Genomic DNA, 72089 nt, shown 5'->3' with positions numbered 1-72089 from the left:
CATTTTCATTTAGTTTAATTTTTAACTTGACGTACTAAATAACTCAATCTAAAACTGAAATAAAAATGTATGCAAACTATGTAGACATGTTTATTGAATGAATAAATAAATACACGAAGAAAGAAAACTAAATTAAAACTAGCTAACAAATACATTTTTTTTTTATTATTAACAAAATTCAACTTTACCCGAAATTAACATGAAAACAGAAAATATAAAAATAAAAACTGATTCAAAATATTAATAAAAACTATAATTGTATCCCAATGATGCTAAAATAACAGTGTTGTCCTCCAACCAAAGCTAATTACCATCAGTTAAGACAGGTGAAATGAGTGTCTAAAGTGTAATAAGTGATTTGGCACATAACTATGTCTAGGAGTGTGTGTGCAGTATGCAGTAAACAATGCACTTGTATCATCTAAAAAAAAGTGCTTCTGTAGCCGATTTTTATCATTCAACCTACTGATGTACCATTTTTATATGATTTGGGGCAACTGCAAACCGGACATACCTGCATCAGGTAGAGCTGCACAGGTTTGCCCTGACTTGCCCCTGCTGCATAACTTCATCCATGATGTCCCAACATGAGCTCCGCACCATGTGCTCGCCCTACAGGCCTGACAGATGAGTGGAGTGAGTGAAGGGTGAGGAATAGGTGATAAGGTCATAGTGCTGTTGGTATGGGACAGGTATGAGCACTGCAGCAGTCAGATTGATCCAGAGCAGTTTAAGAACACCCAGCGCCATCAGATCTGTGGCCTAGCAGTAAGCGCACATGCCATAACAAGCCATGGTGCTTGAGTATGTAACTGAATCTGAATCTGACCATTTTTTTTAGTAACATGGTGATATGTTTAAATGATTTGTTTACATTTATTTTTTTTTCTTAATGATTCTATTTCCCAATAATTTAATTTAATTTTTTTTATTTATGGTTTTAAATCTGCACTCTAACAGAACATGACATCTTTCAAGTAAAATTATGATCATTGACCCTACATTATTTATTTATTTAAATTTTTATTGTAATTTATTTTATTCATTTTTCTACTATCTATTTTAAATCAACACAGTGCACCTGGCATTTAAATGATGATCATTGACCCTACATGATTTATTTTATTTTTTATTTTATTTTATTTTATTTTGAATCAATGCTCTCAGTGAACCTGACATTTAAATGATGATCATTGACTTTTCATGATTAATTTAATTTTAAATTAATTTAATTTAATTTAAACACACTCAGTAACCCTAATATCTGAGTATAATCTTATACTAAGTATAATAAAAAATATATAATAATAAGTAAATAAAATCTTAAAATAAAAAATTATGTAAAGTAATGACCATAGTTGTCAGTTTACAAACTTGTTGTTATTGTCATTTATTATTTCATTATTTTATATTTAGTTTTAATTATTTTATGTTAATTATTCTTAATTTAATTTTTTTAATTTTTTTACATTTGGTGTGCAGATTTTATCTTCACATTCTTTACTGATTTTGCAGTAGTAATCAAAGATAGTACATAATCTCAGCACCTCTGATACACACGAGGCTTACAGAACCAACCTCTCATCTGGTTTTCTGGCTTTACTGCATTCCTAAGAGCCGATGTATGCTATTAAAACTAAACTGACCTGCAATCAGCACCATCCTTCCTAGGTCCCTCATGACATACAGCCCACCACCGTGTGCGAGCTTCCCATCACAAGTCCATGACCACAGTCAGACAGAAGCCGTCTGGATTTTATGAGGCTTAACATTAAAAGATGGCACACCGTTTGATGATATACAATCTACCAGCTGTTAAGAATTGGATACACTCTTCGTTCAGATAGTCAACAAAGTTATGTAAGTCTGGTTTGGCCCACTACCGTCTTATTTGGTCAATTTTTCCAAGTCTTATTTACAGCCCAGTAGTCTAATAGCAGGCAGCCGCCATCTGAAGTAGCCAACTTTTTTACAGACCGTTTTCCAAATAGTTTCATTAACCTTTGTTTTGTTAAGAATATTTATTTTTATGAGGAATGCTTAGCATTGGTTATGACGGAACCAGCGATGGAGGTGTTTGTAGGCTTGTTTGTGTCTCACACACAATAGTTGAATTGTTTTGTGGGATTGTTTGGAAAGGATGGGATGGAAAAGTGTGTGCATGTGTGTGTGGCGACTATACAGTTATATATATTTTGCAAACCCTCCCCAGTGAGTCTTTATTCCTTTCTGTGTCCCATGAAGAACTACATGTCCCAAACTGCTTTGCTACACCTGAACCTTGTTAGAATCATATGTTTCTCAGGGAACAACTGCTGACATTTGTTCAGCACACTAGAACCGCCTGACTGCTGTTTTCTATCAATCTTGGGCGACTGAGGTCTGGCTTGAGTGTCTCTCTCTCTCTTTCTCTCCCTCTCTCTCTCACTCTTTGCTTTCTCCCTCCCTTACTCTGTCTCTTCAGAGTCCTCGGGCCGCACACAACTCTACCTGAAGTCGTGCACAGAGAGAGAAGCAGGAAGGTAAGGATATCTAGCATGTGCGGTTATAATGCTCGCGTTTGTTCTGTCTGGATGAGATTATTAGAAATCTGCTTGGCAGATTTTTGGGGCGGACTGAAGAAGAAATTTATTATCATATTGCAGATATTCGGCTTGGTGATGTTTGAGACGCTTCCATGCATGCATTAGATTCAAAACATTGTGTTAAGTTGTTATAAATATATTTTTACATAAATGATTCATTATTAAAAATGCATGCGCTGATAGAAATATTATGCATGCATGAATTTTTATTTTGTGCATGAACAGAGGGAGATTATGCAGTATTTTCCTTGAATTGTTATTCACAAATACTGTTGCAAAATTGCATGCATGACCCTGATCTAATTTATTCTTCTTTTCTTTTAACTTGAAATATTAATTGATTAGTCAATATTATAAAAAAAGTACTCTTGCATTATTCGTCATTTGCAATGCAATAATTCTTTGGCATAGCATGCAAAGACAAAGCGATCTATAGGTATGAGGTAAGGATAAAGTAACTTGAGATAAACTTGGATCTGCACATAAGCAATGTGGGTCTAATTTGCAAAGGGAGGAACGGCTGTCTGGGCCTATTTGCATTCTTGAGGATGAAGTCATCAATTTCCATTAGAAGAATGTCTCTGGGTTTTGTTTATGTCTTAGGTTGACCGTAGAAAGTTCTGTTATTCTTAAACATTTTTTCACATTTTAATATGACCACTTATGTAACCATATTAACCCCTTCTCTTCTCTTCTCTTCTCTTCTCTTCTCTTCTCTTCTCTTCTCTTCTCTTCTCTTCTCTTCTCTTCTCTTCTCCACAATCTACCAGCTGTTAAGAATTGGATACACTCTTCGTTCAGATAGTCAACAAAGTTATGTAAGTCTGGTTTGGCCCACTACCGTCTTATTTGGTCAATTTTTCCAAGTCTTATTTACAGCCCAGTAGTCTAATAGCAGGCAGCCGCCATCTGAAGTAGCCAACTTTTTTACAGACCGTTTTCCAAATAGTTTCATTAACCTTTGTTTTGTTAAGAATATTTATTTTTATGAGGAATGCTTAGCATTGGTTATGACGGAACCAGCGATGGAGGTGTTTGTAGGCTTGTTTGTGTCTCACACACAATAGTTGAATTGTTTTGTGGGATTGTTTGGAAAGGATGGGATGGAAAAGTGTGTGCATGTGTGTGTGGCGACTATACAGTTATATATATTTTGCAAACCCTCCCCAGTGAGTCTTTATTCCTTTCTGTGTCCCATGAAGAACTACATGTCCCAAACTGCTTTGCTACACCTGAACCTTGTTAGAATCATATGTTTCTCAGGGAACAACTGCTGACATTTGTTCAGCACACTAGAACCGCCTGACTGCTGTTTTCTATCAATCTTGGGCGACTGAGGTCTGGCTTGAGTGTCTCTCTCTCTCTTTCTCTCCCTCTCTCTCTCACTCTCTGCTTTCTCCCTCCCTTACTCTGTCTCTTCAGAGTCCTCGGGCCGCACACAACTCTACCTGAAGTCGTGCACAGAGAGAGAAGCAGGAAGGTAAGGATATCTAGCATGTGCGGTTATAATGCTCGCGTTTGTTCTGTCTGGATGAGATTATTAGAAATCTGCTTGGCAGATTTTTGGGGCGGACTGAAGAAGAAATTTATTATCATATTGCAGATATTCGGCTTGGTGATGTTTGAGACGCTTCCATGCATGCATTAGATTCAAAACATTGTGTTAAGTTGTTATAAATATATTTTTACATAAATGATTCATTATTAAAAATGCATGCGCTGATAGAAATATTATGCATGCATGAATTTTTATTTTGTGCATGAACAGAGGGAGATTATGCAGTATTTTCCTTGAATTGTTATTCACAAATACTGTTGCAAAATTGCATGCATGACCCTGATCTAATTTATTCTTCTTTTCTTTTAACTTGAAATATTAATTGATTAGTCAATATTATAAAAAAAGTACTCTTGCATTATTCGTCATTTGCAATGCAATAATTCTTTGGCATAGCATGCAAAGACAAAGCGATCTATAGGTATGAGGTAAGGATAAAGTAACTTGAGATAAACTTGGATCTGCACATAAGCAATGTGGGTCTAATTTGCAAAGGGAGGAACGGCTGTCTGGGCCTATTTGCATTCTTGAGGATGAAGTCATCAATTTCCATTAGAAGAATGTCTCTGGGTTTTGTTTATGTCTTAGGTTGACCGTAGAAAGTTCTGTTATTCTTAAACATTTTTTCACATTTTAATATGACCACTTATGTAACCATATTAACCCCTTCTCTTCTCTTCTCTTCTCTTCTCTTCTCTTCTCTTCTCTTCTCTTCTCTTCTCTTCTCTTCTCTTCTCTTCTCTTCTCTTCTCCAGGTTGGATTCGACTGAGTTGTGCAGCCATGTTTGCTCTTGGCTTCTTCCTGTTGGCTGGACTGCTATGTCAGAGTTTGGGTCAATATGATTACTATGACGAATACTACGTCCCCTCCGCACCACTGGAGGGAGTATCGTCTCCTATTTGTGCCCAGGAGTGCGAATGTCCCCTCAACTTCCCCACAGCCATGTACTGCAACGAGCGCAAATTGAAGTTCATCCCTATCGTGCCAAGCGGCATTAAATACCTCTACCTACAGAACAACTTAATTGAGGAGATCAAGGCTGGCGTGTTCGATAATGTCACCGACCTTCGCTGGCTCGTCCTGGACAACAACAACATCACCAGCGACAAGATCCAGGCCGGTACCATTGATAAACTGAGCAAACTAGAGAAGCTCCTCTTCAGTTATAATAAGCTGACCAAACCCCCTGGCCCTCTTTCAAAGTCTCTGGATGAGTTGAAGTTGATCAGCAACCAGCTGAGCTCATTCCCTGCTAACACCTTGTCTGGGATGGAAAACCTGACCACCATCCACCTGTCCGAGAACAAGCTGACCACCGAGAGCATCACAGGTGCCTTCAAAGGCCTGAAATCCCTCGTTCTGCTGGATGTGAGCGAGAACAAGCTCAAGAAACTTCCCTCGGGAGTTCCACCTTCGCTTTTGATGCTCTACGCCGATAATAACGACATCGACAGCATCCCTAACGGCTACCTGGCCAAGCTCCCGGTACTGCAGTACCTGCGTGTCTCTCACAACAAGCTGGTGGACTCTGGAATCCCTGCAGGTGTGTTCAACGTGTCTTCTCTCCTTGAGCTTGACCTGTCTTTTAACAAGCTGAAGTCCATCCCGGAGATCAACGAATTGCTCGAGCACCTGTACCTGCAAGTCAACGAGATAAACAGTAAGTCTTACTCCATTTCCATCTGTTCAAGCTACAGATTTTGCATGGTTTTTACTCCATTTCCACTTCTGTTTCTTCAGAGTTTGACCTGACGAATATCTGCAAGTTCAGCTCTCCGGTCAACTACTCTCGACTGAGGACCCTGCGCTTGGATGGAAACAACATCACACACAGCAGTATGCCAGATGACACGGCTAACTGCCTACGCCAGGCCTCAGAGATCATCTTTGATTAGTCACATCTCTCCAGTAGTTTATCAAACAAATTAAGGCTATTGCTCTTAGTAGACACTCTGATTGACATATGTGCATCTTCATTCATGATCCCGGCAACCACATCTGGTTACATGCAATATTTTCTCTCTAAAATGTTGATGAACGCATCTGTATGAAAAAATGGGCAGCAGTAGTCTGAGATCTTGAAAATCTGGCACATAAAATGTCAGTTTTGTACGGTACTGTGTAAAGAGTAGTAGTCGAATTAGACAAGATATTCCCATCTAAAGAGAGACATATTTGTGAAAATAGTTAATAGCCCAGTGTGCACTCTATAAGAAGCTGCACTATATGTCATCTAACTGCATATTAATATTTCCGCATGTTAAATACCTTATAATTCAAAATTGTAATCATGTTATTATTAAGCCTGCCGGTAAGGAAATTAGATTGTTTAGAGTTATGAAAAATAAAAATAACAATCTAATTGTATATAAAATGATTAAATGTGCAGCAATGTTGAAGGATATCTAGAATTCAACTGAAATGGAAATGCACGCAAAACTGAAAAAAAAAAAAAAAGCTGGACACTGAGTGAATTTGCTGAGGTTTAGCTAACTGCTAAATAAATCTAAAGTTTTTTTTGTTTTGTTTAATATTTAACTGAGGAATTTCAGTGCCAAAATGTTGTATTAATAGCAAATTAGTATCAGCTTGAATTTCTGAACTCTGCCAACATTTATACCATATTTTATCTAAAATGGGCAGCAGTAGTCTGAGATCTTGAAAATCTGGCACATAAAATGTCAGTTTTGTACGGTACTGTGTAAAGAGTAGTAGTCGAATTAGACAAGATATTCCCATCTAAAGAGAGACATATTTGTGAAAATAGTTAATAGCCCAGTGTGCACTCTATAAGAAGCTGCACTATATGTCATCTAACTGCATATTAATATTTCCGCATGTTAAATACCTTATAATTCAAAATTGTAATCATGTTATTATTAAGCCTGCCGGTAAGGAAATTAGATTGTTTAGAGTTATGAAAAATAAAAATAACTATCTAATTGTATATAAAATGATTAAATGTGCAGCAATGTTGACGGATATCTAGAATTCAACTGAAATGGAAATGCACGCAAAACTGAAAAAAAAAAAAAGCTGGACACTGAGTGAATTTGCTGAGGTTTAGCTAACTGCTAAATAAATCTAAAGTTTTTTTTGTTTTGTTTAATATTTAACTGAGGAATTTCAGTGCCAAAATGTTGTATTAATAGCAAATTAGTATCAGCTTGAATTTCTGAACTCTGCCAACATTTATACCATATTTATCTGCATGCAGTTCATCTTATTTTGTAACAGCGATTGTTTTTAATTTTATGGTAAACAACAGTGACATTTTTTTAGTATCAGCTTGAATTTCTGAACTCTGCCAACATTTATACCATATTTTATCTGCATGCAGTTCATCTTATTTTGTAACAGCGATTGTTTTTAATTTTATGGTAAACAACAGTGACATTTTTTATGTATTCAGTACACCATTTCACATCATCACAATGTTAGTCAAATTATTGAACCGTATGATTACAGTAACTTTGGCAGACTGTTGTAAAAGTTGTAAGTTCCCTGATTTGTTGTTTTATTTAGTTAAAAAACTAATACCAAAGCAGTTTGTTCATCTTTATTTGAATAAACCAGATGTCTTACATGTGTGGAGGGATACTGATGATATCAATCCTTATAATAAGGTCACATGTAGAAATTAATAGATTAATATTATATGCATTATTCAAATAATATAATACATTTAGCCAAAACTGTTATCTGTTCAATGTGAATAATTTCCTCTCAATTTTATCATTCAAATTCTCTGAAGCATCATCACAGGAAGTCTTCAGAAGATATTAGAAGTCATGAAGTCTTATGATTCATAAACATAAGGGCATCAATCTTTACTAAACTGAAAGTAAACCCCAAATAGTTCCCTTTACACACAGGCAAGCTACTCCACTACTCCTCTACTACTGTTTTATTGTTTTCGTCTTGGTTGTTGATCTTCCAGCTTGACTCATGTGGATTTCCATTTCTCAGTCCTGCTGTCTGGGATGGAAACAAACTTGTGGTATGAATCTGTTCTCCATCTTCCTACTTTCTGGCCTCTCAGCCAAACTTATGGATGGACAAAGGTCTGTGAGTTTTGCTCTGTTTGAAGCAGAGCCATGATGACAGAACTGCTTCCTGTAGGAAACGTGTTCTCTTGATGTCTCTAGCTGAAGTACAGGCTATGGATATAAATATAGTAATTGTAAGATGAAAAGGCTTTTGTATGGAAGAGCTTGTATAAGGTGTTATTTTTGTGGCGCATCCAATGGCGGTGCAATGTAAAAAAAACTTTATACTGCTGCCAAAGGTAAGAACATATCAAAACATCTTATAATAATTGTGATTTAGTACGGATTATTAAAGTAGTTTTAAGAATAAATCCCAGTCTGCGATTCAATTTTCAATCCAAACTTTCAAACTATGTACTGAATTTGACAACAAACTAGAAGAAGTATACAGTTGTGTGGAATAAATAGTCCACGGCCAACTACATCTGCAATTTTGACATTGTCCTTTGACTATATGATCTTGTCATGTGAGGTTGCCCTACTAGCAAAGGGGCAGAGTTGGAGATGTCCGACAGAGAGAAGTCTCTTTTTTTTGTTGTTGGAAGACTAAGTTATGACATTTTTTATTTAATATCACAAGCTAAACATATGGTGAATTTCCATTGCTTTGTTTTGTGTTTCATGCAAAAAGTCAGTCATCTGAAACAACATGATGAAATTTTTATTTTCAAATGAATTATTCCATAACCTAACCTAAGTACATTGATAGGACACTGTAATGTTGCTGTAACAAAAGTGAATGTTGCCATGTCATATGTTTTGTGTGAGTGTGCTTGTCAGCTGTGCAACTGAGGTCTTACTAGAAAACCACATTCTGCTGTTATTCGGCATCTACTAGAAACTGGATAGACTTAGTAGGGAAAGAGACCATTGTGATGTTTCTTGGCTTGTCCTCCTACAGCTGATCTCTTGAGAGAGAGGCCACAAGAGTTTCCTGTTGTTGTTTAGAATAGGACCATTGTGCTGCACTGTCATGCTATGTGAGAACACAAAAAAAGCTTGCAAAGGTTCCCTGAGGGGATAAAATCTGTTTATTTGATACATGTGATATTGTCAGAACATTATAAACTTGATTTGTGTGGCTCTGGACAGAAAAATGTTGGGAATTTTTCTTTGAAGTCGACATGAAATGGAAATGTACCCTATCTATCTAAATGCATCTTAATGTTCTTAATGGTTTTAATTAAAAATGTCATAATTTGTCATGTTTCAGTGAAATGACAGACTCTTCTCAGACTTCTCCAGTCTTTTAGTCTGCCAATGCAAGCTTTCATTCAGATCTGGCACCTGGTACTTACAAGACTTAAACTTGAAAAGAGCCACTCTAGTTCTAGTTCGACACTCTTTTTAATTCAACTATTGGCCTCATGGGATAGCAAAGCATTCACTGGCTGCACATTTCAGAAGCTCAGTGGCTTGGCGGATGCAGAAGGTCATCCGGGTTCGCCTACTGTATCTTGAATACCAAGCAGTCTGACATCCTTCCCATTTGGCATACTGTTTATGCATACCGTGTAGCTGGGTTGTTCGCATATTCAGATGCAGAGCCAGTATTTGCGTTAGCTGTAAACATTCATTCCCTTCCTCAGCTCAGAACATACCTTGGATGAATCGTAAAATAGCCCAACAGTTGGTCCGTTCTTTCCCTTTACCTCTTCCAACCATCTGTTCCTATCTCTATCCCAAACCACACCTTTATGTCAGGCACGTCAAAAGTTAACTACAGATCTTTCTGCACAAGTCTGAGCTAGCACTAAAAATTAGTGTTTTATTTAAAACAGTAGAGTTGCTGGCAGACAACCCAGCCTTCCAGAGGAATGGAGGGTCTGGGGTGACCATGTGATAGTTAGACAGAAAGACACTGTGGGAGTTCTTTTGTCCATGTGTTAGAAACAGATGATGGATAGACAGTTCTGTCTTTTCGTTTGAAATATCTTTACCACTTTATAGCAGCCTGGGCATTTAAGTTCACCACAAGCTGATTTTGCAGGACCAAACACAAACACAAAAAAAATCTTTTGATGTTGATGACCAGATGTTGATGAAATGCAGTTTTCTGTCTCCTCACCCACAGTCTTTCAAAACCCTTTTGACTTTATTCTGTGGAGCACAAAAGGAGTTCATTTGTAGTATAGCATAGAATGAGAAATCAAAGCTTATACGTTTCTGGAGCTTGGCAGACCCTGCTCCTTTCACATCATTGCATGGATGATAGCAGGGTCTTGGTTAAACACATTGTTTGTTGATTGGATAGAGGCAGATCTGAATGTGAGCTTGCAGGCGATTGTAAGGAAGGGGCAGAGTTGGAGATGTCCGACAGAGAGAAGTCTCTTTTTTTTGTTGTTGGAAGACTAAGTTATGACATTTTTTATTTAATATCACAAGCTAAACATATGGTGAATTTCCATTGCTTTGTTTTGTGTTTCATGCAAAAAGTCATCTGAAACAACATGATGAAATTTTTATTTTCAAATGAATTATTCCATAACCTAACCTAAGTACATTGATAGGACACTGTAATGTTGCTGTAACAAAAGTGAATGTTGCCATGTCATATGTTTTGTGTGAGTATGCTTGTCAGCTGTGCAACTGAGGTCTTACTAGAAAACCATTCTGCTGTTATTCGGCATCTACTAGAAACTGGATAGACTTAGTAGGGAAAGAGACCATTGTGATGTTTCTTGGCTCCTAGCCACAGAGCTAGAGCCAAATATGGAACTGTGTGTAATTAACATAACTGGCTGAGACACAATGCCCCAAACAGGAAATTAAACCTCTTTGAGAGCATGTGTTTTCTTTTAGGTGAAGCATAAAATTTGTGTTTACTACGTTGTCATTTCTCAGTAATAGTTTTTTCCCCCACCTATGATGGATTTGATCCTTGTTGCATTTCATTTTGATGATCAACTTCTGTACTTTTCCATTCAAAGATGCTGGTGTATTAAATATTTTGCTATTAAAGACATTAATTAACCACAAAGACCTAGCATTCAAATATTGTTTACCAGTCTCAGAGTTCATAATGTTTAGATGCCTTGTGAGCTTTCATGAATACCTGCAAAAACATAACAATTAGCATTAGCACTTAGCACTGAGCAGTTTATGAGACACAATGCCCCAAACAGGAAATTAAACCTCTTTGAGAGCATGTGTTTTCTTTTAGGTGAAGCATAAAATTTGAGTTTACTACGTTGTCATTTCTCAGTAATAGTTTTTTCCCCCACCTATGATGGATTTGATCCTTGTTGCATTTCATTTTGATGATCAACTTCTGTACTTTTCCATTCAAAGATGCTGGTATATTAAATATTTTGCTATTAAAGACATTAATTAACCACAAAGACCTAGCATTCAAATATTGTTTACCAGTCTCAGAGTTCATAATGTTTAGATGCCTTGTGAGATTTCATGAATACCTGCAAAAACACAACAATTAGCATTAGCACTTAGCACTGAGCAGTTTGGACTTTTCTGATCATAACCAATAGATGTAACTATTTAATCCCTGACTTGCTGCTCTCACGCAAATTAGGACAGTCCACCTACCTGGGGGACTAGAAAATCCAGTCTGAAATCTGTAAGCCATGTCTAGTCTCACAGGTACGGATATTAGAAAAGTTGGCACCAGCTATGATCTGGGGCTTTTGTCGCAGACTAGTCGTAAACACAATAGGGTGACAAGGTTTAGTCTTGTGTGATCTTGGTCTCAGAGACTTATAGAGGAGCAAGTCTTTCATATTTTTCCCTGTTGACACTATTAGATGTATATAAATATTTTTTGTCAATAAATTAATTTATTGTTTGTCTGCATGTATTGAAGCCATCATTGGAATAAACAGATATCCAAGATACAGAGTATTTTAATAGGCCTAAACCTCCTACAGCTAGATGCTAATTGCTGCCCTGAAAATGACCTCTTGTCATGTCCTGTATTTCGGAGCCTAATGCTCTTAGTTGCCGATTTAGTGTTGCAGACCTCGACACAGACGTATTCCGCATTTAGAGCACTTTTCGGTTCCTGTGAATAATAGGTTTTGAATTCTGTAACTGTATTAGGTTGCTGTTTGTACGCCCTTTAGACCACTGGTTCTAACGTAGAGCAGCCCCATCCTTGACACGAGATGCTGGATAATAGACTGGATTACTAATGGTCGTAGATTTCGACTGGAGGAGCCCATTACAGGGGATTACAATGACAGAGTAGAACAAGTAGTTGTTGTCGTCAGCGGAATTGAGAGCAAGTAATGACACAACACAATCAATGCTTGGCAGTCAAACAAAGACACCATACATTATGTGGCTACCTGTGCCGACTTCAAATCAGCCTCTAAATCCAGACTAGTGCTCCCGTGGGGACAGAAATTTCAGCACATGATTTTTGGCAATTGTACACATTAAATAACAAACATGTGCAGACTTTTCTCATTACTCATTTTGCAACTGTAAGCATCGCCAAAAATAAAGCAGATCAATTGTCATTTACCAGTCAAGCTGAGAGGAAATGCATAGATAGATAGATAGATAGATAGATAGATAGATAGATAGATAGATAGATAGATAAACTCTGATTCATCAACTTAGTGGTCTGATTGAGACATTTGTTTACTCAAAGACGGGTGTTGTTTTGAGGGGCGATGTAGAAAAGGATGAAGCATGGTATATAGGCCTGTATTAGCCTAATTATAACTGGGCCAAGGTCCATGTCTTCTTTTGACCAACACGCTGGTTTAAGCATTGTCCATCCCCACAGGATTATGACTCTTGATCTCAAGAGGCTATGATTGGCTTAGGCTGTGTCCAGTGTGTCTGTCTGTGAAGGGATCATGAGATGCCATTGACACTACAAATAGGGGCAGGAAAGGGCAAAGTAGCTCAGAGTTGAGGCATCTGTACCCACAGCAAGAGATACAGTAGCAGAGCCCCAAGAAGTCAAAGGTAAGACTCTAGCATTTGTGCAATGGTAATGTGCAGTTAATTTAAAAAAATTTTTTGGCAAAGACAGTGCCAACTTCATCCATACCAATAGAAAGCCTCCAGAACTACATACTGTGAGCTAGGAGCCATTTTTCTGCTTTGATTTCCATGGCTTTGTATTTAATTTGTCTTGCAGAAGTGCACAGTGATGAGAGTTCATTTATGGCACTAAAGTTTTCAGCTGTATTTTGATGCATTTATCCACTGAACCATTTCTGCAAAGCCAGTATGGAGGTCATGATTTAAAAGGCTTTTCTTACTTTGAGAGATCTTAACAGGTGAAGCTGGCTCCACCTGATCTGATCACTCGGTATCCATGGCATCCCTTTGATCCCTTCTGGTTTAGTGTGAGACTGCTGCCCATAGAAAATTATCTCCAGACAGTCACTTGGAGCTCAGGACCAAAAATGTAAACCATATGAGACATATTATTTCTTGCATACACACTTGACAAAGCTCAAACTTGCATTTGACAGATAGAAATTTTTTGCCTGCCAAATTAGAGCAGTTACGGCTCTCCCGAAACAGAATCTCAAATATCCCACCCGGTGTTTTCTCTGGAATGGACCATCTCACCTTGCTGGATCTGCAAGGCAACAAGCTACAGGATGATGCAGTAACTGAGGTCAGTCTGAAAGGCCTCAACAACTTGATCCAGATCAATTTAGCAAAGAATCAGCTAAATACCATGCCCCTTGGCCTACCACCCACAACCACACAGATCTTTTTGGACAGCAACAACATTGAAAAGATTCCGGCTGAATACTTCAAGGGTCTTCCCAAAGTGGTGTCTCTCAGGCTCAACCGCAATAAGCTGGCTAATGGAGGTATCCCAAAGAATGTGTTTAATCTTTCCAGCATTCTGGATCTACAGCTTTCTCACAACCAGCTCACAGAGATACCCGTTATCTCTTCTGGACTGGAGCACCTGCATCTGGATCACAATAAGATCAAGAGTAAGTTCAAGATCAAAGTTCTGAACATGCACTATTGTACATATTGACTTCCTTTGTATTTTTGGTGAAATCCTTTGGTAATTAGTTAAAGACAGGCCCCAAAGTATCTCTGTTCATACTGTTGCCCGTATGGTCACATTATTGTTCTATCCAAAACATATGACTTCATTTCTACCATTAAATAAGCAATATAGTCAATTTTAGTTAATATGTTTCCTTAAGAAGCACCACGTTATTGACTGTTATTGTAATAAGTTATTGACTGACTGGGCTGCAAGGAAGTCTTAAGGCTTTGGTAAACTTAATTTTCCACATTCTGCTCCATCTTGCATGCAGCCGTGTCCGGATCCTCCTGATAAGAAAAATTATTGTAAATGGAAAGTGTGAAGTATACTTTGGACTTTAAACTTTGGATGCACGTCCATGACTTTATCAGTAAGATGTGTATTTTTTTCTCTTTAATTTCCATAGGTGTGAATAGCTCTGACATCTGTCCACCTGATGCACTTGATGACTACCTGGATGAGAAGAGTCCACGTCTCCGTTACCTTCGCCTTGATGGTAATGAGATCAAACCCCCTATTCCACGAGAGCTGATGATGTGTTTCCGTCTCCTCAGGGCTATTGTCATATAAAGATGCCACACCATCTAGATACTCCTGTCCATTTAATTTACCAGACCTGAAAATATATGGAAACTAAAACACATGAAAAGGGTCCAAAAAATGACTATCTATTTGCAAAGTCAGAAAATAAATATAAAAAAAATGTACACTGCTGAAAAGACTAGTTAAGACTAGAATGAATTTCAAGGTGGGTCCAGTTTCAGTTATGCTGGTCTAGTTCTGGACCAGCTAGTGAAGCTAATCTGATAAAGCTTTTGACTAAGAAAGCCCTGCTAAATAAGCTCGTTGAGATTGCTGGTGGGGATTCCAGTATCCAAAATATGACATTCAGACAGTCTCCTATTTTGGTCTTTTCAGCATGGTAGAAATTCACAAGACTGGTTCACATATGCATTTGTAGATGGTTTCTCATGACTGTATTGTAAAACCACTGTGCCTTAATTTCATACATATGAAAAACTAGCAGGCCTGAATTGTGGAAAACACCATTATCTGTTAAATGTTCTGTATAATGAAGAGAGCTCCAAAACAATTTCCAAATGTGCAATTAATGTAATTTCCCCATCCTGTGCAGAAGGGGGGGAAAAGCATCTCAGTAGGTGTAGCATTACCCAAAAACTTACCACACCACACCGTTCTGGAGTGCTTTTGGACAGAAGAGTTGTGGTCTGATTATGGATCCAAATTTTTGGTAGTGAACTGAGTATTTAAGGTGGTTTGTTTGACTCTATTGAATGCATGGTTACTCTTAGTATCAACAGCACTAAGAGAAGATTAACTTCCAATTGTTTCTTGCCTCTGTTATAGCGATTGACATGTACTGACATGTAATATATATATTTTTTAAGTACTTTTTAATATCTCTTTACATCTTTGTACAATCAATATTTCAATATTCAATCAATATTTAGTGTGAAATTAATATTGAGAGAAGCAGCCATTTTAGGACAGAAAGATGTACTGTTTTAATAATTAATGTGTAAATATAGTTTCAATTTAGCAGTTGACAACGGTACTACCAGTGAACCTTCTAGACTGATTTTAAAATGTATTTTTCTCTAGATAAAAATAATGTGAATATTCTTTTTCAACGCGCAAATGTGATTATTGTTTTTCATGTTTTCATTTACCACTGCGAACTGTGAGAACCATTAGGATTGTCAGATGGAAAACATAAAATGAGATGAACTTTTGTTTGGTGTTCTTGATTAAACTGGTTTCAACTGTCTCTGCATTGTCACTGATTCAATTGTCAAAGTAGATTAGCCAAGCAGGTAACCTCTTTATAAAATGTTTATATATCCACAAGCAATGTATTCTTCTACAATAATGTAACTTGTGGTTAGACTTGTGATTTATTTTAATTACCACTCAGTTGTAGCTTTTGCTAAACATTCGGTTCCAGCAAAAGCAATTCCCGTCTATTAAGTCGGTTTGTTTAAGATTTTCAGATGTATTGCAAAACTTCTCATGAGAATGTGGTGTATGAGAAATACTGCCAGCATGACTTTATGGTCCAAGAGCTTTGTGGTTACAAAAATCTTTTAAAACTAAACAGTGTGCAACTGAAGACTCTAGAACACTTTAAATAGTTATACACATCTGACAAAGAGAAAGAGCAACAGTGAGTGTACAGTACCTGGGTATCAATTGAAACAATAGCTTCATTTATTCTGCAATGCCTGATGCATATATTTTTGGTTGCATCAGTTATGCTGACTTTAGACATGACTGACTGTGTTACATTAAGTCCTCCACCACACAGTGCAGGGCTGTGCAGCTTAAATTGATTGTGCAAGTAAATGGATTTCCTTGGCACTATCCAGTGGGTTTGTACGGATATTGATGCAATGTATGGTCCAGCTAAGGAACTTTCTGGAGCATTTGGTGTCCCTTAAATGGGTCATATGATGCGATTTAAATTTTTCCTTTCTCTTTGAAGTGTTACAAGCTCTTAAACTCTTTATGCTAGTGCATAAAGAAGATCTGTAAAGTTGCAAAGACTAAAGTCTTAAATCCAAAGAGATATTAAGCGGAGTCCAGCCCGGGGTCGTCACATGTGGTTGCCGTAAGCCCTCCGGCCGCGCCGTTCTCAAGCCTGCACGACACTGCTCACTCTAGCCGCCGTGTGTTTCATTGTGAAAGCGAAACTACTTTGTTTGGCCTTCCAAAAGAGAACAGGACATATCAGTGGTTAAGTTGTATTTACAACACTGTTTCAGAACAGTTCAACCCAAATATTAATTTGTGTGCAGCACATTTTATGGAGGACTGTTTCCTGATCCTGGGAGAGTAGACTACAATTCCGGCTGTTCTGACTCAAAGACTGTAAGTACGTTTTCATTTAAAGGATTTGCCACTGATGATTCAAACGCGAGTTTTGAGCAATGTAGAGTAGTGCTTGTTTGTCATTTCTCCAATCACAAATGCAGACATGGTTTTATGTTTACGATGCAACGCAACGCGTAAAAAGACAGTATAAGTCATTATAATCTGTAACTATGTCCCCACTGAATGCAACAAATGCCTCGTTTACAATGGGTTTTAATGTTTTTGAATCGTCGCTCCGGCCGGACAGGGCATCACAGTATGGTAGGGGCGTAACATTTCCGTCACATGCTTGAGGTATTCGGCCAATCACAACGCACTGGATAACTGGCCAATCACAGCACACCTCGCTTTTCAGACCGATGAGCTTTGTAAAAATCTACGCGTTTCAGAAAGGCGGGGCATAGAGGAGAAACAATCATGTACAGTATGTGGAAAATAATGTGTTTTTTTTACTTTAAACCGCATAAACAAATTTCATTACACCAAATACACAAAATAATGTTCTTTTTAGCAGCATCATATGACCCCTTTAAAGCTCAACTATATAAAACACGGTGTAAATAATTTATTAGTAATTAAATATATAGCTGCATATTACATTTAATGAAAGATGGCTGATAGTAGCACATAAAAGAGATATGTTTGCACACCCATAAATGTCACATATAATCAAACAAAGTGAGATTAGTGGTCAGTAAAACTGCCAGGGACATGTCAGTGAGACTGAAACAAAATGCAATATGTGTCAGATGTTATTTTAAAATCTGAATTGCTTGACAGTCCCAGTCCTTAACAGACTAATGCTGGACTTTTATTTTATGTGACTCAGCAGAAATATGATTACTGAGTCGCAGAGAAAGAGAATTAGTATGGAAAAATAGAATGAGGCCTGTAAAAACATCCCACCGAACATGAAGTAGGCACTTGTACTGCACTTCCTGATAGGTTAGCAGGTTTTCTGCACAGAGGTACTGAGCAGAGTTGTAGAGTTTTAGCACCAAATCCTGGCGTCGAGCAGAATGGAGGCCTTTTCTACCTCTCAACGTTGCATTAACAGAGCAGCCTCACAGAGGGCCCATTGTGCAACGGGGCCCGGCAGATCCCTACATGAAAGCAGAGTATCCCTCATGCTCACCTCAGGAAAAGGAAGACAAATATCTCATACTTAGAACTGAATAACTTATGTGTCTCTTCAGGAAACAAAAAAGAAAGATGGTTGTAAGGGATTAAAGGATTTTTGCAGTTGGGGGTCTGTCAGCGTGCAAACTGTGTGTCCGTTCAGTGTGTGTGTGTGTGTGTGTGTGTGTGTGATGCAGTGTGGTATGGGGTGGGCGCTGCTTTAGATGCGACCAAAACTTGATTTCTCCCTTTTCTCAGTCTCACTTCTTACCTTCACACATACAGACAGGTAGGGCACACTGGTCTGGGAGTGTGTGCACACGTACATGTCACACACTCAGAAGCATCCACACACAGATACACACTTACCGTGAGTGACCCATTGCCATTGGCCAGGCCCACCAACCCTCTGCCTGTCCGAGCTGAAGAACAGGACCATTTGGGAAAGGAGGAGAAAGAGGTAAGGGTTCTTCTGTATGTTCTTCTAAATGCTGCTGCTGTGCTTTAGAGCAGGGACTGGACCTAAGGGCTTCTTGGGGTCCCTTCTGCTTCTTAGCATCAGTAGTACTTGGCCACAGAGGCTAAGCTAAAAAAGCTAAAATGAAATTCACTGGCTGTACTGAGGCTTTCATTTTTTACAGTTTTGTCTTGTATATGACTGATTGCACACCATGGTCTTTATGAATCTTGTAGTTCATAAAATACACATGACTGACTTTACTGAGGCTGTCTTTTTTCTTCTTCTTCCGTTTTTGTTTGTGGATTTCTGGTTTGATGATATAATACTTCCATTCTCCATCATCTTCATGAATTTTCTTACAATAATGACAGTATTGTTGAAACTCAGGTTATTTACAACAGTTTTAAGTGGGTTAACAGGTGATCAGTGTAGTAATGATGACAATTTATATGTGTTCTTTACTGGCCAGTTTACTATTCCTTGGTTTGTGGGGTTTGTTTTGTGTGACTGATATGTTAAAGCTTTTAAGTTGATTTTTTTAAGCTTTATCAATAAAAAATATGACTATTCACTGAAAATGTGATAGGAGAGCTGTAAGTACTGTTACAGACAAGAGATGGTTGGTCATTGGAAATGTTTTCAGGTCAAGGGCCATATTATAGAAACATCCAAGTTTTCAGATTAGTTATAACGGTAATCGCCAAACAGATGGAATGTAATATATGTCTAATTAAGCTACAGTGCATGTATATATTTATGCATCATTGGAAGTAAATAAGTCATAAATTTGGCAATATTGGCAGAACCACTAGAGAAGAAGAAATTGTAAAATCAATGAGTATGTGGAATGCTGTCGGGTAGAGCCAAAAACAACATTGGGATAGTTAGTTCTCACACACACATACTCACACGGGGTCTATGCACTGCAAACACTGTTGAGAGTGCGTAAAAGCCAAGCTCTGTGAGCAGTATAGTCCCTCTTTCAGCATTTCCCAGCTGAAGCTGTCAGGCACTGGTACACTGAAGCTTTACTGTGAGACAATTTTTCTTTCATAGATACAGACTGAACTAGTTTGCGACTCTAATCAATATGACCACTATATAATCTCTATTCATGATGTGATGTGATGGCATGGCATGTGTTGATTGGCTGTCAGAAACCCACAGGGAACTGCTAAAAACGCAGCAGTTTCTAGAGTGCAGCTGTGCCCCAAAATAGCCTTTCATGGAGAGTTACGTGGATATGTGTGTGTATGAAAGAGAGCGAGATAGAGGGAGATCGTAACTCTTTGCTATGCTGTCCACAAACCTCGGTGGAATTTCGAACTTGAGTGTAGAGTCAGACACTCATAAAGGGGCTCTGTCAGAGTTCTCCCTCTCTTTTTCTCTCCATCTCACCCCGAGGACCATGGTCTGCCCATCAAGTACGCCCTGCTCTTCCTCCACTCCAGCTGGTCATTGCTTTCCTGTGAGCCTCTTATCATTCATATAACTCAAATTAGCTCAAATTCTAATGAAGAATAACTGTTGAAAAAATAAAATAAAAACAACATTATGGGTTTGACAACAAAATATGAGAAAGAAATATGGACATTGTTAGTTATTAAGAACTTGTGATTAGGGCCATGTGGAATCTAATCCCAGACTTTTATCCAGTCAGCAGAATTTCCCACCAAAATCAGCATAGAAAATGGAAAAATATCTGCAGATTTCCTCTGGGTCAGCTAATGACAATGTGAATATGATGTATTACTTTCCTTCAATATGTATGGATTTGTGATAGTTAATTTACCCACTACTCTTAAAAAATAAGGGGGGGGGGGGGGGGAACCTTTTAGAGAAAAGTTTCTTTACAAACCATTTTTTTTCTTATTGTAAAGAATATTTAATGATCTAAATGAACCTTTTGTGCAATGAAAATGTTCCATGGATGTTAAAGGTTCTTCATGGAACCATATAGAACTTTTTTTTTAAATACATAAAGAACATTTCCATAACGTGCTATATTTACACAAAAAACTACTTTATATGTCATCATTATGTTTAAAAGGGGGGGGGGGGGGGGGGGGGGTGGAACCTTTTAGTGAACAGTTTCTATACAAACCATTTTTTTTCTTATTGTAAAGAATATTTAATGATCTAAATGAACCTTTTGTGCAATGAAAATGTTCCATGGATGTTAAAGGTTCTTCATGGAACCATATAGAACTTTTTTTTTAAATACATAAAGAACATTTCCATAACGTGCTATATTTACACAAAAAACTACTTTATATGTCATCATTATGTTTAAAAAGAAACCTTTTATGATGTCCGGCATCTCACATGTGACCTTTCAACTTTAAAGCACAAAGCAGTCATTGAGTGCATTCAAGATGGCTGCTAGGTTAGGTGGTGACTTCTTGGCTCTTGCAAGTGAGTTAAAGACTTTCGAGGTTTATATTTCAGTATCACTGGCTGTCTAAACCCTGGTAATGAACACTGAGTTACCCAACCTTAAAAATTTGTGTCCCGCAAAAACATCTTTATGCTTATGCCCACAGAACCATGCAGACACTGTAAATGCAAGGAAGGTAACAATAGACTATTGATTGGAATTTAGCTTTTTAATTTATCTTTGCTGTGATTTTTATGTACCCCAAAATAAATGTGTATGTATATACTCAAAAAAGATGCAACTTTTTTTAATGGATGTGTATAAATAGTACTTGGTGAGCCAAATCCTTGATTTTTAAGACACATATGCCTCTTGTCACAACATGTAAATTAATCTCCTGAGGGTGTGATATATATTTCTTTAAATTATCACAAATATAATACTTTTTATAAGGTTATGTCATTTGATATATTGTGGTCTGATTATGCTGCTATATCCAACCAGCCATTCATGTCCTCTGTTTACTAACTCTGTTGCAGCTCTTCTACATGAACATTTTAAGATCTCACCAGACATTAATCCATCTGATTCTATGTCTAGCAGGAAGATGGTAACGCTGAGGTTGATGTGGGGACTCCTGGTCCTGTGTGTGGTGGCAGCCTCTCCCCGCAGATACGTCCGACAAGCAGAACTAGATAACTACGACAACAACAATGTGGATTTAGACCTGAATGTGGATAGCGATGATGTCTATGACTATTACGATGGAATTGATGAACCACAGGTGAGAGAGTCATTCAAGAATTTCGGGATGACCCCATTTTTTGCAGCTTTACTTTCCATAAATGAGTATTGCATTAGTACATGAACTCTTTGCTTTCAAACAAGCAAGTAAAAGTACTGTTTTCCAATTTATGTCTCATCTAGGTGTTTCGAATCAAGCCTTATTAATATCTGGACCACGATTGCTGATTCCTCTCTCTGCATATTCATTAGTTTCCTCCAGTCTGTTGAGATGGCTAATGTTCAAGCATTAGACTCAGTTCTAATTGTCATGCAGGAATGTATTTCTGCAGTTTTGCTTCAGGGTGTTTGACAACTTTTCATTTGCTCTGCTGATCCAAATGTTCCTGGGGATAATAGTATCCAGCTATGTCAGTCTTTGGTTTATGATTTCCATTTAAAAACTGGTTTTAACCCAGCTGCTATGCTTCAGGGTCGGTCACTGAGGGAATGTGGGCCTGTATTTACTCATCCTCTTTGATTTCAGATCAGTGTTAGGCTGTGCATACTAATATTCGTCCCTTCTCAGTTAAGTGAAAGAACTGCCATTTTCAGTAAATTGCCTATTTATGATACAAAGCCAAGTTTTTGTTCTTGTACTTTGTTTAAAAAACTGCTTGTGGACAGAAGCATACTGGTGCAGCAAAGATCAGTGTGTCAGACTGATGTATCATACTTTTTTTAATGTAACAAATACTTTTCTTGGACATATCATCTGTATGATGGACAGACCAGATGTTGTTGAATATGAAATGTTCTCAGCTGAATTTTCCACTGGCACAACCCTATGGAATGAGAGGCAGACACTGGCATTTTTTACTGTACTGAAATACACTCATAATCTATAGTTGTTCAACACTAGTCATTCTCGTGCTTGTCAGATTTTTTCACTTAAGTGGCATTTTTTGCCTGGATGCACAATAACATCATTGGTGGTAGCTCAAAGCATCTAATTTTGCCAAAGTTTTCAGTCTAGTTGGTTGTCATTTCCTAAATTACATTTGTAGCAGCATCCACATTTAAAATATTTTCATTTTAAAGGAGTGTTTTAGTTAAGAGCATTAATTTGGGAATGTCTGGTATTATTATACTTAATGTTGCACATCTTTACACACTTTATTGTATTAAATTTTGTTGTAAACTGAGTTATGCACTGAGGTTTTATAGCCAGAAGTTAAGCTGCGGGTATGAAGAAATGTATTCAGTAAAACGATGAGACAACAACAACCAGTTCATCATCTTCAGCATGGAAAAAAGTTGGGCCAAAACTATGTTTGACTGGCAAGAGGCTAATTTCTTTCTTGCCACCCCACCTTGTCTCTCACAAGAGGAGGAGCTCCACTTGACACTTGAAACCATTCCACACGAGGCCTCTGGGGATTTTGGGGAGTCTGGAATCTCTTGGGTGTCTGGAGCTTCTGGGTTACCTGAGGTGTCAGGAGAGCCTGTGGCTTCTGGGGTACTTGAGGTATCAGGAGAGCCTGGGGTCTCTGGAGTACCTGAGCTGTCAGGAGAGTCTGGGGCCTCTGGGGTACCTGAGGCATCAGAAGAACCTGGGGTCTCTGGAGTACCTGAGGTGTCAGGAGTATCTGAGGTTCCAGAGCTTTCAGGAGAGTCTGGGCTCTCTGAGGTGCCAGAGTATTTCAGAGAGTCCGGGACCTCTGGGGTGCCTGAGACGTCTGGAGAGCCTGTGATCTCTGGGCTGCCTGAGGCGTCTGGAGAGCCTGTGATCTCTGGGCTACCTGAGGTGTCTGGAGAGCCTGAGATCTCTGTGCTGCCTGAGGTCCCTGAAAAGCCTGGACCCTTTGATGTGTTTGGAGGGTCTGGGGTCCCCGAAGAGTCTAAACAGCCTGAGGTCACTTTGGAGTCAGGAGAGTCTGGGATCCCAGAGGAGTCTGGGGTGACTGAGGCCCCAGTCGTCACCACTGAAATATTAACTCCTGATTTAGATGAAGGTCAGTAACATGATATCAATACTATGCACTTCTATGAAATCTTGTAGTGTTGGTTATAACTTACTAGAATCATTTTTAGAAGAATAGTTTAGACAAGCTTAGCAAGAGTTAGGGTTAGGGTTAGTTCACTATTGAACTTATTGTTGCACCCATCAATTCTAGGCTCTAAGCATTTTCTACCAATCCCCTGATATTATTCCCTCTGTGACACCCATATACTTCATTTAACTGTCTAACCTTGGTTAAATGTGTGTTCATTTGCTTTGGTGTGCATTATAACAATAATAATCATTATAACTTCTCAGTGTCAGTATTACTCACTGTCTGTCCTGTTCCATTGTCCATGTGCTAATCTGTCTCCTAACACCTTCATGTTGTTGTGTTTAACAAGAGGAGGAGATACTCCTAACTACCCCGACCACTCCCTTGGAGGGGACTGGGGGTGATATAGGGTCAGGGGTACCTGATATTGACAAAGATATTGACACAGATACAACAGGTCAGTATTTCACTTGTATTTAATCATTCTGAAGGCAATTTAAATTATTTCATAATATGTATCCTCAGTAGTTCTAAGACCTGTTCAGTTTATCTAAGTAAGTTCTGTTGCTACCAGAGATACCTACATATCACTATGAAGTTCTGTTCTGCAATATTGTGCAGAGGTGTCCAATCCTGCTCCTGGAAGGCCACTATCCTGAAAAGCTCCAACACACCTGCCTGAAGTTTTTTAGTCCTCTTGAGGACCTTGATTAGTTCAGGTGTGTTTATTTGGGTAATGGCGCTAAAAGGGGCTTTCACACCAGAGGAACTTTTTCATAGTTCTACCAATAGGAACGTATTTAGTTGTAAGAACTCCGTTTGGGGGAACTAAATTAGCTGCTACTTTAGAGTAGGGTCTAAAACAGTTCTATAGGAACTACGGGTGACATACATGTACGATGATTGGCCAAATGCACACGAAACACCAGCTACCCAGCATTTTTAAAAAGCAGTGTAAAAATATTTACTCCATGAACAAGGAAAACAGCAATAACAGCATTTACCTGTTGTCTGCAGCATTGTGTTCTTTTCTCAGCCTCGATGATATGTAACTCTGCAAGTTGTCATAGGAGATGTAGGGTGTATTCACACCAGGAAAGTCCGCTAGTTCACTTGCTTTGGTCTGGACCAAATGCAATGTTGATTTTTTTTTTGGTGCGGTTTCGCTTTCACACTGCCCTTTTTGCAAGTTAGCCAGAAACTGTAAACAAAACCACACGTGTCCTTAAGGTCATCCATTCATTGGTTCATCCATTCAACCATACCAGAATTTGTTTGGAACCTCTTTAGCTGGGTCACGGTATGGTTGTTTGGTGCACACCTGAGTGTAATTGTTGTATTCACACCTGCCCAAAACATTTGCACCAAAGGGGGAAATGAACTTGATTAAATCGAACCAAACAGTCAGATTTTCATGCTCTTTCAATCGCGTAAATTCTGCGTTTACATTTTATTTCTGTAATCACGAAACCCACGACACACAACAAAAACAACTCTGATCACGACATTGTCCATTCTCCGGTTGTTGACATTTGTAAATGCCATGAATAAAGACGTCGCTGTCGGCCGCTTCAGAGTTCCCGGTGCCGGTGCAAATGCAACCAGGAAAACGGCCCGAGGGAGAAATTGATTCTCTAGGAAACACCCTGCTAGCTAGTTCCTAGAACTACGAGGTGCGAAAGCGCCTATTGTCTGCACTAAAGTGGCCCTCCAGGAGCAGGATTGGATACAGCACATGTTCGTGTGACTTTTTTAGTCTCTTAACGATATGATACAAAAGTGCAAAAACTATTTGCCTCATGTCTCCAAACAGGTGGCCCCTGGCATATGCATCAGTACAGTTTCTGTGTTTTAATATGTATTTGTGTTTGTCTTCTGAATGCCACCTGTTAATTTGGTGGTAAGGTATGGGTACCTGTATGCTCTGCACCTGCCTGGTCGGATCTGTGTACTGTGATGACCTGAAGCTGGACCATGTTCCTCCCCTCTCCAAAGAAACCACTCATTTCTATGCCCGCTACAACAAAATTGCTAGGATCGGCAAGTCTGACTTCGCCAACCTGAGTATGTGTTTCATCAAAGGGACAGTCAATGTTTTAATCATGTCACATGTCAATACGAAATTGACAAAAATGTATCAGATCAAGCTCTGCCCTACATTTTTTCTAGCTGAATATCTGGTTTCATAAAAATACATCAGATTACAGAAGTAAAATGGGTTGCAAATGGCAATTACTGTTTACTTGAAGCCAAGAGTTCAGCAGTTTGTCTAATAACATTTCATAACCAGATCTGTTAGCTTAAGCAACATTTGATAGCATTAGCTCGATGGTAAAATATGAATTTGATGTTTTCATGAACTTTACTGAATGGTCTTTTTTGTCTTCTTTGTCATAAAGATAAATTAAAGAGGATCGATCTGACTAGCAATGGCATATCCAGGATTGATGATGATGCTTTCTTTGGCCTTCCTGCTCTGGAGGAGTTGGTATTACGAGAGAATGGTATTAGACAACTTCCTGCTCTGCCACCCTTTATGACCCTTATTGATGCCTCTCTCAACCAGCTGGGCAGCACTGGCATTCAGAGAGAAGCTTTCAAGGTAAAAAAAATAAATGTAATAAATAATAACGTGGAGTTTAATGACAAAGCATTATCCCACTTTTAGCCCATTCTTTTCTAAGCTTTCCTTGCATAGTGTTCCTTGATCCTGTGATAGCCTACTGTTGTGCAAACAGACCTGAGGGAACAACTTACAGTTCATTTAAGTTAGAGAAAAACCAGACAGCAGAAAAACGTCCACTTTCTATGGGAATTGCTGCTATTACTAGATGTGTTGAATGTACCTTAGACAATTTTGTTTGACGGGATTGTCATCAGCTCATGTTTTCTGTTTCCAGGACATGCCAAGGCTACTTTACCTTTACTTGACAGACAACAACATAGACCACATCCCGGTTCCTTTGCCTGACAGTCTGCGCTCTCTGCACCTACAGGTACCTGTACTCCCACCTCACTAGTGCCACCTTGTGGACATGTATGGCACTTGCCAACTAACTGAAACTGACATTTGTTTAGATTTTAATTTAAAGAGCTAGTTTACTTTTAAGAAGTCTTCCTGGTGATCTGCAGAGTGCTCTTTAATGAACATTGACATCTTTGCTGGATGCTACATTGAAAACATTCTCCGTTTTATCATTCAGAATAACAATATCCAAATGATGCATGAGGACACCTTCTGCAATCCACATGACTTGAATTACATCCGCAATGCTCTTGAGGACATTCGCCTGGACGGTAATCCCATCAACCTCAGCAGAACCCCACAGGCCTACATATGTTTGCCACGTATCCCCGTTGGTGCCCTTATTTAAGCTGAGAAAACGCACACTCAAATGCACGCGTACAAAACTCACACGTATGCACAAACTCCTCTGTGAGTACCTCTCTCTCTCTTTTTTTTTTTAAACTTTGGGCTCAAGCAAACACTTGGATATGAATGGCTGTCTTTAAAGGAGCTTGGCATAAATACATAAACTCACACTCTCACAGGAGTTCTGGTGGACACTTCCAACTCTACGCTGCTTGTGTTTCTACCTTTTTACACAGTGCATACTTTTCATAATGTAGGTGGTTTGTAATCATATCTGGATTTATGACGTCTCAAAAACACATGTGTCTAGCCTCATAAACAATCTCTTTTAGAGAAGCATAGAGAACCATGCATAACTCCGAAAAGTTTTTTTATTTATCAAATACTAATGAATCTTTGAGGAAAACAAGATGTCATTAATTTACAAGTGCAAATATGAACAAAAACGCACAAAAACACTCTTTTGTGTGCTGTACTGGTTGCCTGTCTGGGGTTAGCTGCAATTGCCAGTCCAAATTGTTTAAATAGGTTTGTTTTGTAAATGAAATATTGTTAATATTCATATAGAATTTAACAAATGTTTATCATAATTAGCATAAACTAATTGAAGCTGGCGCTCAATGAATTTTTTGAAAGGTAAATTTGACTAATGCAATAAAAGAAGCATTCTAACAATGAATTTGTTGTAAAGTCTGTACTGTAATATAAATATATATAAGCTGTTTTTTTTTTTTTTTTTAACAAGAACTGCAATATTTTGGTATATCACAATTCAAGCTGTTGTTATGACCAATGGCCTTCCAAATGAACATTTCAGAACTGTTGTATTGGCTGAGGGGTTTGAGAATGACTAGGGGGAATGGGGGGTAAATATTAGCTCAGCATTGTGTGTTTTGTATGGAAATAATCACACCTGAATAAAGTTTTCTGATGACCTCTCCAAAACAGAGGTGGCTTAACGTTTTCATTGTTAGCTTCAAAGGCATGAAAGCAACACTTATCGCTCTCTTAAACAAGCATAGCTATTAACTTTACAAAACCAATCACTGTAACACAGCACAATCCACTTCTGGCAACAGAAAACAGTTTTACTTCAAACAGAAGGTGTACAAAAATAATGACATATACATAATGGGTCCCATTCAGAACATTTAGTTCCATTTTAGAAGTTCTCAATGAGCTTTTCAAACAGGTTGAGGAATTTCTGCCTCCTCTCTAAGGAAGCCGGTTCCATCACTAAGGGAATTGAGGTATTAGTTCCTTCTGTATTATCGTTCAGATTAGCCGTCTGCTCCCCTTTTTCCGTCCCATGCTGCTGCTCTAGAATGGCGTGCTCTCGTTCAAGCTTTGCCCTTTCTCTGTCGAGAATCGCTCTTTCCTTTTCCAGCTGAGCTCGGATATACTCCACAGAGGCCCTGTCTCTCTCCACAGCGGCCTTTTCTCTCTCCAGAGAGGCCCTGTCTCGGTCCAATGCTGCGAGTTCTCGTTCCACTCCCGCTCTTTCTCGATCTAAAACCATCTTTTCCCGCTCCAGGACCATCCTCTCGTATTCAATAGCGGCTTTGTCACTCTCTAGGATGGCCCTCTCGTGCTCCATCTCGTCCCTGTCTCTGTCCAGCTCTACCCTGTCTCGCCCCATCTCTTCAGACATCATATCATCCTCTTCGACGAACAGCTCGAGCTCGCTTCTGTCCGGCTCGCGCGATCTCTTGCTCCTCCTGCGCGTGGTGTTGTTCGGGCGATACTCGCTGTCGTCGCCCACAGTAGAAGTGTCTAGAGTGACTTCACTTCCCGCGAGTCTACCCTCCATGGCGTCGTCCATGAGGGAGAACCACGGCCAGTTAGTGGGGTTCACCGAGACGCCAGGTGGGGGATTCTTCATTTCCTGATACACACAAGGTACACAGATACAAACAGTTTAAGTAGTGAGCAAGCAGAGTGCACAATCATGCAGATTAGGGTTGTAGAGTGTAATAACACAGTATGATGTTCATAATTATGTGTAAATAATTATAATATCGATATGTAATGGCATTTAATGAAGTTCAGATGTTTATGTTTATTAAAATAAATGACATTTGTGACCCTGGACTACAAAACCTGTCATAAGTAGCACGGGTATATTTGTAGCCATAGCCAACAATGCATTGTATGGGTCAAAATGATTGATTTTTCTTTATGCCAAAAATCATTAGGAAGCTATTTTGTAAATTTCCTACCGTAAATATATCAAAAGTTATTTTTTTATTAGTAATATGCATTGCTAAGGACTTCCTTTGGACAACTTTAAAGGCAATTTTCTCGATATTTAGATTTTTTTGCACCCTCAGATTCCAGATTTTCGAATAGTATCTCGGCCAAATATTGTCCTGTCCTAACAAACCATACATCAATGGAAAGCTTATTTATTCAGTTTTCAAGTGATGTATAAACCATCATATGACCCTTATGACTGGTTTTGTGGTCCAATCTCACACTTAGTTAATTTGTGTAACTTTAATTAATGTAATGTGTAATTATATAATACATTCATGCACCATACTTTTTAAATAAGTTATATACATTTTACTATATATTTTTATTAATTATATATAAAGTTTATTACTTTCTGATGTACAATATAAAAATGCCATTTAGTTAATTTTGTTTAATTTAAAAAATGTTATGCATATAATACATTCATGAAAATATGAAATGCATTTTAATGCTAAAATTATATATATATTTTCACAGAAACATTACATACATATTTAATGACATTCTGGTGTTTAATATTCAAATTTTAATTACTGTTATTTGTAAGTATATAACACACATTACATGGAATTATACTTATAAAATAATTATTTATATATTTACTATACTGTATGTGTGTGCTATTGTTTATGTATATAATGAAATCATTCAAATGCATAAATGTATCTGTAATATACTATGAAATATATTAAAATATGTAATATCTAATAATTAATCAAATTTAATTATTTATATATTAAAACCTTTACAGGACACTATCGGAAGACTGAAAGGTTCATGGAGTCCTGAACTTATGAGTTGAATGAGGTGTGCTAAATATGGGCAATATCCAAAATGTGCAGTGCTCGAGGACACTTCCAACTCTACGCTGCTTGTGTTTCTACCTTTTTACACAGTGCATACTTTTCATAATGTAGGTGGTTTGTAATCATATCTGGATTTTTGACGTCAGAAACAGAGAACCATGCATAACTCCAAAAAGTTTTTTTTATTTATCAAATACCTTATACTTCATCTTAAGGTTTTCCCATTTCCTCCTGGCCTGGCTGGCAGAAATTTCCCTTTGCAGACCCAGCTCTTTCAAGATGGCCCTATGGCACAAAGATATGCAGACTTTACACACTAACTGCTGCAGCTTGATGGCATAAACATCTAATGTATGCTTCTTTATAGGTGCAAAGACTTGAATGTTTGTGTATGCATGTGTAATTGTCTGCTGGTGGTGACTGGTTTACCTATAAGCCAGAGTTGAAGAATTTCTCTTTCCAGTGAAAAGTGAGTCGTTGGTCACGCGCAACTTCACGAATCTAACGAATTCTTCATTTGACACTTGAGGCGCGCACACACACACACACACACACACACACACACACACACACAAATAAACACAAATGCAGATATTAATAACGGTAGGACACGTGATTTGTATAATGCATGCATCCAATTTACGTGGCCAGCTCAATGCTGAACTGCTATAATAAGACAGTTAATTAAATACACTGGTACTTTAAATGCATAAAATGAATTGCTACTCACTTTTATAAATGAATTCTGCATGATCTGGGCCATCCTTGATGTCCTCAGAGGGACTCTGTACAGTGTAAAGCTCGTGGTCCATACTTGCGTCTGTTGTCTTTGAGTCATCAAGTGCGCTACTCATGGCGCTAGTGCACAAGCGAAGGGCACTAGAAGAGAAAATGGAGGGTTTGCTTTCATTTCTTCTGCTGTTGATTCACGGCGGTCCGAGTGAGCAGGCCGCCACCTACTGGACTGCTGTGAAATCACAATGTAAAAAGTCCGGGATTAAACATGAATTTGTTATTAGAAGTGTATATAATAACGTAAACCTTAAAAAATGTGGAATTGATATAGAAACCTGCACATTTTTGCAGATATACACAACACGTTGTTGGTTTGTTCACATCGTATGGCAGTAGTATGAAGTATTTGAAACAAATATGCTTTATTATTACAGCCTTAAATCTTAACGAAAGCATTCGTTTTCTACCTTTCAGGATGTGCTTGTTTGCAAACAATTAAATGACTTTCAAAATCGTTTCTTCGTAAAACTGTAGTTTCGCAGTAGTGATGGTCGACAGTCAAATCCACATCTGTGAATGGAGAAACCTACAGCATGAAAAATTGTATAATATGAAATTAATGCTGTATATATATTCAAGAAAAACACACTGTAGATGTACGCACCCTCGTGGAAAACTGCCCTGTTAAAACGTCGTGTCATATGCAGCTTTAATTAGTCATTTCTGGTAGATTTAAATACAGTCTCAGAGCAAATAAAGGGGCTCTTCAGTGTGCAAATAATAAACGACTGCAGCACGTCGTGCATTGATGTAAGGGGGCAGTGAGTGGCCTTTCTGAATCGTTATATGTGTCTGAAAGAAAAACATGACTACAAATTAATCCGCCAGGAACTTTCTAGTCGATATTTTACTTTATAACAGTACAGTAATAGAGGAAAACTGGGTACGTTATTATAATAATGCCCCGTGTTAACTAAAGCACCACAAATGTGTTTATCTATAAATTCAGCCATAAGCATATTTCCATCACTAGGAACGCGAAAAGCATCCCGCTTTGTGTCAGCTGTCGTTGTCTCAAACCCGTCAGTGTCTACTCAATGAGCAGCTTGTGTCGAGATCATGTTGCACGTCTGTCTCGTAACGTAAAATTAGAATCGACAAAAAAGCACAATATACTCACTAAGATAGGACCAGATGTGCTCTCTTTCATTTTTACATTGTCACTTGTCATGTTTACTAACTCGAGTCCCGAAACTGTTGGCCTACATCGGTTGGACTAAAACTGCTGTAGTGTAAATGGCGGTGCAGTAATGCAAATACGCCCTTCGATACAGACAAGTCACTTTGCTTAATGAGCGAGTTTTGTATGTAGGGTCAAAAGAACAAACATCTCACACATTTGGGTGGTTTTCAGGAGAAAAGGCTGACGCAAGTAAAGTTTTGTTTCGCAAATAAATGTATTTTATTTTTCGTAAGTCTCTCATCCGATACAAAGATGGCAGCAGAGAGCTTCAAGAGACAGGTTCAAGCAGATGTTTAAACTGTAAACATGGCCTGGGAGCGCCGGCATTTTGGAGCCGTCAACGTGGAGCTTCAGTGTGCAATATACACCGCTTTTGTTTGGGAAATAGCACAAATCGAAGGATAAAGACATATTTGGGTTGATATTGCTCGAGATGTTGGAGTTCGATCACTACAAAAAGTGGATTTTTTAATCCCCCCAAACAGTGACTGTCGCCGAACTAATCAGACCTAATCAGACTAACCTAATGTAAATGAACACAGAACAAATGATCTCAGTGCAAGGATGTCTCACGCGTTTAAATTAAATGGGCGTTTTCACAGAGAATACGAAAAAAAATATCTAGAGACACTTTTCTTTAAGTGGAACAACTTTTAATTTCAGAACTTAATAATAATTATAATATATTTAATTTATATTGTGACATTTCTTTAGAATGCTAGCCTACTTTATGAGATATCGGTCAACCATCTCAGACTGAAAAACGAAGAAAAAGCAGTGCTGTGAAATACAAAACCGTGTTCTGTGTGAACGGCCCTTAGTCTATCAGGCTGTGACCATCAGTGTCATTTCATGCTCTTTTGGAGTTTTATATCATCTGAAATATGCAAAATTGTTTGATGTTTATGTCAAACCAAGCATTTTGATCTGTAAATAAACTATTCGTGATTGACTAACAGATATTGTCCTTTTCAGTGTGGCGACTCACAAAATATTCAGTAGTCTAGGCCTATTAACATGTGAAAAGGCTTGCTTGTATACCTTTTTTATTTTTTATAAAGTTCCCGATTGTTTTTCTTTATACTTGAATATGGTTTGCTGAAAAGGACCAACAGGTGCTAACGGGGCACTAAGTGTTCAGATCAGAGCGCCACTCAACACCGCCGAATAAGACGAGATGAACGCTGATTCGCTGGAAGCGAAAAACGTCACTTCCGCAAGCTCCTTAAGTACGTGAGACATACGTTCCTTAGCCACGCTTCTGTTTCCACCGTTGGGGAGTAAGTAGCTGGAGCTGGCCTCTGTTGTGGGAGCTCAAAAGCTTGTTTTGTTGTTCTGGTTTAACCACTGATTGATTGTTTTTTAATCATTTACTTTTGGGCAACCAAAGACTGCTTTTTTTTGGTAATGTGTCTTGAATTGAAGACAATGAAAGGAAACTACCAGAAGGACAACAAGGCCGCGCCTGATCACAAGAAAAAGTGGTCAAAATCAAAGAGGAGGACTTTTCTGCGCGCAAATATGGGAGAAGGGAGGCGAAAGGTCCGCGTTTGGTCGGCCAAGAGACCACAGCTGAGTCCGGACCGTGTCGACGGTGCAGCTAACGTTACGGGGAATCAAAGTTCCGTGCCATCTGCAGCCATGGCACCAAGAAACACAACGCAATATTTAATGGACCTGGTGTACGCTGACCGATTAGATGTTTGTGATGTAAGCCATGATTTCTCAACGCAGAGTAATGTCCCATCTGATGAGAGCGTTTTCTCAATGTCGGACTCTGATTACGACAGATCTTTGGACTTCCAACAGAGAGACTTCGAGAACGTGTTCTTCGGGAATGAAATCTGACGCGTTTCCGAAACCGAACTTGCTTTCGTCGGAACGAGACGACTGGGCAGCTGTGGACCCATAGACAGTAATATGTGCGTGAAAATGTCAGTGCTTTCATTGTTAGCCCTGTAAAAATATGAAATGGTATCAGACAATGTTTATTGAAGCCAAGGCGTTCAACACAATGCCTTTGAGTTGCATGTTACGAGTTGAATATGGTTTCATTTGTCGGCTCTCCTTGTTCTCACAGCATTGCGCAGACTCCAACTCAGGGAGGCGGAACGCCCTGCGTCACGGCTGCGTGATGACGTGTACACCACGCACCGCTCCCAGTACGACCACATCACGTGGCCAGCAGGTAAACTCGCTCCACCCTTTGTGTACGCGGTGTAAGAGCGCTGCAGTAGCGTGCTGTCGCAGTGTAATTACTGAGAAATGTGCATGCATTGTTCTGCCAACGGGTGCATGTGTTTTGGGAGACTTTTACAGGTTGCTGATCCTCCTCGGTGGATCTCAGCTGTCTGTGCAACCCACCCAGAGCCTTGGGAAAGCCTGCTCATCGCTGCTGGGTAAATGTTTGAATGTAAATCTACACAAGTGCACTCAGAGCTACAACTCATGTGATATGATCTACTTTTGTAAATATTGATTGCATTAACTATTCAAATTTAAGTTACATCTGACTTTCATGTTCTTTTGTTTTGTGTTTATTAAACATTTTTATTATATACACCATGCTTTCCGATATGATTATTTACCATTATCAATAAAATCTTTGCAAATACACTACATAAGCTGATATTTTCAAGGAAGCTTAAGTTTTATAAGGTTGGCACAAGAAGGCCTCACACCATATGTACTCCTTCTGGTTTTCATAGACCAAGAATGCATAGATCAGTGATTTTCAGCTGGGTGTTGCAAGATTACCTTAATATTAAAATGAAAGATATAGAATGTGCTAGCCGATATTTCTTGTTTATCGTCTACAGTTTTTATACATGCTGTACTTTTGAAGTCACAATTAGTTTAAGTTTTAAAATGAGATGTTTCTTTAGAAGTATTGTTTGAGTTGTTGTCTTGCACAATTGGGGCCCATGGAGCTTGAGGGCTGCTGCTGAAAAACAATGGAGAAGAAAATGGGTAACTTGTTCAGGTGAGAACAGGTAATGCATAATCGTTAAGTAGGAGTGTTTGTTTTTCTTTTTAGGGTCAGAATTGAGCATAAATTAGACTTTGTTCCTTGAATTTACACACAGGGAATGGGGCTGATCGGGTAATGATGAAATGCTACATGTTGTATTTAACAAGTATTGTTGTGATATTTTTGGAATAAAATTTTACTACTTGGTTAGCATAACATCCTTGCTTGGAGTAAAAAAAAAAAAAAAAAAAAACGGCCTACGCTGGTTGGTTGACTTAAACTGAATGTAGCTTGTCAAGTTAGTTATAGCTTTAACCAGCTACAGAAGAGGTCAAAACTCCCCAATAACCAGCTAGTTTTAGCAGGGAGCGCACTCTCAACCCTAAAACAACTGAAAATTACTTCCAACAGCTTTACAAATCATATTTATTTTTTTAGTTTATTTCTTGCACAAGAATAAAATTAATACAGTAAAACAAAAACTACAATCCATATACTGTGCAGGGAGAGGCAGAAAACCCAGAGCTTATTTAGAGCCTCCACCTAAACAATAACGAAAACAACTAATGAAAGCGCTAAATAACAACAGATATAAATGTAAACGATTACAACAAATAATATACTCCAAAAACAAACCTTATATGGTACATAAAATGCATTAAAAACCATTACAAAGCACTAAAATGATCCTTTATACATTTTTATAACAAAGAGGATATATTAAAGACCTCTACAAGTGAGAACTTTAGGAAGATGACAATGTGAAAAATGACAAGTTAAGTGACACCTGTGAATGTTCTTTAAAATACACTTCTAAATTGTTCTGGAATGTTACCCTCACTTGAATATATTTTATACATAAACACATATTTTAAAAATATTAATATCATAAATTGTAAGAACCTGAGATGAAGTTCAATGAAGAAGCAGACGAAGTATATGCATTTTATCGGGTTGCAATCCTAATAAAACGCTTCTGAAGGAATTTTATTTTTTTTAAGTAGTAGGCAAAGTACTTGCCCAAACTATATTACAATATGGAACGTGTATAAATTAAACTAGCAAAGCGTAAGAAGACACTCTGTAGTAACAAGATGCCTAACCCTCCTACCAGTATAGGCCTATGATTTATTTTGTTTTGTTTTTCTCACGTAATCAGCTTGTCCAATTCAAAGTCTCATCAACAAAAACTCAAGAATTTAGTATTTGACACTTGAGGCACTTCAATAGACTCTTAGTCATTTTTGATAAATCCTTAGGGTAGCCTTTATGCGAAGTTTAACATAAGAATTAATGTATTTGTTTGAAATTATGACATCGATTTTAGTTTTAATTTTTGCTTTTTTTAAAAAGGGTTTATGTTGATGATCAACTCTATGCTGCCAGCTGAGTTAAACTTCTATTGAGCCCAGAATATTCATCTGACCATAATCATGACCGCAGTTTCAGTTTAGACAAATGACTGCCAAAAATAAATACAAATTCCAAAAGCACTTTTGGGATAGAGTGAAACATGGTTTGAATATGTTTTGGAAAATCAGCAAGAAATGTGTGACGTTGAGTCAGCATAGGTTGAAATCCTGCACTGTTTTAAACGCCTTGTTAGATTCATACAAGCTATTCTAGAATCAAAACATTTGTTTCCTGACAAATATACTATTGGACAGAGCATTATGTAGGTTTTAAATAGGCGCGCAAAGCACTTCATCAAATGAAAAGAAAAAAGCTGCGGATCAGCACTTCTGCAAATTGACTCTCTTGACGTATGATTGTTTTGAGCACAGGAACACCTTGTTCCCTTCTTCACCCCACAGCTCTGTTTTTGGCACAAGGCGGTTTCAAAAAACCCATGTGGCAAACAGGTGCAATTTCCTAACTGGTTTTCAACACCAGGTGGCCCTAAAGTGCCACAGTAAAGTAAGGCCCACCAGGGCAGTCTTTTGTAAGCAGTACTTCAAGGAAGGCTGACAAGAGCAATGTGTTGATAATCCTAGTGCCACATTTAGATTACAGTGCATGGCATCTGTTTGTGAGGGGCATGAAGCAATGGAGGAGACTCAGGCAGGACAAACCTCTCAAATTACATAGACGGTGAGGATTGAGGACACACACCTCTTTGTCAATGGAAGGAATGAAGGAACCCACACAAGACAAGGTCTGTCTCTATTTCTCCATGTTTCTCAACTCACTCTGGACTTTAATAGGCCAAACTTTAAGTTTCAGTCTTTTTTTGCCGTTTTATGGTGAGTGTTTCTCCCACACTGACAGTCCTTAGTGTCAGCTCAGTTGCCCCATGGTCCCCCTGCCAAAAGTAATAGATGAGACAACTCGTCCTTGGCCTGCTGTGTGCTGTCAATGAAATGACGGCAGAATACAAGGCTTGTGCATTATGATTGATATGAAGCCCTCCAGCCAGGCCTCACTGCCAGTCTATTGATTAGTCGCCAGCCTGGTCTCATGGGACGGCCTGTCCCTTTGTCATCCATCATACCGATTTTCTCCCGTTTTAGACAGACAAGAAAAGTTACCAGGATAAGCTCCTATTTGAAAGTGCAGGTGCACCCATTTAGAAAATATATATAATCGTATCTGATTTGAGTGAATGGTACGCTTCATTTAGGTAAGATAAGGTTGTAGGTTGGCTAAGTCATGCTGGCCTGAGCTACTATTTAAACTAAATATGCCGTTATCTTTCTTGAACTTAATGATTCCCGTCCATTTCTTTCGATATATATATATAATTATTTATTTTATTTTTTTCTCGAAATTATGTTATCAAGTACAAAAACACTCTGATTCACTGCCTGTTTCATCAAGGCCAGTTTTTAATGGAAGAGGAGTTTACTTTATTCCATTAATGATACCAAAAGGTTAAAATTAGTCTGAAGATTGACGACTCAATGCAAACCATTTAGCAAATTGATTGTAAATGTCCCTTTTCTTTAAAATAATACATAAATAAATAAAATATATACAGACTGTCAGTCTGTGCATTATGGTGAGAGTTATTTAGTGGTTCTTTCTGCTTACAAGTTAACATACACATTAAGCCATGAGGTGACGCAAGTGAATGAGTCTTTGAATCATTAAACCGATTCGTTAAAATCACTGGTTCATTAATAGGAACGTCACAATTATGTTTTGCTCGGAGACGTTCGGTTCGCTGTGGTTTTGTACAAAAACATTTTCGTTGGCGGAGCCAAAAAGGACGAAGTAAATGTTAATATTGTTAAGCTTACATTTTAGACACAATATTGACAGTTTATTGAACTATTGTATGAAAGATCAAGATGCTGTAACATAATTTTTAATTCAGTTTGGACAGCTGTTTCTTCCAGTGTTAAGTGGGTAAAAATAGTAAATTAATCCCACACGGAAATTGGTTAAATGTATACGTAGGCCAATATGTTTGACGTTCAGTTTACATCAAATCAACGTTTTTGACGTCAGTTTGATTTGTATATTTGTCCTGTATTTTGATGTCAATTTGAAGTCTTTTCAACATCACTTACCCTCTGGGATTTTCTAATCACGCCATTGTATTGTTTGTTTTCCAACTTTGCATTTCTCATCTCAGGTTAGCAATTTGTCCTACTATTTTGGCAAATGTTATGAGAACATGGAAAAGTAGGCTATGTGTGAATCAGCTGTTTGGTGCTGGACGAACTGACCAGCTTTCCGCCCTCAGAAAGCACGAGTTCTGTACAAAAAGATAAAGGTAAGACCCCAGGAAGAAATATGCTTCCCTTTTGCTTTTCTTTCTATTTTGTACACTCAAAACAAAACAACAACAATCACAAAAATTGCTGCTCGCGCATGCTTGTACTTAAAATGCAACGCAATTTTTTAAAGTCAGTTTAATGACATCAGTTTACTTTCTGCAGTTCGTTTAAATGGTAAATTAATTTAATTTGCGAAATTCATGTTGAATTGATAAATACTTGACACTGAGCTGAATTGTCATTGCTGGAACTGGTTGGGGCTGGTTAGGGAAAGTAAATATCAAAATTAATTAGTTTAAATATTGCTTAAATAATGCCCGGTATTCATAAAATATGCATGTCTATAGACAGAGAAAACAGCACTTTGACCTTCACAGAGACGGGTGCCTGTGGCGTTGTGGTTGGACACACTCACGGAGTGGACTCTGTTCGCCGAAAGAAAGGTCACAGAAATGTCATGCAGTCATGTCCTTGTAAGTTTGATCAGACTTGATAAAAGAAAAACCAGCTGCTTGGTTTCTTCCTGATGTTTTCAACATCCATAATAATACCACACTAAGCATTTGATCTACAGGTGCATCTCAATAAATTAGAATGTCGTGGAAAAAATGAACTTTTCCACGACATTCTAATTTATTGAGATGCACCTCTATGTTGCTTTAAATGTTAGCTGTGATGACTCGGCTAACAACCGTTGTGCCAAGTTTGCATTGAAATTGAGCATTTAATTTTTTTTTATGTTCATTCAACATTATTTCATGTGACCGATGCAACTGGAAAAAAGGGAGCTCTGTTCCTTATGTTAGTTTACAGAAGGAAAGAAATGCAAGGGTAAACGTGACAATTATGTTATGATATGGCTATATGATCATTTCCACAATATGCACAGCAATCTGAAGCATCTATTTTGCATGTATTATAACTGGAGTCTTGCAAGATTTATGCTGAATTTGGAATGTCATACTGCCATTATAAATACAGGTTAGACCCACATCATAAAACAGTTTACTATTTTTTAATAAGGCACCAATTGTTGGAAACAAGCAATATTGTTGGAATCACTTTATAATGTTTTTTATTTCCAGCTGTTGAACGTTAAAAACATTGATGTTGACAGACAATCAGAATCCATCCAAGCATTTAAAGCAGCAGACAACATCAACTGCAGCACACACTTAGAATAAACAGAACAAAATTGTGTGTTGGTGTGTACGCTAATATAGGCATTGTTATACAGTATTCAACATTTGAAGTGGATCAGAAAAGTTCATCAAAGTTGTCCTAAGACAATAACGAGTATTGTTTTGGTTTTAGGACAACTTTGATGAAAGGTTTTGATCCACTTCAAATGTTGACTACTACAGTTCACTTTATAGTTATCGTTCTTGGTGTGAACAGGCCTTTACTGCAGCTTTCAGTGTCACATGATCATTCAAAAATCATTCTAATATGCTTGATTGGTGCTCAATTATTAACAATGGTTCTTCTTATTATCATTGTTGAAAACAATTGTGCTGCTACATATTTTTGTGGAAACCAGGAAAATATATATAAATCTTTTTCAACATTATTAATGTCTTTGCTGTCACTTTTTATAATTTTATTGTACTCTTGTTAGATAAAAATATTAACTTCCTAGTATCACAATTTTGATTAAAAATATGAAGCACGATAAGCATCACAACTGTTTACAACATGGATAATAATAATATTTTATTTTATTTTGCAATAAATCTGTATATTCGAATGATTCCTGAAGGATCACAGATGTTTGACTGGTAGGGTAAATATATTTATTGTCACTGATGTTCCTGGAAACAGGTGTGGAGCAGGGTGAGGTGTGTGGATGGTCAACAAGTCAATGGTCAACCAGGACCTTTCAACCCCATGTTCAGAGTCTGTAGCGCCTATAGCGAGATACAGGTGTGATAAATGACTATTCTAAGACTTGGGTCAACTGAAAAATTTATAATGAGTTGAATGCTTTGAGTTAAATATTTTGCCTTGACCCAATTGAGGCCCTGAAGCTCGCTCGCTGTGTGACCCTTTTAATGAATTTCTGTAGGGGAAATAGGCCACGGGTGAGGGGGGCAGGGGCTTTGACGTGAGCGTGCGCACCTCCGGGAGCATCCCTCTCCTTCAACCTCACCTCATTAGTCTAACTGGGCAGTTGCAGAGCTGTTGTGTGTCACATCTATTTTGGTCCCCCTAAACTCCAAAGTGGCCCCTCAACTTATCTTCCTGTATTCTCAATTTCCCCTCTCACCACCCAGGAGACGAGGTGGAAGAGATGCAATTGGCCCCTGCTCCGTCATCATCAAGGAGACAGGTTGGCAAGGGACACTAATGCGGTCTGCTAATTGTGTCAAGGACGCAGAAGCCAAACCTGGTACAGTTCACCTGTGAGAGACCTGAGAGCACAAACGCAGAGAGGAACTGACCCACTAAACCAACTTACAACTCTACAGTCTGCACTCTTCCTTAAATTAAAGGTATAGTTCTCCAAAAAATGAAAGCTTGTCATTGTTTACTCAGTTATTTCAGTGGAATGCAAAAATAATTTGTAAAAAAATTTCATATAGATAATTTCCATACAATGACATTTCATAGTGAACAGGCTGTCAAGCTCCAAAAAGGACAAAAATTGCACTATAAAAGTAGTCTGTATGATGTTTGCTATATTTTGAGTCTTCTGAAGTTATATGATGAAAAAGACTGAAATTTAAATAAATATTCTATGAAAATGTTTAGTACACCACCATTTAAAAGTCTGGGGTCAGTACTTGTTTTTTTTCTCCCTATAAAGAAATTGATATTTATTTAGCAAAGATGCATTAAATTGTTCAAAAGTGACAGTGAAAACAAAGAAAATAATTTTTATAATCTGTTTAACTTTCTATTCATCAAACAACCCTAAATAATTTCAACATTAATAACAATAAATAAATACAACTTAATAATAAAATGAATAAATTAATAAAAAAAAAAATCAGCATTTTAGAATGATTTCTGAAGGATCATGTGACACTGAAGACTGGAGTAATGGCTGCTGAAAATTTATATTTAAATTTATATATTTTATACTTTATTTTTTAATATTTTAAAATATAATTATAAATTATATTTAAAAACATAAAATAGAAGTTATTTTAGGCTGTAATAATAATTAACAATATTACTGTTTTTACTGTATTTTTGATCAAATAAATGCAACCATAATGAGCATATGAGATCTCTTTCAAAAATCTTACCAACTCCAATCTTTTGAACATTTAGTGTACCTGTAGCTGAGGTGAATCTTATCAGTGAATAATGACTAAAATATCAGTCTGTTTCTCACACAAAGCTGTTGTGTGAGTTTAAAAAATGTATTATATAGTGCAAAAATCATATGGACTACTTTATAGTGCTTTTTGTATTTTAGGAGCTTGACAGACAGATTTGTAATGACATGAGACTTTTCATTTTTGGGTGAACTATACCTTTCACATGTATCAATTTCATAGCTATAAAACCTAAAGAATGCACAAAACTATGTTTTTAAGTTTAGTTTTTGCGCGCTCATTGCATGGAAGCATCACATCACTCTCATTGATTTGTCCTTGTGTAGTGTAACCTGGCCCAAACCTGGAATGTGCATGTCATCCGATTGCATAAAGCCCTTTAGAGAGTTGAAAGAGCACAGACAAGGGTCCTACTGTTCAGCAAAAGACATTGCTTTGTTGATAAAATCAGATATGTGGTACCTCAGCCTGCTGCTGCTGGTGTTCGAACAGTTTTCTTTAGAATTCTTTGTGTAGTGCCACCAAATTGTTGAATGAGGAGGTGAAATGAGATGAGAGGACCTCACTGTGCGAGTGTGTCTACAGACCAGCCTGACAAACGGTTTTTAGTGTGATTTGAACCAAAGAAGCAGCAGTTTGTGATGCAGATTTGGTTGCTGGTTTGAACAAAGTTATCGAAACACAATTTTTGGATATTTTGATCCATCTCAATTCATGTAGATATGAGCTGCATACTTTTTGCCTACATACAAAGAAGGAGGTGTCTGCATACCCACCGTGTACTATTATTATTATTTATTTTTTGTCTGTAAATCGGTAGGTCACATTTTGGGTTTAATTCTATAATTTTATTCTTAAAAATAATTTAAGAATTTGACATTAATATTAAAAATACATTTAAAAAAGTAAATTAAATAAAGCAAGTATAAATCACATCAATAAAATAAATACATTTAAAAAAATAAATGTTACATTTAACATTTAATTAAGTTCATTTAACAAAAAAGAGAGTGACACTTGGCATTACGTCAATGTTCGTTTAGGGTAGGTGTGTCCTCCGCTTTGATATTCTCCCACCTTGGGTTGATGCTCATGTTCTATTTCAAGTCAATGACTGCATGTACCTCCTCTTAGTGCTGTTATGTAATTCTGTGTGAAAGCCAAGACACTCGTCATTCAAATATTCATCATCGTTGCTAATCAGAGTGAGAAGTCGCACTTGAGTCTAACACCTTATAAACACACTAATGTGATTCAAACACTGGCACATTTGTCTTCCACTGCTGCTCACCTGTCTCCAGCACATCTTCTTGCATGCACACTCTGCTGTTCCCTTCTTAGAAATAAAACAAAATCCACCAAGTCTTCCCAGAATGATCCCTTCGCACACTCGCAGGATTTTCAGTCAGGCAGAATGAGAGCGATGCTGTCGTAGAAGGTCTAAAAACAGCACTTTGTTGAGAGACAGACAGTAGCTGGCTGTTGATCAGTTCAAACCAGATGACTCTCAGTAATGCGTCCATGATTTGGATCTTTGATCCGTCTCTGTACTTCGGCAAATGGAAGAGTCATGACATATTTTGTTTGCTATTCTGTGTTTGCTCCTGTGTAATGAGGGAGATGTCATGGATTGAGGATGAGGCTTGTTTTATTTTGACCTTTTTGTGGGGTTTTTTGTGTGATGCTGTTTGTGTTTGCATCATTAGAGTTGCTTGCTCATATTTATGATTAAGGGATAATTCGCTCGAAAATGAACATTTATTCACCCTCAGGTCATACAAGATGTAGATGAATTTGTTTGTTTATTGAAACCGATTTGGAGAACTGTAGCATCACTTGCTCATCAAAGGATCCTCTGCAGTGAATGGGTGCCATCAAAATAAGAGTCCAAACAGCTGATAAAAATATCACCGTAATCCACACGACTCCAGTCCATCAGTTATCATCTTGTGAAGAGAAAAGCTGTGTGTTTGTAAGAAACAAATCCATCAAGACATTAAACTTTAAAAATCGCTTATATGAGTCTATAATCCAAAATACTACTTCCTCCAGTGAAAATGTCTGTCCCCTGTTGTCACATCAAAATCCACCAATACATTTGTTTACAACTGGTTCTGACTGACTGACTGACTGCTTGATCTGTGCATATTTCTCTCCTGATTTAGACAATTTGACTTTTTCAATGGAGAAAGCAAGCTTTTCGCTTCACAAGATTTTAATTTATTAACTGGAGTCGGGTGAATTACTTGTGGATTATTGTGATGATTTTATGAGCTGTTTGGACTCTCATTCTGACGGCACCCATTCACTGCAGAGGATCCATCGCTGAACAAGTGATGTAATGCTAAATTTCTCCAAATCTGTTCTGATGAAAAAACAAACTCATTAAACATCTTGGATGACCTGAGAGTAAATTTTCAGTGTTGGGTGAACTATTCCTTTAAACAGACCCATTTCTATTCCAAGTGATCACACACACACACACACACACACACACACACACACACACATATATATATATATATATATATATACATTTTGAGCATATTATTTTATTTATTTCAAATGTGTATCTTTGTATTGCAGCATGCAGCAATTCTGTGGTTCTGTTCCCTTGGGATGAATCACTTGCAGCATTCCTCATTTAAAAGTTTCTTTGCATTAAAGGGTCTGCAAAATAAATGAATATAAATGTAAATGTCAAAAATAAATAGCCTTTTCATTTGTGGTCTAAATGCGCCATGACTGAAAATGAGGAGAAATGTCAGAGTTTTCAAGATCGCAACCTTAGAATGGGCAAACTGGCAGTGTTCGTCTAATGCTCATGTTGAAGGGAAAATCAAGTATAAATAGCCCTAACGCAGACCTCCGAGTCGCTGTATGCGGTGTGATTCATATCTCGTTAGAGAAGTCAGCCTCGTTAACCTCTGCGTAATTACCCAGTCCACGGCTCCGGCCCACAGCGCACACAGCTCCGGCAAACTGCAGCCAGCGTGCGTCAGTCGAGCCTCAGTGAAAGTGACGGTTCAGATCTCTCAGCTGATTACTCATTCTTGAGCTCCTACTTAATATTATTAATTCTACATCTGAAGTTTAGTTTGGCATGCAGAATGTTCTTCTTAACTGACGTATGGCAACCCTGTAATGATCTGCAGAATGTCCTTGCCAACTGTGCTACATAAAAGCAGCAGTCATTTGTCAAATAAGGCTAAATAAATCCCTGAATGTGTTTTTGTGACCTTCTACCTTTTTTCCTCTGCTTTCTGGGTTCTGTCTTGGTGATGTGCAGAAGACGTTTTTTTCTGTGCCTCCCTACTGTTCTCTTTCCATTCGGGGACATTGCAGAGCCTTGGGAACGGTTTCCATAGCAACCATAACTGCAGACAAGGAGAGTGTGCTGAGACAGGGATGTGAACGCACTGGCACTCTCGACTCATGTGGAGCGCTGGCCTGCCTCCTTCCATACCTCTCATTAGGAAAATTAGCTGCTATATTTGTTTGTTGTTGTTTTTTTTTAAGTTGAGCTATTTATTTATTTATTTTTTACTTGGTTCATTGCAAACTTATTACAGCGCTGGTTGCAACTAAATCAAATAATATTACTTTTAAAGACCTTTTTTTCCTTAACCTTTTTTCTTCATCACCCTTTTATCATCTCCAACATGTCAAATGTAAGATTATTCCACATGTATTAAAAAAAATCTTGAAAAATAATAATCTTGAGCAAAAAATGACATTTTGATTATTTAAAACCCTAAATTTGTACAGATAGTACACATGCTTTATATATTTTGAATTTTTAATAATCTTTGTAACTGAATATACATATCAACATGATTAACACTTATTTATTAAATAATTAACACTGTGTTTATTTGTTTTTATATGGTTCATGGGAAAATATTAGACTGCAACTAAATCCTATTACTTTATTACATATTACATAGCAATACTTTTAAAGACTTAGGTTTTTCTTTATCCTTTTATTATTTTAACCTCCAAATGTAAGATTTTGACTTTTTTTTTTTAGCTCAAGGAACATTTTGATTATTTTTTAGATTTGTACAAATAGGGCATGGTTTATACATTTTGTATTTTTAATAATCTGTGTAGCTGAATACACATCAACATGATTAACACTTATTTATTTAAATAACCTTTTATACCTCCAGCATGTCAAATTTAAGATTTTGAAACTTTTTAGCTCAAAGAACATTTTAATTATTTTTAAAAACCCTAGATTTGTACAAAATGATGCATCATATATTGTATATTTTGTGTATTTTTTTTTAACAATCAGTGTAGTTGAATATACATATCAGCATGAATATCTATCTATCGGTGTCTGTCTGTCGCTCGCTCGCAAACTTATTAGACTCCTGAATGCAACTTGATCATATAAATGTACTTTTAAAGACTTAAGTTTTTTTTCTTTATCACCCTTTTTTATCATCTCCAACATGTCAAATATAGGATTTTGCCACATTTATTAAAAATAGATAAATAAATAATCTCTTTAAAAAGAATAAAGTATTTTTGTCTGTGCTGACTTAGAAACGGGGAACTAATACACTTACATGTTATGATATTGCATCAAGCAATAACCAGAGAGAGTAGTATAGTGCATGAACATGTGCTTATTTTCCTGTGTGTCAGTCTGTGCAGAGGTCAAACCAGATAAATAGGTCAGCTGCAGTGTTCATGTGAACACAGATTAAAGCAAAAAACAGCAACTGTCATCAGAGTGCTGATCTGTTTCCTCAGATGAAGTAAAGTTGGGATCAGAGAGCAATCGGTAGCAGTGGCACACCTCACTCCACATCACTAACTTTAACAGCTCTGAGAGGCTCAGAGATCTGGATTTAAGATGGCCCATGCAGCACCCTTAGGGGATATATATATATATATATATATATATATAGTTAATATGAAGGTTAATACAGGTCCAGGCACTCTTTGTATCTGAGGAAATGTTTCATTGCCCTTTAGAAATAAGAAAAATCATATTTTATTTCTAGCTACAGGAAAGAAAGGCTTTTATTCACACCCCCACAAATACATATACTTACCTCTGTATTAATTGGTTTGTGCCTCTTCAGTAAATTTGACCATCAGCAGCCTTTGGTAGGTTGTGACATGGCAAGGCTTCATAACGCTGAGCTATTTCGAACGCTCAGTGAGTCTTTATTGTAAATCAATTTGTTTTGATGTGGAGGAGAAGAGAAATGTAGAGATGTCTTTGTGTACACAGATGCTGTACGCCACTGCTATTTCATCCTGTTTGCAGCAGGTGAAGTGAGGAGTAATTGGCTTCTGTCAATACAGGCTTGTGAGCTTTAGCAGCAGCTAAACAAGATTGAAAAGAGGTCGATGCAGAGAGAGAAAGAGAGAGGCAAGGACAGAACGGTTCACTCCCACCCACCTCAAAGCTGCCATTTCTCACATCTGCCAGCTCGCTGTGAACGGCCTCCTTTGACGCTTTTCTGTCTAACAACAGTGACATCCACAGATATATATATATATATTTTTTTTTTGTTGTTGTTGTTGTTGTTGTTTCACAATGGTAAATTGCATATGAAGCATTCTTGAGTAGAGAAAAGACTCTCATTCCTGCATGAGGTTCAAAGCTCTTCATGCTGCTTTTATTCCCCTAAAATTTATATTTTATTTTTTGTTAACTTAAATTTTTTGTTTTTCATTTTATTATTATTACTATTATTATTAACAACAGTAGTAGTAATCATAATTATTATTATTGCTTTCGTTTTTTATATTTTTCTTATTCTGTATATTATTATATAATTTTATTAAAATCGTTTTTTATTTTGACATGAAGTAGTAACATTATTTTGACATGTGAAGTGCTTTACTACTACTACTATTTTTTTCTCTCACTTTTTGAGTTTTTATTATTATTATTATTATTACTATTATTATTATTATCTCATGACCACAAAGGTCCTAAAGTTATAAATTATCTCATTCTGTGGTATGTGACTACCTCTATTTTATTTGTAATGAATGACTGTGAGATCCTGCCTGTCAGTTTTCTATTATCTCTGCTATGAATGCCTCTTATGATAATTAAAATGAGAAATATGTCAATTTGCAGCAGGTGCATTCAAACAAGTACTCTCATTCGACCAGGACTTGTGTGTAGTCAGTGCATTCAAGTGGACATACTTAACTATTGGATGAGAAGCTAGAAATTGAATTGCATTTCAAGGCTCCCATTTTTTTCTGTTCCTCTTTTTATTTTTAAAAAGGTCAGACCTTGCAAAATTAACTAACTAGACTGGCAGCATTTGATGGTTATTTTTTTCCCAGTTTGGAAGACAATTGAAATCCATTTTAAATGCGTCACAGGCTAAGGTGTTGATTTTCCTGTCAATCACTTTCAAAGAAATGTGAAATTATTAAATTTGCACCATAATATTTCTTTGTTTTAAATATTTTTATTTCCATTTTTAAATCAGATGTTTAAATAATTGCAGTCATTTTGGACTTGTGTAAGTGTTAAGCCACATTTAAAAAACTTGAATATTCTGATGCCATTTTGACTTCAGTTTTTGCACTAGACTCTCAGTATGTTTAATGAAATTGATTGATATGTTTTCTTAAGTAAAGCGTGTCAATTCACACTAGGGCTGGGCGATTTTGCAAAAAATTCAAATCTCGATTTTTCTAGAATGTTTGACCGATTCTCGATTTTCTTTACGATTTTTAACTAGTCAACTTGAAAATGTAACTACAACATGATTCAATTTACTTTTTCTTTATTAATCCTTTAGTTAAAGAAAATTCTATTGTAAAGTGCAGCACACATGAATTTGTCAGCATGATGTAAATGTTAAACAAATCACTTGTTTAATATCTTTGCAGAAAACATGCATAAACTACAAGTACATATTGTACAAACTTATCTTATACATATGTGTTCAGAAATAATACAAGGAAAATGCTTTTAAAAAAATTCAAAAGTCAGGGTAATTCAAATTCAAAATGACTGAAGGTTAACACCAGTAGACTATCATTAACTATAAATGTTCTATAAAAACAACAGCTGCTTTCAGCCTGTCACCATGATGCAAACATGAAATATCAGACATAGGTCTACATGTAGTAGTTCTTTACAGTTTTTTTAATCGATTGCGCTGCTTTTCCATTGTCTTGGAGATGCGGCGTGTCTCATGCATGAAACGCCATTCTAAAAACACTGTGCTCAAGTTAAAAGAAGTTCACTCCCATCTTCTTGCATGTTTTACCTATTCCACTGCCCGCGTCGCATCTTTGTCAACATAAAAGCGCATTCTATGTGAATGGCGCTTAGCTCTATATTAAAGGTCCTTCACAGAGCACGACACACGTGAGCGGCTTAAATCATGTGCGCCGACATGTGGTTGGATCATTCTTTTCCCTTTACTGTTTTCACCAGCATATTGTCAGTGTCTAATTCTAACATTTGGTAATATTTCTATTCAAAATCGCAATTCCTCGATTTCTATAAAATAAAATCGTGGCAAAACAAATTCAAATTAATTGATAAAATCGGAAAAATCGCCCAGCCCTAATTCACACCTCGAGGGATGTGTTATATTTGGCATTTGAAGGCTCTGTCCCATAGCCACCGCTCTCTGACGGCAGAGCAACGTGTCTCTGAGGACATTACGCACTCTCATGACTAGGCTGGCGTTTGAGCGGCATCAAGGACACTCCATGCACTGAATAACTCTGAAGCAGGTCTCGCTCGCTCTCGATCTGCTCCTCTCTCTCAAGAGCCATTTCCTTTTCATCATGTTCCAGCCTCCAGGGGGCATCTTTTACCCTTAATGTCCTCAGCTAACAGGTGTCCCATCTGCCCTAAAAATACAATACGCCTGTTGCGTGCAGGAAAATCTTAGATTGGAGCCACCGGGGTCTCACATTTCCACCCCGCTGCTTTCCATTGCACTAATGCACTGTGAATCTGTGTGCCATGGTGGACTTTTGAGAGATGCAATTTAATAATTTTTTGTTAGTCTTCTCTGTATAATTTTAAAACCTGGAAGAGAATTTTGAGCCATGGGTTCCATTGATCATTTTTAATGTGGTTTACACACATTCTGTTAATTTAATAGAAAATCATATGATTATATTAAGAAAACATTATCTAAGGTCACCATGCTAAGCATGTAAATGGTTATTTGTTTAAAATGGGAAATTTCCCTTCCATATCTAAAAGTTACGTCCATATTCATTACAGTAGCTAACATCAGATCGGCAGACGGACGAAAAAAGGAATGCTTTGTAAGGTATGCACATATACCTGAATTCACTTTGTACAGTTATTCACTGTTTTGATGTAATTATGGTGTAGTAGCTACAGTATATACTACGGTTTTTGTTCGTACAGTAACTAAATGATGTAACAGTGATTTTGTTAACAGGATGTAATTGCAGTTAAGATAATTTTAACATTGATTAATAATTCAACAAAATATAACACTTAATTCCTTTGGAAACTATAAGGCTAGCAAAACGGCATAGAATTTGCTCTTTTGATTAATAGTCTTAAGTAGATCAGGAAATAAAATCAATAGATCAAGAAATCTCAATCAGGAAATAAAATACACACATCATAACTGATTCAGAGAAATAACACTGACTGCATATCGACTCAAAGCTTTATTTCCAAGGACTAACAGGTGCATCTCAATAAATTAGAATGTCGTGGAAAAGTTCATTTATTTCAGTAATTCAACTTAAATTGTGAAACTCGTAGGATTTGGCACCTGCCTACACTGCCAAAAGCACCAAAAGTTGTTTAAATGACCATGGTGTTGGTGTGCTTGACTGGCCAGCAAACTCACCAGACCTGAACCCAATAGAGAATCTTTGAGAAACAAGAGACCAAAACATGCAGATGAGTTGAAGGCCACTGTCAAAGAAACCTGGGCATCCATACCACCTCAGCAGTGTCACAAACTGATCACCTCCATGCCACGCCGAATTGAGGCAGTAATTAAAGCAAAAGGAGCCTCTACCAAGTATTGAGTACATGTACAGTAAATGAACATACTTTCCAGAAGGCCAACAATTCACTAAAAATGTTTTTTTTATTGGTCTTATGAAGTATTCTAATTTGTTGAGATAGTGAATTGGTGGGTTTTTGTTAAATGTGAGCCCAAATCATCACAATTAAAAGAACCAAAGACTTAAACTACTTCAGTCTGTGTGCACTGAATTTATTTAATACACGAGTTTCACAATTTGAGTTGAATTACTGAAATAAATGAACTTTTCCATTCTAATTTATTGAGATGCACTTGTACACCAGGGGTGGCGAACTCCAGTCCTGGAGAGCAGCAGCCCTGCAGAGTTCAGCTCCAACCCTAATTAAAACTCATCTGCCTGTAGCTTCCTAGTAACTGTTCAGACCTTGATTAGCTTGTTCAGGTGTGTTTGATTAGGGTTGAAGCAAAACTCAACTGAGGCTGTGGCTCTCCAGGACCGATGTTCACCACCCCTGACTTATACTGTCACTCCAACCAAGATTGAATACATTAGCAGAGGTATTGTAATGCTTATTGTATATTTGAATCAATTTCTGTGACTAATTCCAGCTATATATTAATGTTTAATATTTACTTCATAATTGTTTATAAATATGTTTTGTGTTAAGTCGTTTACCTGTGTCAACAGACACAACCATCTTAACGATTTCTATAAATAGTTTTTCCTGCCCAAAAAGACCAGAAATATTAACTGAAGTAACAATTAATTTACGTATATAATAAAAGCTAATCCTGTGCGACTGATATCATGCAAATTGGGTGATTTTAGATCAGGGAACAGCAATACAGCTACTCAAACACTTCTGGTAGATTTACTGCCTGCTGGCAGTTTAGAAGTCTGTGAGAAATTGAATCATTTATATAGATCCGTATCTACAACAGAAATTTGTGAATTCTCCTTATCACATCATGCACACTCCTTGGCCTTTGTGTTACATATTCCCCCGTCTTGTCTTTTATTGACTCTTATTTTGAAGTATTGTTTCTATGTTCTGTCTTCTTGTGTTTAGTTCCTGTTGCCTTTGTCTCCATAGTCACCCTAATTTATTCTCATGGGGCAAGTTCAAGCTCTAACCGGTCTGCACTCAAATTCTGTGTTCTTTCCAGGGGGTTGTGTCTAAATACATATTTTGATCTATCCGGCTATTGATCAGAAATCTTTGACAAAACTGACCGTGTTGATATGTGCAAGTCAGACCATAAACGTGTGATTTTGTGAAATCAAGATAATGACCAAAAAAAACTATGTAAACGGAAGATGAATTCATAGAGACCAAACATGAAATAGGTGAGGTTATATTAACTAGTGGTCTATGATAACATGCATAAAACAGCATACACTACAACAGACAATATACAAGAACAGTAATGGTATACACAATGACTTGAAGGATATGTGTATTCAATCAAAGAAAGGTTTTCCTATGAATTAATTAGAGAACAGTCCATTTCTCTGGGCATTTTGTGTCTTTCTTATGAGGAAAATGAGGGAGTTTATCTCCTGCATTCCTTTTAGGCCATAAAACCAGTGATATCAGCATTGGTTACCATGGAACCAGAGGCCTGTTCTGCTTTTCTGAGGTGTTAGGTGCATTTCGGGGGAAGGGTCCATAGACCCTCGTAATTGGCCATTTGGTTAGGTGATGGGGAGTTCGATATTATTTGTTAAATATAACAAAAAGTTGTGTGTCTGATTGGTCCAAATGCTACACCTTCCTACAGTCAAGATATGTAAATAGCAGGGATTTTATGAATATAATATATATTTTTTTCTTAGACCCTGAATACGTGAGTACGGTATACATTTTCATTATTTTCAAAAACAATTTTAAATTCATAAAAAAACAACATTGTTTAAAGAGATTAAAAACAACCATTTTTTCATTATTTTTACTTTATAACTAATAGTAATAATAATACATAAAAATGCTGATGGCATTGAAATATCTCATTTAAAAAACAGATAATGCAAGGAAAATGTTTTTGCATGATATTTAAAAAATCTTTTTTTGTGTGTGTGTGTTTTAGACTGTAAACATTGTGAAATTAAGATAATGGGCAAAAGACGCTGATCAGGTTTTGACTTTTTATTCTCTTTAATGATCTTTAGCAAAAAAAAATTTAATTCTAAAATTCACTATATGACCTTCCTACAGTCAAACAAATATGGAAATACCAGGGAAATTTGTTAGCTTTAGTTATGGAGGGGGGGGGGATCATAGGAAATTTAAGTGAATTTAAATTTTCCTAGCAATGCTTAGCTCAGATTAATAAATAAATTATATACAAATAAAATAGCTCTACAACAGTAAATTTGTTATAAAATGATTTTTAAAAATTCTTGTGATTTTTTTTAAATTCTAAAATTTTTAAAAATGTTTAATAAATCTTAATCTATGATATCTTAATAAAATCTTAAGATATCATGTGGTCAAGATATCAATTATGTACATTTTTATAGTGTAGTATAATTATTTGTAGATATGCTTAGCTTGTTTAGAAATTGCAAGAATTTAGTTCAATCGGTATAAAATGATTTCAAAAAAATAATTTTATTAGTCATGAATGACTGGAAACGCAATGGAAATGTTTAATGTTCAAAAAGTGTGAGAATCCTGTTAGATGTTGCTGATTTATTAAGCTTTATTAGTGTAAGATTGTGTTTGTAAACACACTAACTGAACGGATTCTGAGATGGAGGTATGATTTTCACTCGCTGACACACAGATCATCTCTCTCTCATTCTGTCATCCCTTCCTCACAGACTCAAAGGATTATACAATGGAGCATTTCAAATCAAAATGGGATTTTCTCACTGATACTGCACACACTCACACACTCAACTCCCTGGATGATGATGTAATCCAGTCGTAGAGCTGGTCCAGACCGGTCAGGCCATCTTGTGCTTTGTAGTGACATGCAACTTGTGCTTTCACATTCACCACATCTCCTACATTGCTCAAAAGACACAAACACGCACATTCAAAGGCTGCAGGCGATATGCAATTTGGGTTAAAAGGCTCCATGGATGACAAAGGTTTGTCATTGCATTTCTCACATAAAGAGAGTACAGTGTCTCTTCAGGTTAAGTATTACACCAATTCTGCTGCCAGCAGCGGTCCTGCGGGGTAGATCTCACCCGGGAGGATGCTTGGCACGAATGCACTCACACTCGCACACTATCAGGAAAGCTCAAACAGGGCTGCAACAATTAATTCAGTTGATAAAGAAAATGATCAACAACGTATTTCATTATCAGTTACTGATAATTTGACTTTTCTGCTGCTTAAAAATTGGGTTTTGATAAAGTGGAAAGCTATTTAAAATGTTTTTTTCACAATGTTTAGCACAGATTTAGATTTTATAGTCTTCAGTTTACAGATTATTTGGAGGGGAACATTGAGTAAGATGTGGAATAACATATTTTCCCTATTTAAGTAGTGAAAGTTTTATACATTTATTTTATCCAGTTGTCCAACTGACTGCAAAATTAATCAAATAAATAAAGAAAATGATTAACAACCAATTTAATCAATTAATTTGTAGTTTTGTTTTTCCTTTTTTCCCCTAATTTATTTAATGAGATTCCTATTTAAAATTGAATTTTTATAATGTGGAAAGCTATCTGCATTTTATATTGTAACATTTATATAAAAAAGTTTTTCACACAATATTTAGCATGCGCTGATTTTATAGCTTTTAGTTTGCACATTATTTGGAGGAGAACATCAAGCAAGATATTGAAAAGCATATTTTCTCTATTTATGCAGTGAAATTTGCACGCGCACATTTGTTATCTAATTATCTGACTACATAAGACTGCAAAAATTTTATTAAATCAGTAAAGAAAAATGTTCAACAAATTTTAATTTTTCAATTCATTTGTGGTTTTCTTTATCCTTATTAATAATTTAATGACTTTATTGCTGCTTTAATCATGTGGAAAGCTGTTTTATATTGTAACCTTTATTTAAATGTATATTTAAAATCTTTTTGCAATATATTTAAACTTTTTTTTTTACAATATTTAGCATATATTTTGCTTTATAGTGTTCAGTTTGCACATTATGTGGGAAGAACACTAGAGTATTTTTGTGGCAAGATTTTAATACATAAGTTAATTACTAAATAATTAACTCATTGACTAATAAATGTGCAGATTTTTTTCCACTTTTTTTTTCATTTATTTTTCTAGGTGCGTGTCTGTTCTCAGAAGTACCTGTAAATGAGAGTAATGCTTGTCTGCTCTGAGCTCTGTTGCCGAGTTTGTAGAGCGTGGCCAATTCAGACTGGAAGATGAGTGAGTGAACAATGTATCAAATGAATGAAAGCCACTCTGAGACAAACCGTGTATGACAGCGGGCAATTTTGTGTGCGTTTTGGCTAGCTAGGCCTCTTGATTTTCTGCTTTGCACCCAAGAACGCCCCTACTTTTTCACGCTAGACCTTATATTTAGTCAGCTTGGGAAAACCATTTTGTTAACTGAAGGTAAAATCAATACTCGTCTCTTTCTCTGATCCCGGCTGGATGCAGACAGCAGTGCATTGAGTAGACAAGTTTTAAATTCTCAGTCTTCTTGTATGATATAAATCCATTTGATGCCTTTGAAGCCAAGATACAAACCTATCTCATCTCCCCAGGCTCTGTTTTGGTCTGGCGCTGCGTCCATCTGTCCATGTGTATCAGAGGTCAACAATCAGTAAGCACATGCCCAAACATATGGCGTGGTAAAGCACCACAAGGTGGCGCTGTAACCCAGTCCCTCTCTGGGAGCAAAGTGTTTATTACCCATCACGCCCCTCTTGATAAAATGTTCTTTGTATCCTATTGATAGGCTGCTAGATTGTGCTTTTCGAATGTCACACCATCTGCCTTGGCATGTTTTAGCTGTGTGTGTGTGTGTGTGTGGTGTTGTGAATATTTCACATCTGTTTTTGCTCAGTACAGGTTGGCTCCAACAATTTCTTTAATACACCAGCGACTCTAGTTACACACAGAGTCGCCCTCTCAAGCACAATAAGTAATATGCATGTAAACCCAAAGGCCCTTGCATGGACAAATGCGCATAGTAATACACTCGCAAATGTACATACTCTTAGACATGCTTTTAAACGATGGCTCATTTGAGGAGGAGTGTTTACATTACTCAGTATAAGATCCTACGCTAACATTTACACTTCCAAGGACCAGTTTTGTCTCCTAGTGACACTAAATCATGTTTCAAGTATGACTCATGTTTTCCTTAAAGTCACTAGTCTGCCTTTCTGTCCTCATACTCACGTCTAAAAGGACAAATGACAAATCTAAGACTTTTTGCAGTGAATGTTTTGTTAGGAAAAGCAGTGGAATACAAATAGAGCTACATTACCAGTCAATAGCTTTAATAATTAAGCTTTATTCATGTTTTTGAAATAAGTCTCTTACGTTTGCCAAAACTGCATTTATTTGATTAAAATACAGTAACATTTTGAAATATTATTACAATTTAAAAGAACAAATGTCTATTTTAATATATTTTCAAATGTAATTTATTCCTGTGATGGCAAAGCTGAATTTTCAGCATCATTACTCCAGTCTTCAGTGTCACATGATCTGCTTAATTATTATCAATTATCATTGGGACTCAATTATTAATAATGGTTGTCATTATTAATGTTAAAAAGTTCTTGCTGCTTCTTATTTCTGTGGATTGTTTAATGAACAAAATTCAAAAGCACACCATTTATTTGAAATGCAATTCTTTTGGTAGCATTGTAATTGTTTTTACTGTCACTTTTGATTCATTTAATGTGTCCTTACGGAATAAATTTTTTTTTGAATGGCATTGTGTCACAGTTTCCACATATTAGGCAGTACATCTGTTTTCACAACAAGTTTTCAACAATTGTTTTCTTTACAAGAAAAATGTTTCAGTGTTGTCTAATAAATATGAATGGGGCCCAGGGTTTTGGACACTATTGACTTTCATTGAATGGACAAAACATGTCTTCTTTTGTGTTCCACAGAAGAAAGTAATTTTTTGATTTAAAAATTACAAAGGCATTTTTTTTTCTTTTGGAATAACCTGCCCCAAAGACTTCCATTCACATACATGTCCTTTACATAGAAAGACCAATCAACGTGATGCACCAATTTATCCAATCTCGCTTTCATTTGTCCAAATAAATGATCTCCTATCATCTTCTTAGGCCTTCACCATTTGATCGTATGCACTTCTATAAGCTCATGTCCCTTACTAAGCCTTATTAGTAGAGAAACAGACATCTGAATGGGGCCTCCTATCTGATTATAATGTGTAAATAGACACATGATGTCTCTCCTTCATTTCACCACCTGAGACACTGCCGTATTGGTGCAGTTTTGCACTGCAGACATTGGACACGTTGATGGTCATATTTAAGTGAGGGATTGTTTAATATGAATGCGTGTTATTGAGCAGAATGCATGCAAGTGCAAGGGCTCTGTACTGCTAGGATTTGAATATAAAGTAAACGTAGTTCCTCTTACTCTGCATAAAGTTGCCGAATTGCTGTTTGTAACCTATTTTACTTCCATTATGTGACTTTATTATATCCATCAGAAATTTGATTGTAAAATGAATTAGATTGTAAAAAGTGGTCATTATTTGGGTTTGCTAAAACAATCCCAATACCATTCAAAAGATTTTATTTAGCAAGAATGCATTGAATTGATCAAAAGTTACAGTGAAGGCATTTATAATGTTACCAAAGATTACGATTTTATTAAATTATCATGGTTTCTGCAAAAATATTCAGCAGCACAACTGTTGTCAATGTTGACAATCATAATACGTATTCCAGCATATTAAAAAAAAGATTTCTAAAGGATCATGTGACACTGAAGACTGGAGTAATGGTTGCTGAAAATTCAGCTTTGCATCACAGGAATAAATTACATTTTAAAATGTACTTAACTAGAAAACAATTATTTGAAATCGTAATAATATTTCACAATATTATGGTCTTTAATGTATTTTGATCAAATAAATGTAGCCTTGGTGAGCATAAGAGATTTAATAAAACATAATAAAATGTATTGCAAATAGAATAATTATATATAATGTTTCATTACTATTTGTTTAATATATATTTTGATTTGGTCTTGACTTGAACTGTCATGTTTTCACTGATTGATGTACCTGGCTCTTCTTCTGCTGGTCTGCGTGCCCTTTAGTTAACGACATCAAATTAGACCTACTTCCTGTGTCACCTCTGTTCTGTACAGAGTCACAGCTCTGCTCTACTAAGAGACATGCGATTAACCCAGAGTATCATTGCCTTCACTCAGCAGGGTCCACGAATCAGCAACTGCCCCGTGTACCTCCGTTGATCCCTTGAACTCCTCATTTGGTCGGTGTCATCCTGTACTCACAAGCCACAAAACAGTCTGCAACCTATTTGATTGATGCGCTCACGTCTGTGGATGTTATTTCAGAAGATGATTTCCTATGCAATAGGGTAGCCTGCGTTTAAATAGTGAGGCTATTTCATCATTCCCATCTCAGTCACCAGCTCCAGTAACAAAGTTATTGCACTTAACATGATGAAAATGTCAGGTCACGTTATTCAGGGCAAACCTAACATTGGATCTGTTCTGTGTCCTCATATTGCAAGTACACATGGACGAATGTTTTTTTCTTTTCCAACTCGTGTTCCATAATCAGGTTTCTATCATCATCAACATACATTTATCGTTTTTCTGTCCATATATATCTTCATAAAGCCACGCACTTCTGCTATCTCTGTATTTATGAAACATGGATATCCGGATGATAGCAAAAAGGAGAAGAAAAAAGTTTTCCGTCTGCCACCCATCATTAGGCTCAACCATTAGAGAGCTGGACCGATAACATCAGAGCTGCCATGTTGTGGTCAAAACACACATTAATTTAGCTGAAGTCTACTAGGTACATGTAGTATATGAATATAAACACTGGGCTATAATGAGTTGTATCTTCAAAGAACAGTAGATGTAGAGCCAAATCTTTTTTCTTCTTTCCCTGTTTTCCACTGTAAAAACTGAGTTCAGAGCCATTTTACTACATTAGGATTGTTTAACAAGCTGAAAGAGCATTCATTAAAGAGATATTCTAAGTTAAATACACGATGGCTCTAATAACTTGTCACTGTGTAACTAAAAGCCAGCTCCAGCTTTATAATTTGCTGTGAAACCTAAACCATATATCCCTTTCCATTTACAACTAATTTATTGTTTTTCTATAATGTTTATTGTTGAGCATTGCTCACAGTGTGTCTAAGTCTTTTTATTTCTATAAATTGCTTTGCAGACTTGGTGAAACATTATTTCTGTTTCACTGATGCATGCGTGGCACCAGTTTATAATAGAAATAAAATAGAAATATTTTAATGTTTAATTTTTGCCACATAGACTTCATTGTAAGTGCAGTAAGTCCTAACCGTCAGCATTTTTATTTTATTTTGATTGTGGTGGTATGTAGTGCCTCAAATGCTTTAAAATGGGTTAATTTGTATCTGTTTTTTTATATTATTTTTCACATAATAATAATAATTCTAAATCTAAACAATAATAATTCAATGGACTTAATGGCATCTAAATGGGCTTCATTTTAAAATTATTATTATAGTTATGTAATTATTATCATAGTTTTAATAATAATACAATTATTGCTTGTTTTTAAATTATTTTTATGCAAAAATAATAATTAAAACAAAAATAAATACACATTCATGTTTATAATAATAAAATTATTGTTTGTTTTAAAAGTATTATTTATGGGAGAAAACAAACAAAATACAAATTAAGCCATTATAAAGCCAAATTAAGCCCTTTTAGATACAAAAGATTGCATTAAACATATTAAGCCCATTTAAATACAAATTAAGCCCTTCAATGGTTTAAATGGCATTTGAGGCACCACATAAAATACATTTGACACTAAAATTTAAAGTTAAAATAATACATTACTGATTTTTTTTCTTATTTTGTGTCCCACACAAGAAAGCCACATGTTTTTCTGTAAATAATGACAGAAAAAAAATGAGTTAATCATCATTCATACATGATACAGTAGCTGTTTGGGTGTAATCCCATGTATGTGATGCCTGAACATCCACTCTTCTGGGTGGCATGAACATAGTGGAATATTCCAACCTCCAAGGAGCACAAAGGCAAAAAAGAGAGATATTTTCATACACTCATTATACATCTATTTTTACTGTTAGCATGAAGGCTGGGGGGGGGGGGATCTCCCTTCTGTCCTGTCATTGCACGGTAGAACCCCCTCATGCCCCCTTTCTACGTGAGTCAGAGCTAAGTTTGGATGTTGCTAAGTCCCACTTGGAAACTGAATGCCTGTCTTTGTCCCTGAGAGCAGGATGCCTCACATATGACATTTGGAAGGAGAGGGAAGCAGGCAGAGGGGGCAACTTCCAGTGTAGGGTTACGCAGTCTGGCAGCTGAGAGCCACAGAAAGAAGAGAGCAGTGGCATGAATGTGTGTGCGTGTGCACATGTACGTGTCTCATCAGACACCCAATTCTTTTAATGAATTATTCATGGCTGTCAATTTAACACATTAATTTAGTTCAATTATATGCTCAATGGTCAATGATATAGAAATAATTGAATTCAAAAACCACTTGTAGTATTTAGTCTGTTTAATGATTTTATCTGTAATGTCTTTGAATCTTCATTTGGTGACCTTTCTCACCAAATATTATGTTTTTTGTTAAATAATGCATCCTATTTTAATTGATTCATAGTTAATTCATAGACATCAAATGAAATTATTTCAGTAGTTTCTTTGCAAGGCTTTATTTTAAGGAACTGTTATTCTTCTTTCATGCAGTGTATTTTGAATCTTTCAGACAATATGTGTGGAAGCTTGTTTCCATGTAATTGTGACTTTTTAATGTCATAATTAAATTTTTTCAGATTTAAACTGAAAAAATTGCAGTGTGTTAACTTGCAATTGCGAGTTTCTAAAAAGTCACAACTACCTTTATTCCATTGCAAAAAAATATATATATGTATATGTGTGTGTGTGTGTGTGTGTGTGTGTGAATTCAGAGAAAAAAAGTCAGAATTGTCAAATATTAAATCAGAATTGTAAGATGTAAACTCAGAATTGTGAGAAAAATGTCAGAATTGTGATATATAAACTTAGAACTGCATGGAAAAAAATCTAAATTGTGATTTATACACTTAAAACTGCATGGAAAATAATTGAAATAAAAACTCAGAATTACCTTTATTTTTATCCCATATTGAAAATAATCTACCATAGATATGCGATTAACTTCATTTAATCGATATGTATACAGTGTCATTTAAAAAAAAATTTACAGCCATGAAATGAATTACAGTTGTTTTTAAAAGGTTGGTTGTAAGGTGTTACAGTGAACTCTGGCTTTAGTAACAATGAAAACGGTGGCGGAAATATCATCTGGTAGTGGAAAGATGACGTAATGCTCGTCCAACTTTAAAGATGCCTAGAGAGCAAGCGTCACAACTGCGCTCAACTTAAGCACAAGCAGAGATATGTATATCCCTCTCACATGCCTTTCTGCATTTATCTCCAGCTTCCTCCCATTGCAAATGTGTTGAAAAGCTGTAAACCAGTCATCGAGGTACATAAGGATAAAAGGCAGACATCCACTGGCTTACCATCTATAGTGCTGTTAAGCCTTAATGATTTTGCAGTGTATGGTTTATTCAGTTTGAGCCAATGCAACCTGAACGCACTATTCTGTGGCTTCCAAAAGATTCAGGGTCCAGTTTCAGCAATAATCCTTTCCAGGGAGGGGAGCGAGATGTTGTCGGATAAGAGAGAAATTACAGCAGTTTTAGGGGCAAGTCAGAAATTAGGAGTTGGAATTGGCATTGCACTCTGATAACATCAGTGCCGACACAGCATTCTGGGAAGCGTTTTCATAAACTCCCTTGTGTTGACCCGTTGACAAAAATGTCAGGATAATGAATGCAGTACTATGGAAATATTTTTTATATTTTTACCTAAAAAGTTAAAATTGTAATTTACTCTCCCTCATGTGGAACACAAAAGAAAAACCTCTGAAGAATGTTTTCCAAATAATGGAAGGGAATGGCAACTGGAGCGATCAAGCAGCAAAATGACTATAAAAGCGCCATAAAAATATTTAAAAACAAATGACTTGTGTATGAAAATTAAATTAGGTATTTACTCACCCTCATGTCATTACGAACCTGTATGAGTTTCTCTCTTCTGTGCAACACAAAAGGAAAACGTCAAGAACATTTTCCATATAATGGAAGTGAATGGGGACTCGAGCGGTCAAGCTGCAAAATGACAATAAAATCCCTATAAAAGTATACAAAAAGAAGTCCATTTGACGTATGCACCATTTTAGCGGTCAAATCATATGTTAGCATTATATTATTTATGAAAAATGACATCAGTTTTAGTCTATTCCTCACATAAGGCTATCATATAGTTTTTAGAAGACTTATAATATGGCATAGAAGTCATATGAATCACTTTAATTAAACTTTTTAATGGCAGTTTTTGTCATTTTTGATCTTGACAACTCCAGTCCCTATTCACTTTTATTAATTGGGGAAAAAACAGCCAGCCAGGATATTTGTTAGAGATCATCTTTTATGTTCCACAGAAGAGAGAAAAGGTTTAAATCAACAAGGTGAAAAATTGATAACACAATTCTGCTTTTTTGATGAAATATCCCTTTAAAGTTGCATGTGGAGTGAATGTTTTGGGCATCTTTAGGAGTTCCATTTGTCCTCTGTGTGCAGAGCTTTAGCACATTTGATGCTGATGCACCTGATTTTTGGCTGAAAGCATAAAACGCACTTTCCCTTTGCCTTTTCTCTCCTTTTTATTAATCTCCATCGCTTTCGACCTTGTTCCTCCCCACTCCCCCTCTACATGTCTGTCTCATGTAGCAGTGGGAGACTGATGAGTCCACCTGGACTCCCTGGTGTGTGAGATGTCCCTGTGAGAGTGAAACACACCGTCCACTCCGCCTCACTTAGTGTGTGTTTGGAGTCAGAGGCACAATCCGTGCTGCTGTGGCCACAGATGGTCACACTACAGGAACAACATTCTGTTCTGTCTCCAATGGTGAGAAAGAGAAGGAAAAAGGCACATTTTGGGGTTTTGTCTTTCTTGAGAGAGAGAAACAACCACATTGTCTGACCTAGGATGCATACAGTGTGGTTAACAAGCCTCATCATTATCATGACAGGTTAAAATTGCAGTATTAAAAGGGGTCTTTTTTGGTGGACATATCAGCTTCTCAAGTTCACACAGGTGTCCTAAGAGAATAACCTCAAGTGTATCTTCACATCAACCCACTGTAAATATCCTGTTTAAATGACAGTAAAAAAATAAAACAAATATGGCAGCTGCGATTACCAGAAATTCACTGAAAAAGTGCAATGAACATTTCTGGTATTACTGGAATACACTAAAAGACAAAACTCCAACAAATGTGATACTAAACATGCAATAAGCATTAACCAAATAAAATAAAATAAAATGTAACATAAAACACCCTAATGTGATTTACTGATTAAAAGTATAAAAATCAAATGTAATCACATGTTGTGTTAAACAGACATGTTCCACTAACATTTGGCAACCAAAAATTAATCCCCCAGTAATATTATAATATAATATTATATTGTATTGTATTGTATTGTAAGTTTTTATGTTCATTTTCTGTGGTTTATAGTATATAAATTATATTTATTTATTCTCTGCCCTGCTACCAAATTGTCTAAACACTGTTTTAAACAATTGATTTGTGTAATTTTGTTATTTTCTATCAATAACAATAAATAATACTGTGAGTAATGTAGGGACTTCTGGGAATGTCCTTTTACTGCACTGAAAAAAACAATAAGTAGATTTACTTAATTTTTATTTTGCAAGTTTTTGCTCACATACATTTTAAGTAAAATGTAAGTATTGAATTAAGTAAATAAAACTCAACTAAGTTATGTAAATTTCGCAAAGGATATAAGTACATTTAACATGGCCAGTTAGAGTTTGATGAGTAATTTCTACTTAATTATTTTGTTAAATATGCAATACTCAAGCACATTTCCCTCAGTTACAGTTTATAAAATTTACTCAAACAATGTAGCACTGGAAAACATCCATGCTATTAAAGCACGTGGTTTACTTGCTAACAAGTTAGCAAGTAGACAGCTTGTTAACCTTTTGAAGATAATATGTCCACTCAAAGAATTATTACTCTGATGAACACAGAGACCTCAATACTTGGTACATCATATACAATGACGGTAACAATCAGTGGATAGTGTTTGAGTATAAATGGATCATTTTGAGTAGAAAATTAACTCCAGATATCACAAAACAGTAAGTTACTAAACCTAATGACAAAATCAACCATAAAACAGTGTAAATACAACTCGAAAACAGTGAAAATTTTAACCTTTTTAATTATTCATGCCTCAGTGCATGATGGGAAAAACGGGTTCATAACTTTGATATTTACTTAATGAATCCTTGTAAACATAATAAACAATTCCAAGTAAAATATGTTTATAATTTCAAACTTGAATTTCTACAAGCTTAAATTGAGTAGTAATTTTTAATTAATTTTTAATTCTTGCCTGAACTAAATTAATGTAGAAATTACATTTGTTTTTATGTAGTATTTACTTCACCACAAAATAATTTTTATCAGTGTGGTTTTCAATGTAAATTATATGGTTCATAGTTTTTACTTGCAAAAACAATACAATTACTCAAACTTTTTTTTTCACTGTATATGATAAAGTAACTTATAGTTAACCGATCAACATATTTTTACTGTATCATTTTAGATAGACACATTCCAGTAACATTTACCAGCAACCAGTAATCGTCCAAATACTTTTCTTAACAAACTTCTATCTTTGTGAACTGTTTTGTTTAACGTGCTTATACTATATATCTTTAAAAATAAATGGCATTTAATTTTTTTTTATATAATATGAGTACAATAACACTTCTTAAAGTGTGGCTTAAGTGTCCAAATGCATTTTGGGCCACTCTGTGAACTTAAGGTTTTACTTGAAGCATCCTGTTTTTTGTCCGTATTTCCACAAGTACACAAATTGCAACAGGATGTGTCCTCAAGTGCCTTTTGGCACTTGCCTGAATGATTATATACACACAGCTTGCTTGAACTCGAGAGTCTGAACTATCTTCTATTCAAGCCTTTTGAACACACCATTGCTCACTTAGGAGGGTCTTGATTGGTTGCAGAGCATTACATCAGCAGTGACATCATGAGCTGCCAGTGGTCATTACATGACCTCAGAAACATTCAAAATAGGTATGGGTGATACCACTTTCAATTACTTTTCGATTCGAAATACTGTCCAATATCCAATACAGCCAATATGAGCTATTTGAATGAACATGATAAGCATTATATAATGTAATAATGATAGGTAATGTTTCACTGAAAGTGTCACAGATAAATTCTAGCTTCTTATATTAGGGGTCTTTGGGTCTATAACATTTTTGAGCCAGCCTATACTAGCAGTCCCTTCCTATTCCACTCCTTTGACCTTCCTTATATGCATATTTTTTTTGAAGAAGAAGTGGATTTACTTAATCTAATTATATAGCAGTCGTGCGGTTTTTATTAAGCCTTATATCTGAGTGACATTGCCTGCCATTCACTGAGACACGGCTCTGTATCTCCCCTTTCAGCCTCATTCTCTTTGTCAGACACACAGCATTAACCTGGTTTTCTTGCAGTGTATTATAAGTAGGTCAAGCTTTGAGGTCAAGTAATGTTGCATTTTGCTTTCAAATCGTGCAGCGTTGTTCACCTGGATAAAAGCATGACAGCATTTGTTGCTAGTGAAGAGACTACATTTTATATTGAATGATTTAAATTAAATGTGATTTTTTTGCTTGAGGGAACATCAATGTCCCATGCATGCCCTTGTGTGTGTGTCACTCAGATTGGCCATGTCTCAAAACAGTGAGCTGCCTTCCTTGAAAGCTTTTTAGGTTTATGGCGTGATAGATGTCTGAGCTGTGTCATGTTATTCTATATCAGTATTCGTTACTTACTAGTATCATTAAGAAATAAATCCATATCAGGACTCTAACCACCATGTGTCTCTAACATTCAGACTATTGGTTGATCATTATGGGTTTTTCATTGACCAATTCTTAAATTTCATTCAAAAATTGGATGAAGTAAATGTGTAGGCTTATAGTTACCATTTACTATTATATTTAGAGATATCCGCTTAAATGTTCTACATTTGTATTAGTTACTTAGTTATTTATTTATTTTGTTGGTTTAATTAAAAATCCCAGCAGTGCCTTGTATTGTATTGTATTGTATTGTATTCTATTCTATTATAATTTAATATAATTTTATTTAAGAATTTAATATAAATGTATAATTAATAAAAGAATTAGCCTCTAGTATTGAATATTTGATTATTTTATTGATCCATATAAGTAAATATGCATTATTTCACCCAGTATTTGTATGTGTTATTTTTTCTGTGCTTAAAGGCGTGGTTGATTGCGATTTCACTTTTTTAACATTAGTTAGTGTGTAATGTTGCTGTTTGAGCATAAACAATATCTGCAAAGTTGCAGTGCTGAAAGTTAAATGCAAACGGAGATATCGTCTTTTAAAAATCTGGCAGTTTAATGCCTACAAAAATGGCTGGTAAGGGACTACAACAAGCTTCTTCCCAGGTCCGTTACGTCACGAACCCAGATAAACCCCGCCCCCGGGAACACGCAGCAAAGGGAGCGAGGCCATGTTGTGCTGCTTTACAGAAGAGGAAGAGAAAACTAGAGGTGCATGTAAAAATCTGTTCATATATGAATCGCGATTCTGTCTTCTAACAATTCTAATGGATTCACAAGTTTCAAAACCAATGTTCTAAAGCAGCAGTTCTTAATACTGTTGCTCGCGTCGCCTTGCTCTGCACATCTCTCTCTCTCTCTCTCTCTCATTCAGATCGTCAGATCAGCTCCAACAAACTGTTCCATTTATACATTTATTTTCACATAGCTATGAAGATGCATTATACATGGACGTGCGTACGGTTGCTGTGCTGTATTAAAGCTTTAATCAGAATAAAACAATATATTAAAAGCTAACAGAAGCAGTAGCATTACAAACAACAGCATATCTAAAAGTATGGGACATACCGTTAAGAGCAGTGCTTGCACAGGTTCTGCGGGATCCTCTTCATTAATATTCTCTGTGTCTCAATTGGGCTCAGATTGATAAGCAATATAGAGGACGTCATTGTTTAAATAATCGAGGCGTTTGTTAGAGAAGGGACAGATCGGTGTGAAATAAAGGTAAATTTTGTGAAAAATAATGTGTTTTTTAAAAAACTAAGCATGAACACATGTTAGACTGCATCCCATAAACACAATCAAGCCTAGAAAAAAAACAGTGAACCACCCCTTTAAGGAAAGGTGAATAGGGTAAAAAAATAACAAATAGGTTTTACAGTACTTCCCCAGTTGATTGATTGCATAAATTTTTTTTTAATATTACAGGTTTTCTGAAATTGTTTAAATATGCAAACATTATGTAGTTAAATTTGCATACATTTCCAGAACAGAAATCTGAACACTGGACAAAGCTAGGTTCAAAATTTCTCATTTTGTTGACATATTAGAGTTAAAGGTTTTTACAGAGGAAATTTTAGAAAAATCTTTTTAACATCCCATAAATCGGAAAATACTGTCAGAAGCCTGAAAAAAAGAAAAGAAAAGTGTAAAATCAGGCAAATGATATATGAACAAACCTTCAGTTTAGTGTATGTTGCCTTTAAAGATATGTATTAATCTACAGATGCAAATAGATAGTGTAAATAAAATAATCATTTAAAAGTGTATTTTGGATGTCTTATTTCCACTAGTCTGACACAACAAGTTATGAAAGGCCGAACAGACCAAAATCTCAAAATTGACCAGTGCATGAAAAAAAAGGTTTTTGCCTGTAGTGTCTTACCTTAATGGAGTATAGATTTTCATTTGAAGTTTTGCACACTGTGTGTCTAGATTTTTGTCAAAAATTCTTTTTTTGGAAGACTTTTTTTTCCTCAGTACCCACGTATAACTTGCGTAGTCTTGCTTTTGTTGCATGTATGCGATGAATGAGTCAGTGAACCGGAGTCGTGGCCAGTCATTAAGTATAGCCTCTGAAATAACACCGCAATCACTCTCTACTAAGTGCATTCAGAAATGCCTTGACAATCTCACACTCCCATGCTTCCTGGACATTTTAATTGTGCTCACTGCTGCCCGGGCAAACTTATTCTGAAGGTCTTGCTTATTAGCCGGAAGGAGCTTGCCTTTCATTTTTACTCTTTAATCACCTTGCATATTACCATATGCAAAGTAGATGAATAAATTCAAGTTAATAAGGTTGTATTGTTAGGGAGCAGTAGGTCTTATGAACTGGAACTGGAGCAAACGCACACATTCAGACATGTGTAAATGCTAGGCTATACTGAAAAGTAAAGCCATCATAAAACATTGGTGCATTTTTTACACTTAATAGATAAAGCTCAATAGTTTATCTCATACAGCACTTGACTAGGACATAGTTGCTAACTGCGGTCAGCCTCACTGAGTTAATGTAATAGCCACTCATCTCTCGTTCTACTTTCCAAACAGCCTGAGCATCTGGGAGCTGTTCTATATATTATTATTGGGCTCCATGTTTTATTATTGTGAGGCCAACCGATGTCCTCATGTCTGCCAGAAACTGCCCACAGATTATATCATCTGTGACCACCGTCACCTCCTGGTTTATAATGTATGTTCTGTATAATGCATTTATTTTCTTATGGTGTGGATGTCTAGATATGATGTGTGTACTAGTTTGTCTGTGTATCTTGTTCCTTATTTCTGGCAAGCAGAGTGATTGACGTGTGTGTATGTATATATATATATATATATATATATATATTTTATATAGTGTATAAAATGTTATATAAGGGTCAAAGACGAGATGTCCTATTTAGGTGGCCACATGCACAGAAAGCATTTGAAGGACAGCAATGACTGATAAAGATTTAAAATGACAATTTTAATGAGTTTTTAGTACTTCATAGAGTCTTTAATTCGTTAAATATAGTCTTTTTAATGTCATTTAATTGTTCTAAAAAATGCATGACAAGATTTTTTGGTATACAAATTCTTTGTTAAAAAAATGTGTAAATATAAATAAATATGTTATAATTTATAACAGTAAAAGTGTTGTGTATATATTCAGTATATTGACCCTGCCCTGTTTAATTACATTTCATCATCTTTGCAAGCCATACTGGCAGACCAGCTATCGTGACTCTGGCATTTCACAGCGAGCGTTACGTAACACTCTATAACATCATAGTCAGTGTCATGTTTCACATAATCTGGCATAAGATTAAAATGTTTGTCACACTACACACAAATAAGTTATGACAGCACCATTTGTGTCTCTTAGATGAGTCAAACTCTTTGATTGCACGGAACAATTTTTCTGAATGTATGAGCTATTTTATTGCAAAAAATTGGATGAAGTAAATGCCTGGGTCTTATTTCACAGTTGCCTTTTAGTGTTGTGTTCAGAGATCTCTGCTTTAATTTTGTACATTCTTATTCATGTATTTTGTTTTATTTGACTATTAATTTATTGTAATGTTTATTTTATTATATTATAATTTTGAATATCACATATATCCAAGAAAAATATATATAATTACATTAAAAAATACATGTTATTTTATTTTATGTATGTATATGTGTCTCTCTCTCTCTCTCTCTCTCTCTCTCTCTATATATATATATATACTGTATATACGCTAATCAATAAAATTCAGTTTTAAATAAATCCTTTTTTAGTAAGCAGTTTAAGTAATAAACCAATAAAAATATGTAAATTGCAAAGTTAAAAAAGCTGATATTTATGGATCATTATAGTCATTATGGTCAAGATTTACGACAGGCCAAAATCCAAAGGGATACAGTATTTATATTTATAAACTAGCTATAAAATATTACTTATTGAAGATTTATTTTAAAAATTCACATTCATTTTTAAAGAGGTCACACATCTGCCTCACTATGTGGAAATATTTGCGTAATAGATGAGTCAAACTCTTTGATTGCACGGAACAATTTTTCTGAATGTATGAGCTATTTTATTGCAAAAAATTGGATGAAGTAAATGCCTGGGTCTTATTTCACAGTTGCCTTTTAGGTAAAACTAATGACATTATTTACTCTCCTTACATTTATTTTGAAAGATGAAGCTCGTGATTATGGTAAGGGGCGTTACATTTCCGATGAGTGCTTGCGGTTTTCGGCCAATCACAATGCACTGGGTCAAAAGGAGGGACTTTGTAGAAAGCTAAGCGTTTGAGAGAGGCGGGGCATAGAGGACCTACAATAATGTACAGTATTTGAAAAATAATGTGTTTTTTGAACATTAAAGCATGTCAACATATTCTGTTACACCAAATACACACAATAATGATCTTTAAAATAGCATCATATGACCCCTTTAAATAAGAAACTAAAAAGATTAAATTATGTTCAAAATAAATATTATTTTGTCAAGTAATTCCATAAACCAGTAAAAGTTAGTTTGTTTTTGTTGTCATTTAAACAAAACAAACAATATGCAAATAAATAAATAAAGAAGATTGCACATTCATGTATTAAATAAGAAAATAAAAAATAAGTTCAAAATTAATATAATTTTGTCATGTAATAAACCAAATTATATATATATATATATATATATATATATATATATATAAACCAACAGATATATATATAAACCAACAGATAACCTAAGATAAAATTAAATGTTCAAAATAAATAATTTTGTCAAGTAAGCAATTCAAGTAATAAACCAATAAAATATGCAAATTACAAATTAAATATAAAGGATATAATCATTATGGTCAAGATAATTTTGTTAGGTAATAGCTAATCTAACATCTAATGGTCCTCACAGTAAATAAAAATATAGGAATTATCCCTCTATGCTTTACAATAGCATAATGGGACACCACAGTGTACCGTACTTGTGGCAAATGTCATGCCTCTTCCTTTCTCCTTCACAAAGCCTGAGCAGGAGAAAAGAGGCATAGAACGCCTGGCATCTGGACAGATGGCACTGCCATGTTGAGAGAAGTGCCCCCAATCCGACCGTGGCTCAGAAAACTAATTATGCGCGTGTCAGAGAGGAGCTAAGCAGCAGTGCTGTGGCATTTAGACATCACAGGCGCGTACAATAGCCCCGTTTATCCTCTCCGCTTCAGTGCAGAGATCAATCTGCAATTAAAACGTTACTCATTAAACAGGGGAAAAAATTCAATTGTTGTTAAGACTTTTCAGTTTGCCAAACCTGTTCCTTGTGTTTCGTTTGATTTCAGTGCCGTTGACGGACCACCCCAGGGGAGGAGGGGTCAGTCGTGCTAAAAGCATAATTTAAAAAATGATAAACAAAAGAGTTTTGATGAATAACTTAAAAAAGCAACAGGGGACAGAGAGGCAGGGGCAAGGTTATGGCGATTACCTGAAATTCATTTCTAATGCGTTTATGCTGTGGATTTTAATGTGCGAATGCCAAATTTAGTCTCTCGTATGGTCGTGTGGTGATTACAGAATGCAATTAGAGTGGATAAAGGCAGGTGATGGCAGAGTAATTATCATCTAACTAAATGAGTGTAGTGGCAGCATGCAGGGAGAAAATGAAAGAGAGTAGCTGACATACACATCAGCCACATCATTCTTTTCATCCAGTTCCCACACATATTACTG

At 36.4% G+C, this 72089-nt stretch overlaps 4 protein-coding genes and 1 long non-coding RNA gene across 7 annotated transcripts; 4 read left to right on the top strand and 1 right to left on the bottom strand.

Annotated features, from left to right (window-relative positions):
- Nucleotides 1-2470: 2470 nt before the first annotated feature.
- LOC107565637 (lumican-like) lies at nucleotides 2471-6739 on the top strand. 2 transcript variants are annotated; one of them, XM_016250898.1, is made up of 3 exons: nucleotides 2471-2522; nucleotides 4899-5804; nucleotides 5885-6739. In XM_016250898.1, the coding sequence occupies exons 2-3, from the start codon at nucleotides 4925-4927 to the stop codon at nucleotides 6037-6039; spliced, it is 1035 nt and encodes a 344-aa protein (XP_016106384.1). In that variant the 5' UTR covers nucleotides 2471-2522; nucleotides 4899-4924; the 3' UTR covers nucleotides 6040-6739. The 2 variants fall into 2 exon arrangements, with proteins under 2 accessions (XP_016106384.1, XP_016106383.1); XM_016250897.1 differs by lacking the exon at nucleotides 2471-2522 and adding an exon at nucleotides 3960-4065.
- A 5038-nt stretch (nucleotides 6740-11777) lies between these two features.
- On the top strand, nucleotides 11778-15330 carry LOC107565628 (keratocan-like). The gene is made up of 3 exons (XM_016250892.1): nucleotides 11778-11793; nucleotides 13644-14123; nucleotides 14595-15330. Exons 1-3 carry the CDS (start codon nucleotides 11778-11780, stop codon nucleotides 14756-14758), a joined length of 660 nt encoding a protein of 219 aa, XP_016106378.1. The 3' UTR covers nucleotides 14759-15330.
- A 5701-nt stretch (nucleotides 15331-21031) lies between these two features.
- Nucleotides 21032-28179, top strand: LOC107565627 (epiphycan-like). Its single transcript, XM_016250891.1, has 8 exons — nucleotides 21032-21074; nucleotides 21637-21820; nucleotides 23150-23774; nucleotides 24166-24273; nucleotides 25722-25880; nucleotides 26216-26418; nucleotides 26717-26812; nucleotides 27020-28179. Exons 2-8 carry the CDS (start codon nucleotides 21644-21646, stop codon nucleotides 27188-27190), a joined length of 1539 nt encoding a protein of 512 aa, XP_016106377.1. The 5' UTR covers nucleotides 21032-21074; nucleotides 21637-21643; the 3' UTR covers nucleotides 27191-28179.
- Nucleotides 28180-28256: 77 nt separating this feature from the next.
- LOC107565638 (uncharacterized) lies at nucleotides 28257-32210 on the bottom strand. Of its 2 annotated transcripts, none has more exons than XM_016250900.1 (5): nucleotides 32167-32210; nucleotides 30982-31218; nucleotides 30681-30774; nucleotides 30449-30536; nucleotides 28257-29074 (listed from the first exon to the last, which is right to left on the bottom strand). In XM_016250900.1, exons 2-5 carry the CDS (start codon nucleotides 31103-31105, stop codon nucleotides 28352-28354), a joined length of 1029 nt encoding a protein of 342 aa, XP_016106386.1. In that variant the 5' UTR covers nucleotides 31106-31218; nucleotides 32167-32210; the 3' UTR covers nucleotides 28257-28351. The 2 variants fall into 2 exon arrangements, with proteins under 2 accessions (XP_016106386.1, XP_016106385.1); XM_016250899.1 differs by lacking the exon at nucleotides 32167-32210 and adding an exon at nucleotides 31454-31529.
- A 1250-nt stretch (nucleotides 32211-33460) lies between these two features.
- On the top strand, nucleotides 33461-34761 carry LOC107565636 (uncharacterized). Its single transcript, XR_001606399.1, has 2 exons — nucleotides 33461-34151; nucleotides 34310-34761. It is a non-coding gene; the product is annotated as an uncharacterized lncRNA (long non-coding RNA).
- Nucleotides 34762-72089: the final 37328 nt, after the last annotated feature.

The sequence above is a fragment of the Sinocyclocheilus grahami genome, unplaced genomic scaffold, assembly GCF_001515645.1.
Source record: "Sinocyclocheilus grahami isolate Dianchi unplaced genomic scaffold, SAMN03320097.WGS_v1.1 scaffold1013.1, whole genome shotgun sequence".
NCBI classification, from domain to species: domain Eukaryota; kingdom Metazoa; phylum Chordata; class Actinopteri; order Cypriniformes; family Cyprinidae; genus Sinocyclocheilus; species Sinocyclocheilus grahami.
This window is presented reverse-complemented; position numbering and strand designations above follow the sequence as displayed.

Bases quoted from the DNA above. Each gene is read 5' to 3' on its own strand.
- LOC107565637 (XM_016250898.1), top strand. From the start codon at position 4,925: ATGTTTGCTCTTGGCTTCTTCCTGTTGGCTGGACTGCTATGTCAGAGT. The intron at 5,805-5,884 runs GTAAGTCTTACT...CTGTTTCTTCAG, and splicing joins GCAAGTCAACGAGATAAACA to AGTTTGACCTGACGAATATC.
- LOC107565627 (XM_016250891.1), top strand. From the start codon at position 21,644: ATGGTAACGCTGAGGTTGATGTGGGGACTCCTGGTCCTGTGTGTGGTG. The intron at 24,274-25,721 runs GTCAGTATTTCA...TTTGGTGGTAAG, and splicing joins TATTGACACAGATACAACAG to GTATGGGTACCTGTATGCTC. The intron at 25,881-26,215 runs GTATGTGTTTCA...TTTGTCATAAAG, and splicing joins GTCTGACTTCGCCAACCTGA to ATAAATTAAAGAGGATCGAT.
- LOC107565638 (XM_016250900.1), bottom strand. From the start codon at position 31,105: ATGAGTAGCGCACTTGATGACTCAAAGACAACAGACGCAAGTATGGAC. The intron at 30,775-30,981 runs GTGAGTAGCAAT...GCGCGCCTCAAG, and splicing joins TGCAGAATTCATTTATAAAA to TGTCAAATGAAGAATTCGTT. The intron at 30,537-30,680 runs GTAAACCAGTCA...TTTGTGCCATAG, and splicing joins TCTTCAACTCTGGCTTATAG to GGCCATCTTGAAAGAGCTGG.
- LOC107565628 (XM_016250892.1), top strand. The intron at 14,124-14,594 runs GTAAGTTCAAGA...TAATTTCCATAG, and splicing joins GGATCACAATAAGATCAAGA to GTGTGAATAGCTCTGACATC.